Raw genomic sequence first — 72,089 nt, 5'->3', positions numbered from 1 at the left:
GAGCCTGCTTCCCCCTCTCTCTCTGCCTGCCTCTCTGCCTACTTGTGATCTCTGTCTGTCAAATCAATAAATAAAATCTTAAAAAAAAAAAAAAAAGAAAAGAAGAGAATTTACTAGGTTATTCTAGGATAGGGATACCTACCCTATCCTTTTAGAACCTTATCATTAGTACATATATTTTTTTCCACATTTAATTTCTTTTCTATTTATTAATCTAATCTTAAAGAAACCTAAATTATCATTGTTATATTTATAAAATTTTTAAAATGAGGAAACTGAAGGTCACAGGGATCAAATGTCATATTCAAAATTATACAATTAATAGGAAGTACAAGTAAGACTTGAAATGGTTTAGATTATGCTTTCAGAAGCTGAATTTTATGTGCATAAGAAAATATTATTGTTAATTTTTCTCCATAGTCATTCTGAGAATTTTGAAATATGGTCTTACATATCATTTTTCCAACATCCATCTGTGAATCATTTCTCATGCTGCTGAGCAAAATAACTGATTTAGGGTCAAAAGTCATGGATTGGATAAGACCTACATTTTTTATTTGAGTTCTTTAGTTACTGTCTCATTTATTGTGATCACCTACCATGAAAGATATTAAATTTGTTCTTGAAGTACTAACGATAACCCCTGAAAAATACTGTTATAATTTAAGCCAGTGTTTTAATATTCATAGAAGGAATAAGTGATACTTTATATGTAGAAAGAGAAGAAAGGCACCTTCGCTGTGAAGGATCTTACATATTGTCTCAAACTACATTATTCGAGAGACAAGACTATAAATCATACGGAGGTAGGCTAATGAAACTTACCAATCCTTATTCTTTTTGGAGCACTTGACGTAACCCATTAAGAGTAATTCTGAGATGCAGAAAATTTACTATCTAGTATATCCATTATTGAAAAAGTACAGTCAAATAATGGCAATTAAATACTGAATGTGAAAAGGAAAAATGCAGTGTTATTTTGAGGAAGGTGGTAGAGATATTAAGAAAAAAATCAAATGGAAAGAATTACTTTTTCTCTCTTCCATAACAGTGAAATTGTGTTAAGTACCTGACTATCATCTTTAATAAAAGTCATTTTATACCAAATTTAAGATTTTACAAATGTATTGATAGTGATAAAATAATAATAGTAATAATAATTTTAGCATTATGTCAGTATCAAATAAAACACATTATTCATTTAAAATTATGGTTAACTATTAATATATTCCTATTGTCCATGTTTCTATATTTATTACCTGAGCATGAAATAACTATTTAATATTTAATGCAAAACAAAGTAGGTTTTCTGGACTTAAGAAAATTAAGACAGATAGAAAGCTTAACACTTTAATACTATTAGACCTTAGTAATAAGACATTCATTAACTTTACATTATATTGGGGCTCCTGGGTGGCTTAGTGGGTTAATCCTCTGCCTTCAGCTCAGGTCATGATCCCAGGGTGCTGGGATCAAGCCCCACAACAGACTCTTAGCTCAGTGTAGGGCCTGCTTCTCCTTCTCTCTCTGCCTGCCTCTCTGCCTACTAGTGATCTCTATCAGTCAAATAAATAAATACAATCTTAAAAAAAAATTTTACATTATATTTACTGTTTTGATTTTCAGAAAACCAAAAATTTAAATATTTTTCTTAAAACTGAATTTAATTTTAAACATTAAACATAAATAAGTACAACTTTATTTTATATGTAATAACAGAATATATGAATATATTGTGACTATGTAATATTATATATTATATATAATATAGTTTTATATGACTTGAGACTGCAAACAAGGATTAGAATTTTACTTCTGCTCTATAAATGCTTTATGCTCCTTCTAACACTGAATTGAAGTGATTGAACTATATAAACTATTGATTGGGACACCTTAATTCCAACCATAAAATATCACAACTTATTCACAAATTTTAAACATAAAGTTTTTTCCAAGCAAAACATAAAGAAAAGAAACAAATAGTAGTGATGAATATAAACTCTTTTAAGATATATTTTATTTTATCAATACTAAAGTATAAACATTTTATATCAATATGCTGCATTTATAATAAAACAATGTTTTACAACAGTCTTAAAATAAATATAGAGTATCACTTTTTCATTTCTTTAGTCTTAGTCTATTATCAAGTATTAAATTAACCGCTGAAGTAAAATTAAAAAAAAAATAAACACTCTAGAATAATTTTGTTATAGTTGCAAAACTAGTCCCTTTAATGCATCATCTAGGTTTTGACTTTTTAGTCTGTTACAAAAATCCTTTGTTGATTGGATTTATCTCTTTAAATCCAATTTATCTCTTTTTAAGAGCTACTTTTCTTGACACATAACATGATTTACTTGGATATTAGAGATAAAGTCTGATAATATTTCATATCCTGCTTAAATATTTGCTACATGATATTAAATTTTCTTTTATTACTTTGGGAAAAAAAGCATTATAAATAAACTTTATATTGAGTTGGTAAGGAAAAGATACATAATAAAGTGCTTAACATAATATTTCCCTTTCCCTTTGTATTTTTAAAATTTAGTTAACCTCCCCATTAGTTACTCAAAAATCACATGGTTTACTTTAGTTCTATCAAGTTTTCACTTTCAAAATATGTAACATTAAGTAACCACTGGAAGAAGAAAGAAATAAAAATAGAAACTATTAAAAGCATTTGCCTCTAGGAAATTGAGCTATTTGTAGGAAATGCTGAAATAGGATATTATTGCTTAATTTTAAATTGATTTCTGTTACATAACTTTAAAAAAAGCAGGTGCATATTCTAATTGGAATAAAAATTATAAAAAGTACAGATATCTGGGATTCAAAAGCATTATATTATGTGGCCAATGGATAGTAGGCTATGAAAAACATGTGTAAAAATAAAATAAACAATTATTTTAGATAGGTATAAATACTAAGAAAGAAATGAAATAGAACATATTCCAGAGAGTAATAGAGTCTGATGGTCAAGTATGACTTGTTGAATCACCACTTCCTATTTCTTCCTTCCCTAGCTTTTGGCATCTACAATTCTATTCCCTAATTCTTTGGATGTAACTATTTTATTTTTTTTTAAAGATTTTATTTATTTATTTGACAGAGAGAAATTACAAGTAGATGGAGAGGCAGGCAGAGAGAGAGAGAGAGGGAAGCAGGCTCCCTGCTGAGCAGAGAACCCGATGCGGGACTCGATCCCAGGACCCTGAGATCATGACCTGAGCCAAAGGTAGCGGCTTAACCCGCTGAGCCACCCAGGCGCCCGGATGTAACTATTTTAGATACATTATGGAGGTGAAGTCATGCAGTGTTTGTCCTTTTGTGACTGGCTTAGTTCACTTACCACTATGCTTTTTAGGTTCATCTGTGTTGTCTCATATGACAGTATGTTTTTCTTTTTTAGGCCTGAATAGTTTCAGTTATACAAAATGAAGTTCTAGAGATTTCCAGTAGCACATAATGCCTATACTTAACAATACTGTGTTGTACATTTAGAAATTTGTTAAGTGAGTAGATCTCATGTTAAGTGTCATTACCACAAAAAATAACTAAAGACCCCTTACAAAGGTAAATCTGAGCAGATACATAAGTGTAGGAATATTCTGGTGGCAGAATATTCCATCAGAAGGAGGTGGAAAACATGTCTTTAAAATGGGAGGAAAAATGAACAAAGAGCATGGGAATAGATGAAATGGAAGTGAGAACAGAGAAGTGAACTAGTTTGGACTGGGCGTTGTAAGGCATGTTTATTCTATGTGAGAATTCTAGTGAAAATTCAATGCAGTTTTAACAGGAACATATGACTTCATAAGTATATTAAAAACATAAAAAAATGTCCACAGTAAAAAATAAAAAGTGGAAAAAACTTCTAGGGGAGAAAAAGTTGCATATAATCATGTTATTGATTATTTCATGGGTCATTATGGATTATACTTGCCATAAAAACTTAGAAAATATATCGTTCTTGGATAGTGTTCTTGGATGATGAAGTTGAATTTCTAAGTAAAGGCTGTCATTCCATTTAAGGATGTTTAATAATTCTAGTTATGTTGATTGTGGAGAATTCCCCATCCTAACTCCAGTAAAGTTTCTGGAAGAAAGAAAAGTCTAAGTTCAGTGGCTGCTTTCCAGAGAATTAGGAAGTCACCAGGAAGTATCAATATGTTTTTTTCTAGGATCTCTTAGAGATAAATAAGATTAGCACATGGTACCAAATAACATAAATGTAACTAGGAGAGCAGAAGAAAGGATTTGAGTAACCACCTCAGTTGAAAAGCAAGGACAAATAGCAGAAAACACGAAGGGAGCTAACTCCAGAGTTGGAGATCAGCAATGATGAAATGTAATCTCAGCTCTGAACTAAAGGATATTTGAAAATGCCTCCCAAAATAGGAGCTACATTTTTTAATGCCATGTGTTCTATTTCCTGTTTATAGTAGGGAGGAAAGAAAGAAAATGAGAAATACATTTTTCTTCATCCGTTAGTCTTTTTTTTTTTTAATTAAAGCACATATTTAAACCTATAATCATTTATAATATATATCCTAAAATAAAAATGTACAACTATTCAAAAGCCTATATTTTGAAAATTTTACTTTCCCATAGGTCCTTGAAATGTTTTACTGCAATTGTATTTTCACACCAATACTAATACTAATTGATACTTATTTTTAAAAATGATAGAGGTGTCTGGGTGGCTCATTTAGTGAAGCATCTGCCTTCAGCTCAGGTCATGATCCTATGGTCCTGGGATCAAGCCCCACATTGGGCTCCTTACTCAGTGAGGAGACTGCTTCTCCCTCTGCCTGCCATTCCCCCTGCTTGTGTGCTCTCTCTTTCTAACAAATAAATAAAATCTTTTAAAAAAATGATAGTGCATATGAGTGGGTTTCATCAGGATTAGACACACACACACCCCAATGTTTACAGCAGTATTATCAACAATAGTGAAAACATAGAAAGAGCCTAGATGCCCATTGACAGATGAATGCATAAAGAAGGTGTAGAATATAACTCAGCCATCAAAAAGAATGAAACCTTGCCATTTGCAATGATTTGGATGAAGCTAGAGAGTATTATACTAAGTGAAATAAGTCAGAGAAAGAAATACATGATTTCACTCACATGTGAAATTTAAGAAACAAAACAAATGGATGTAGGGGAAGGAAGAAAAAAAAGAGAGAGGAAGGTAAACCGTAAGAGACTCTTAACTACAAGAACAAACTGATAGTTGTTGGAAGGAGATGGGTAGAAGTATGGGCTAGATGTGGGATGAGTATTAAGGAGGGCACTTGTGATGTGCACTGGGTGTTAAATGTAAATGATGAATCACTAAATTCTCATGAAACCAATATCACCCTGTATATATACATATGTATGTGTATGTGTGTGTGTGTGTGTATACTCCTAGAATTATATGTATGTGTGTGTGTGTAAATATATATGTGTGTATATGTGTGTGTGTGTATGTATGTATGTATGTATGTATGTATATTCCTAGAATTTAAATAAAAACTTGAAAAAGAGCCTCTACAGATAATAGGCCTGAAGGCTAGAGCACCCAAAACACAGCAGCAGAGTGCACACTCCAGAGACAGTCCCTGAGGCTCCAGGACCTGGACCTACATCACCTCTTCTTCATAAAACCATTACTCTCAGGAGCAGGAAACATAACTGGCTTTTCTAACACAGAGAAGGAGGCACAGACTTACACAAGATGCCAAGATGGAGGAATTCCTCCAAAATGAGAGAACAAGATGAGGTTATAACCAGAGATCTAAGTGAAACAGGTATAAATAACATGCCTGTTGGAGAATTTAAAGCAACAATCATAAAGATACTCGCTAGGCTTTAACTAAAATTAAGATGCAAATTCATAGATTAAAACATAAATATTTATATCATTGTCAGAATAGTTGTTAAATACTGTGTGCTTTAAATGAAATTTAAGTCTTTATTAACAAAAATTAAAAAAAAATGCTTGAAGGCTTAGATCTGTGATGTTGACAATAAAGAGGGTACTTTGATGCTTTTGTAATTATTGCTCCGTCACTCTAGCCCGTTCTTCCTGGCTGTCTGACACCAGGAAATAATTTTTAAGGCCCAGTTTAAAATTCATCTCCCCTGTGAACTATTTCCAAATCTCCTAGTCTATAGAAACCATTTATTTCCACTGATTTTGTAGTAAATACAAATTAATAAATCTTTTTTCTTAAAATATATTTTGTCAAGAATTCAGAAATAACAGAATAAAACCAATGGATTATTGTTGTAGTAATTAGTAAAAGTTTAACAAGCACACATCAAAAAAGACAGCTTGCAAACTGGGAGTTCTTAAACCAAAAAAAAAAAAAAAAAAAAGAAAGAAAGAAGGCTTGGGGATATATTGCTGTAAAGCAGCTTATTTAGTGAGAATGCAGTGACTCTGCTTCTCATATCTATACTGGGAACAGTTTAAGCTTTGCTTATAATTTTCAGAGTTATAAGCTACAAATGACCCAGGTCATTTAGTTTTGCAAATAAGCTAAATTAAGTAAATAGGCTAAGTTTATTTGTACAGTTACACTGTTTTGTCTGCTCAGGGAATTTTCAAGGTTGGTCTACATTTGTTTTTTATTTTAAAAAAATTTATACTCCTTTATCTCATATTATAAACACACTTCAGCATGTTTTTCCCAAGTCCCACCTTCTTTCTCTTGCACAATGATTTGAACATGTTCTTTGTGGTCGATGACTACCTCTGATAGGGTTGGATGAAAGCTGTAGATCTCCTTCTTAGGCTGGCACTTCTTTTCCCAGAATTCTCTTTTCTACATAATTATGGATCAGAATGGGCCAAATGATGCACTTCACAAGAAATTTGGAAGGCAGAATTATGCAGACATATTTTTACCCTTGGAAGATTTTTTGTTGTTGTTCATTTTGTTTATTTTTATAGCATCTAAAGGGGCTGGAATACTTAGAGCAAGAAAGTAATGAGCTCAGAACATTAATGTACCTATTTCAGTTTCTTATAAGGAAACTGAAAGCTTCTGTTATAGCCATAAAAGAAAACTTTGTTTTCTTTATACTGCTTATATTTCTGAAAATCTTATCGTAACATACAACTGGTGACTATAGTCAATAACACTGTATTGTTCATTTAAAAGTTGCTAAGAGACTATCTTTAAAGCTCTCATCATGAGAAAAAACAATTGTAACTATGTCTGGTCATGGATTTTGTGGTGATCTTTTTACAGTATATACAAAATCAAATTATTACATTGCATACCCAAAACTGACAAATGTTTTATATCAGTTATATCTCAGTAAAAAATTAAATCAAAACCAAAATATATTGAAACCAATATATCAAAACCAAAAAATATATTCAAGTGCTGTCATGAGAATATCTCACCAAGAGATTTTATGAATAAAATTTGATTTTAGGGTTAGCCCATCCATTGAACATATTAGGTGCTCAATAAAAGTTTGCTGAATGACCAAAAAAAAAAAAAAATCTGGAGTTGTTGCCTACTACAGCTAATTCAACTTATGTATTCTGACTGTGCAGAGGAAAGATTAGAATGATAATTATGAAAATTGGATTATCAAAAATACAGTCATGCAAGACTCCAATTGCATCTGCTGATCCAGATGTAATTTCATTGCTGAAGCAAATCATTATATCACCTGGCAACTTACAGGCAGCAGTAAATGTGGAAAATGATTTCTTTATGCTTGTTAGCAAAAAATATAAGAAGTAAATTTGCTTTCAGCAAATAGGGCTAGAAATATATCTGTATTGTTCTAGCACAGGGTTATATCTGCTGTTAGGCTTTCTGTCATAGTGTAATCTGTAGTGTCCTAAAACACTTAGCAATTCAAAAGGATGTCATGTTTATCCATCACATGTGTAAGTTTAGAGACTGGTAAGGAACCTGCATGCTAAAGTTTGGCAAATGAATCCCCAAAAATTCAGGAACCTGACACCTTGGTGAAATTTCTAGATTGTCTACCTCAGAAGCCATGTTGAAATATCCCTTTCAAGTTGAATGTCAAATTGCTTCCACTAGCCCCTCCTACTATTAAGAAAAATTATAGCCCTCTATAGGCCTCTTTAAACTTGGGCTGGTACATACATGATTTGGTTGTACAACTCATACCCATTTACTGAGTATCCTAAAAAGCTAAAAGTATCCAAGAATAAGTCTCTGCAAAAAAGTCCATCTGCCAAGAAAGCTGCTATGATACTTGGACCATATGACCCAGCAGATCCAATTTGTTTTAAGTGTCTGTGGCAGACAGCAATGTTGCTTGGAACATTTTGTAGGCTGGTATAAATGATTCACAAAGCAGAGCTTTGGAATTTTGGACCAAAAGTATGACAGATTCTACATATAATTTTTTCTTATGAGAAATCAGTTCTTTTTGCTACTGTGCCATAGTAAAACAGTGCAGCTGGTTAACATGAAGCCTGAGATGCCCATCATGGACTGGTTTTATCTCCAGGAAACCAATCGCTACTCCTCAAGTACATGAATACAAAGACAGATTTGCAAAGTTCTATTCAAGATGGAGGCTGAATTATGCAAATAACAATTTTATTTAATTAAAGAAAAATAATTTTTAAATTAAAATGCTTGTGAATAAGTCTTAGGCAACTTACAGAATTTATCATGGGAGTAAAATGTTTTTGGAGCAGGACAAGCACATGAAGGAGGAGAAACAAAGACAAAGGAAGCAGGAAGTAAAAGGTATCTCAGTGGTAGCAGTCTGTGTCCCCTGGGCCCCCAGCTCTGAACTGTGTGCTTTCCTAATAACGCTTGCTGCCCCCAAACCTTTCCAAAAAAAAAAAAAAAATCACTTGTTTTGTTTTGATTTTGTTTAAGTAAACTGACAAGTGACAAATTGAGTTGAGGTAATAAGTATAAATTGACTTTGATCTGAAGGGATTTTTATTTATCCTCTAGTTTTGGAATACCTGGAATTTGGGGTAACTTGAGAAAAGAAAAAATGTGTAAACAAATGTGATAGGCTACAAGGTCATAATTGGTTCTAGGAATATGCTGAAGAATATAATGATGCCAAAGTAATTTGCTCTTTGTGTTTGGTTAATGATTTCCCTCCTTATGCTCTAATCTTAAGTAATTGCTTACTGTATACAACCAGAGTTGTTGTTGACTATTTGGAGAGTGACGCAAAAGATACTTCTTGACATAGTTGTAGAATTTCAGCAGTTGCAAACTATAAACTTGAGTTTTGGTGATTTCAGACTGAGCTGGAGACACAATTTCTGAACAAGAATGTAACTTCCTTGGAAGTTCAAAAATACATGTTTATAGTAATAACACCAGCAGCAATGGTCATAGCAGCGATAATGTAAATGATGATAATAATTACTGATGAACTCTTTATCTGATCCAGCTGTTGTTGAAATACTTTACCAGGACTATCATTTAATTATCACTATAATGTATGAGGTAAGAATCACTATTCCCTCTGTTTTCAGGGATGAATTTGAGTCACTAAAAGATCAAGAAACTTGCCAAAGACCAAACTTCTTATGAATGAAAGTCACAGATGTCAGACTAGGTAGACTTGGTTCATAACTGCTTCACCATATACTTACTCTCCATTCACAGAATAGTGGGAGGGGAAGATTTAGCGTTTGAGTTACATGTTAACTGACAGTGATTCTAGACCGCTGAGTCTCTTTTGGTTATATGTGTTGGACTGGAATTTATTTTGTATTTATTTCCTAACTTTTATTAACTAAGATTATTTTCCATTTTATTTATGTGAGATATAATTGTGTCATAAAATAAATATCACTTGAAATACATTTCTCATACTGTCAATTCACTGCAAAGTCATGTACTTATGACTGATTATAACTGAACAAGTACTATTATGTAAACAGACAAGTTTCATCCTCTTTAAGACTGGTGATTTAGGAAATACTTTTCATAATAAGTTAAGAAGCCTGTAGAAATATCACTTCACCATAAATGAAACAAAAGAATCAATTTGTTACACAGAAAATGGGTAATGTGGAAATTGGATTCTGTGACAACTCATTGAACAAACAATCCTGAGCAACCACAATAAAATGTAATTTCCTTTATCTTGAATTCTTTAAAGTTAGCAGTTAAAGCTGGATTCTCATATGTGCCATTGCATATAGTTTGTCTTTCAAGCAGATGATTTTATGTGTCAAAGATCTGTAGCAAGGATAATTCATGAGCTGAGATTTTAGAGGTGAAGAAATCAGTGGAACATTGCACTCCTGTTTCTTTGCTTCAAACTCATAACTGCACAATGTTAATTTTTTTTTCAGTTTTGTGTGAGCTCATGTAGCAGCAGGAAAGCATAATATAATCAAGACAGCAGGGAGCTTCTCTCTACAACTAGAATGAATTTACATTTGTCCATTATGTAAATGATTCTTCACCATTTTCTTATTTGCCTATTTGAAGTGGCAGGGTGAATTTCCATGTGCACTTATGAGAATGTTTCCAAAGTCTTTTTGCAATGATGTAATAATAATAATTTTTCATTGATATTAAGAGACGTGGTATGTTTCTTTTAGAAATAACAAATCAAATTTGTTGCTATTTTCCTTACTTATCTTGTATATGATTTAGCTTGCAAAGCTGTCTGTTAATAGATTTATTTTATAGCCTGAATTAGTCATGACTATAGTGTTAATAGTTGGTGGATATTAAGTATTTTTAATAATTAGTAAGTCTTCTAAGTTTTTCACTTAAAAGGGAACCAAAGCTATTTATAAAATAACAATAAGACTAAAATAAAATATGACTTTTATGCTGATAGAGATCTTTAATCAACAAATTCTAGAAATTAATCAAATGGAAAGTTTCCAGATCCTGCAGTTTTTGAATTATGAAACTCTAGTTTTGTTCTCTTGTAGTATAAATATAGTTGGATAAATTTTGCTGCAAGTATGAAAAATATTTTCAACCCCAGAAGTTAAAATGCAGTTTAAAAGGAATGCCTTTTTATATATTTCATTTAATCGTCAACTTTACTTTTGACTCAATGAATGCCATATATTTTTTATTCCTGAAATTTAGTTCACTTTACAGCAGCTGCACAAATAGTCACTCACTCAGTCACTGCAATTAATAACAGATGGCAGGCAAGTAGTAAAAGTGTTCAAACCATTTATTTTCTTTAGTGCAGACTCTTGGGGCAGTTTGCTATGGCACAGGTTTCTCGCTAGTAAGCAAGTTTCTGTTGAGTAGTGTGTGACTTTTTTTCTGAGAGTGTATCACCACAAAAGAGTCTAAGCTCACGACTCCGCTGTTCTCACTGAATACTTCTCCCAAATTGCTATCTACTTTTATGCCTTCAACTATCCCCTTCATGATAAAAAACCCCTTCATGATAAAAAACCCTCCTATTTATGAATGCTCTAACTTGTTTCTTTAGTTATGTATTTAGGGCAACTTTCAAAATATGTGCACTTTAATTTTCTCCCAGCCAGACAAACTTAATAGTCATAAAAGGAAAGTTATCTTCCGATGGCTCTTATGCCTCTTCTTTCCCTAGACTTTTCTCTTGTGTCTGTGTATCATGTCCAGTATGCCCTCTTCCCAGACTTGAAGTCTTCAGTTCCTTCTGGCAATGCCCATTCCTAGTACCTCCAAATGGTCTACTCTGAGTTTGTGTGCCAGCTTCAATTTGTTTTACAAAATACTGTTATTTCGTTGTGTCTTTGTAATCCGGCTAAATAATCCCTTAGGCATTTAAGACCCCCATAACTGATGGAATGTGTTCCTTCCAGTCATGCTTATTTCTTGACTATTCAAATCAATACCTCTAGTGAAGTCATCTTTATTGCTTCTCCCCTTGTACTGCCTTCTACACACACACACACACACACACTTTACTCATATTGGCAACTGTGCCTTTCCTCATTTTACATTTTACATAGGAAACTCTGAGATACTCCACTAATTTAAATCATGTATTTTACTCTAAAGGCTACCTTAGATCTTCTTTACAAATTCCAAATTTCTTATGCTTAAATATTGCAGCACTTTGATACTCTCTTTTTACAACCTTGACCACTGTGTGATGCATGGTGACCTGGAATTTCAGGAAAATTTTTAAGAATTTGTTTATTTTAGAGAGACAGAAGTAGAGAGCACACAAGGGGTGGGAAAGAGGGAGAAGGAGAGAGTGAATTCTCAAGCAGAATCCCTGCTGAGCACAGAGGCTGACAAGGGGCTCAATCCCAGGACCCTGAGATCATGACCCGAGATGAAAGCAGAGGTTGAATGCTTAACCAACTGAGTCATCCAGGTGCCCCTTAAAAATCTCTAAATTTTTAGAAAGAAGTTTCATGGGAGGGTGGATGTTCTCTTTCACTCCGGTCTTAATTAAATAAGTTGGCATTATATTAACACAATAAACATTTTTTTAAATCTGTTTCCCTATTTGTAAATCAGTGTAGGTTATAAAAAACAATTGTGATGTAATGATAAACATTTCAGGATTTATGTGGGGACCAGATGCAAAATTCAAAAGAGGAAAATGTAATTCAGGAGCGGAAATGTGAAGGAACTTTTGTAGAAATTCTCTGAGTTTAAATATAACATTTAGTAAGTTTTTACTCTGTTTCAAAATGACCCAGGCATGGAAAGTAAAGCTCTTTAAATTTTTGTCGTTTTAAATTTGTGAATGCATTGCTCATCCTAGTTTTTATTTAATTAGTCATTTTTTAAGACATGGGCAGGATGCAGAAATTACTTCTTGAGTAATTTTGTCTTTATGCCGTTAGATTTAACAATGGAATGATTGAAAGCCATGACATATTTAAGTATAAAAAAAGAAGGAGGGTAGTCTCATAATGACTCATCTAACCTCTGTCTGCTCCAAGTGGGATCACCTGTTGGAGGTAGGTGAATTCTTGCCACAAAGACAGTATCTACTCGTACCCTTTGTAGATTTCTTAGTAATTGTCAGTAAGGATTGGTGAAGTGAAAAGTAGAGACTGCAAAGTTGGCTGTCAAGAATACCACCTGTCTTTGGAATACAGGCTGATGAGAAAGGAAAGGAGCTGACGGATAGAAGTTTTGTTAGATCGAAATTCTCTAGAAAAGTTGTCTACGACAGATCTATTTGCATGAGCTGTATTGAATAGTGCTCTTAGTAGAAACTTCCATAAAAAAGTGACAGAAACAGTCAGAGTTTGAACCTTGATGTTAGTTAAAAGAGGGGCTTCATTCAAACTCATATGAGAAGCTCTAGAGTTTGGATCACCAAGCAGACTATGTAAGACCTAAACGAAAATTTGTAATAATAAAAACTTCTTTCTAAAAATTTAGAGATTTTTAAGGGGCACCTGGATGACTCAGTTGGTTAAGCATTCAACCTCTGCTTTCATCTCGGGTCATGATCTCAGGGTCCTGGGATTGAGCCCCTTGTCAGCCTCTGTGCTCAGCAGGGATTCTGCTTGAGAATTCACTCTCTCCTTCTCCCTCTTTCCCACCCCTTGTGTGCTCTCTACTTCTGTCTCTCTAAAATAAACAAATTCTTAAAAATTTTCCTGAAATTCCAGGTCACCATGCATCACACAGTGGTCAAGGTTGTAAAAAGAGAGTATCAAAGTGCTGCAATATTTAAGCATAAGAAATTTGGAATTTGTAGTATTAAAAAAAAAAAAGATTGAGAAGAGAATAGTAAAAGACTATAAAACTAATTAACAAGAAAAAGAAAAATGAAAAATTATAAATATTATGAAAAACTAAACTAAAAATCATAAATAGTAGATCTCGGTAGATTATAACAAGAAATTCTTGATTTAACTTTGTGCACTGTGATAAGTTTTGGTATCTTCCCGTAATAAAAAGCTTCGCAAAATAAAGAAGTCCTACTGACTTACAAGTTTATGTTGTAAGCCTTCTAGATAACAAAGTAGATATTTTTAACAGAATTAGCTTATTATTTTTGAAAAATTAATTTAGGAATAGTAAAATAAAGTTGGGTTGTGATAAAAACCCAATGTATCACCAGGATATTTAAAAAACAACTGTAGTTATGAATTAAATTAACCAACACATAAAATATTTATGCCATTAATAATTCTCTAAATCACAACTAAATTTTTCAGGCAATATAAACTTTTCTCTATTCTCATTTTCCCTATTTCTCAATTTCTCACTCCTCTTCAATTTTCCTATTTATCTCATAGTTCCTTCATCTGTCTCTTTCTCATGTTTATAAATGAAGTTAGATTTATGGGAGTCAAATGAACATGTTTAAAAAACCACTAAATTCAGCAATAGTAACTCCTCTGAAAATATGAAATAAAGGCTGAATCTTGTTGAGTGGTACAAAGATGGAAACTCAAGAACAAATAATATTTATTAAGAGAAGAATAAATGAAACAAGATGGGATTGGGAGGGAGACAAACCATAAGTGACTCTTAATCTCACAAAACAAACTGAGGGTTGCTGGGGGGAGGGGGTTTGGGAAAAGGGGGAAGGATTATGGACATTGGGGAGGGTATGTGCTTTGGTGAGTGCTGTGAAGTGTGTAAACCTGGTGATTCACAGACCTGTACCCCTGGGGATAAAAATATATGTTTATAAAAAATAAAAAATTAATAAAAAAAGATAAGTTTTTCATCAAATTTGTAAATATGTAAATAGTATCAGAGACTAGATTTTACCATCAATTTTTCTATGTCATGAGAAATGTGGTTGTTAATTAATGTAGGAAAATGAACAAGTAACATCAATGACATAACACATCTATCTGAACTCTCAACATTTGTGAATTTATCTGATGCAGCAAACACCAAGTGAGATGAAAGCTGGGGTAAGGAATGGTGTTGGAGCAGATAGTTAACAACATTGCAGATAAATGAAATTGCTGTGCTTAATTCTCAATTCTAAGAATCACTCAGTTTCTCTAAGGAAATACATATATTTTTTTGTTACTATGTTTTGTTTTGTTTTTAAAGATTTTATTTATTTGACAGAGAGACACCACAAGCAGGCAGAGAGGCAGGCAGGAAGAGAGAGAGAGAGAGAAAGAGGAGGAAGCAGGCTCCCCACTGAGCAGAGAGCCCAATGCGGGACTCGATCCCAGGACCCTGAGACCACGACCCAAGCCGAAGGCAGAGGCAAACCCACTGAGCCACCCAGATGCCCCTGGTACTATGTTTTGTAGGAGAAGGATGAGATATCAATTTTGAAGCAAATGGAAAGAAGGAAAAATGTAAAAAAACAAAAAAAAATTGAGGAAGGCGAATTCCAGAACTAATTTTCAAAATTACCTGAGAGAAATCCATACTGTCAGTAATCAAGATAATGATTTCCTTTAAGAGTGAGAATGAAGGAACTTCTAGACTAAAATGTTTAATAAAATCGGTACACTTCTAAAACAGCAGCATCTTTTTTTTTTAATGTTCCAGGCATACTTGAAATATTTTTAAATGAGGGGAAGTTCAGGGGAAGTTCTTTCTGATCCCTGAACTTCCATTGGCTCCTCAGGAAGGGGCTGGGGGGGATCACCGACCCTGTGAACGTATCTGAGGATGGCATCAGGGCCCACGGGCATGTGCTCCAGAACCACCTGAAGCCTTAGTCCCATCATAGTGGTCAGCCAGCTCACCAAGGATGGGTTCACCCCACGAGACATGGGACGAATTCGGCCACTGATGACTGCAGCCAGTTCCATCTGCTGTCCCCCCAAGCAGTGCAGGTTGAGGGCCAGGCATTCAAACAGGCCCTGGTTACACAGCTCCAGCAAACGGGCCCCAAATCCACTAAAAAAAAAATCATTGAACAGTACATCAGAAACTAATGATGTAATATATGTTACCAATTGAATTTAAATTAAAAAAAGAGAAAGACAATTATAGAAAAAAATAATGAATATGTGTCAGAAGAAATGTTTAATCTCCTTTGTCATCAAAGAAATAGAAAATATAAAATACTAAACTAGCAGAGATTTTCTTAAAATGATAACACTTTGAATTGTCATAGGTGAGGATAAGTTGACCTTCCTATATATTGCTGATAGACTGTAAATAAAAGCATTCTCATATGTTAACTAAATTGGATTTAAATAAAAAAATGTTCTGGAGAGTAATTTGACAATGTGCATCAAAAGTCTTAAAAACTAATTTGAGTATTGTCATGTAACAATAGACATGGGATATTCATGAATATAAAATTTATTTTAAAAAAATTTAAAGTTTTTATCTTACTTTTTTCATATTTTTTCTGAACAATTTAATTCTTTTTCATTCTATTGTAAATGGGTTTGTTCCTAATCTAGGGCATACAGCATTCAGTCTTTCCCCATGAACTTTGATATGAGCTGTGAATTTTTTGTAGGTTTTTTTTAACAAGTTGAAGGATTTTGCTTTTATTCCTAGCTTTTGGAGTACCTTTATCATTAAAGGGTGTTGGATTTTGGCACATGGTTTTTCTGTACCTACTGAGATGATTTTGTGCTCTGTTTGTCATTTAACTCATTAATCTATTTTGTTATATTGATAATTTTCATATATAAAATTGACAACTCATTCTTTGGATGAAGCCCACTTGGTTTTATATAATATTTTTATATTTGTTTGAATTCATTTTGTTAGTAATTTTTGAAGGTTCTTTATATATATTTAATAAGAATATTGGTCTGCAGATTATTCTTATGATATCCTCATACTAGAAGGAAGTAGTCACCTGTCTTATATCTATGACAAGAACATATTTTTCACACAAATTCATGAGTACATCTGTTTTGATCATAATACAAGCAGAAGTAATGTAAATTTATATTAATGCCAGAAAATTAATTATCGTTCTGAGGTGTTTCTTGGGAATGGAAGATAAGCATGTAATTTTATATGAAAATTAATGTTTAGAAAAATTATTATCTTTTTTATGGGGCTTTATTTTAAAAAAGATTTTTCTCTTTTAGCCTTGTTATTTTAAACTCAATAAATTTAAAATATATATCTAGGGGAGTGTTTATATCTCATATGCACTTGGCCCATAAACATTATTTAAATTATACAAGTTTTTACAATAGGGCATTACTTCCTAACCTTTCAACTAAAAAATATAAATAATTGATTCTGGCATTTTGTACATTTTAATATATACAAGCCTCGCAATATCAAACTCTTACCATAACTGATCATTAACACTCAGGAATGTTTTATGTTGGAGGAAAAAAAAAAAGTTGACTATCATTGAATGGAAAGCAGAAACATGATTATACTTAGAAAATAAAAGCAGTAAATGGTTCATTTGCTCTCTTTCCATTTTCAGGATTGTAATAAAAGTGCCAACTAGATTGATATTTAGGCAAACAGTACATGTAATAAAGTTAAGATTACTGGAGGAGATGCATTAATACACCACATTCTTCTTTGAGTCTGCTTTTCTATTTCAATTTCAAGCATACCTCGGTATTTTAATTTCAGTTATAGATACTCATTTAGCTTCTGATTCAAAGAGAACTCCTTTTCTATAAAATAAATGTTAACACTTCAAAGTTATTTCATTTTACCATGCTTTCTTAGATTTTAATCTTAATATTTTTAAAAAAAGCATATTTGAAAGGAGTTACAGTCTTGTATATTGTACAAAGTACTGAATGCTTTCCTGTTTACACGTTATTAAGCTGCTGTAGCAACAGCTGCATGGGATTCAGCAGAACATATGGTGTTGATTCTTTTTCTTTTTTAATGAAAATCTGATTTATAAATCTCTTGCAACAAACTGGTGATGAGATGGTTAGCAAAGCTCTAACACATATTACTTGATATTTAAAAATGCCACTTTTTTTTCTTATGAGCAAAAGGGTGATGGAATTATAAAGATATGTTAAAAGACAAGAGGAAATAAAATGAAAATAAAAAAGAGAGAAAATGTAGAATTACAAGTTAATACCTCCTGTAATGAGTTTCACAAAATAATAAATTTATTTTTATGGATTAAATAATTATTTAAGTAGTTTTTTTAGTTTTCTAAAAATTTAAAAGTAGTAAGGGTTTGATGAGGTATTTTTGTGTGTTTTATTGTTGGAGGTTAGGGAGGGAATACAGCAGCTAATGAAAACCTATGCTTTTTCAGGATGTATAAGATGTAAGATATTTCAAATAAGTGTGTTTATTTTTTTAAAGATTTTATTTATTTATTTGACAGAGAAAGAGAGAAAGATCACAAGTAGGCAGAGAGGCAGGCAGAGAGAAAAGGGGAAGCAGGCTCCCTGCTGAGCAGAGAGTCCGATGCAGGGCTCAGTCCCAGGACCCTGAGATCAATGACCTGAACTGAAGGCAGAGGCTTAACCCACTGAGCCACCCAGGTGCCCCTCAAATAAGTGTGTTTAATATGAGCTATGCAACCTTGCACATAGAGAAGAATCGCATTATCAATTAAATAAAATGAAAAGTGTTGTACAGACTCTGGAGTATACATATTCCACGAACAAAATCTTAATGAAACTTGCCTTTCTGACTCATAAATTCCTATTTTTTTCTATTCCTATGGCATTTATTATTTTACAGATTAACCAGTGATTTGATATGGTTCCAAATCCTTCCTCTCATGTAAGAAATGATTCTAAGTAGCTTCTTCTTTTAACTAAAATGTTTCCCTAAGGACCTATACTTCAAGATTCCTTGTTATAATACCTGGAGTCTTTCCACTTAGAGGGACCATTTGAAAGATGTTGTAATGAAAATATATATTATCAATAGAAGATCTAATAAAGGGAGAAACCATCCTTTGCCTCTAAAGTGGTATAATGCAGGTGTTTTAAAAAAAATAGGTTTTCCTATATGTTCATATATGCAGAAAATCTTGATTTCCCATGTAATAAGCTTTAAACCTCCATTACCACCACAAAACTGATACATTTTGTTATCAAAGATACTATCATAACCTATACATCAGTCCTCCTCACAAACTACACTCCCATAATTACTCATGGTGGTACCTTATTTTTCCCTTGTAGATTATGGATTAGGAATTAGAATGTCTCTTCAGATCCATTTAGTTGGTGCCAAGCCTTCTCATGTTCTTGCAGTCTGATCTCGAGAATAATGGGAATGGCAGTTTTTATTTTTAGACTAATCTCTTTAACCTTTCCAGTTTCCACTTCTTCTTTATTCAGAGTAAGTCTCCATCCCACTATTCTTGCTAAAGAAGGAATTCCACGTCCTGGAAGAACCTTCCTCACCCTAACTTAGATGTGTCAAAACATGTCTGAACAGTAGAGTACCTGAGCATCCTTCAGTCACAGCTGGTTAACGCCAGTACGTACAAGAATACTCAAATCAGTATCAGACCTGTAAGAAATAACACATTTAGAACAGGCAAAGAAGAGGATATTTTTTTAAAAAAGAAATATAGTAACTAATATCTAATATCGAGTAGTGTATTTTTACTTATTTTGTTTGCAATAAAAAACACAGATCTTATTAAGCCGAGCTTGTATTTATAGGTTTTTCCAATAGAATTCATGGTACATAGAAATGACCAGGCACTATCATTGTTCTGGTTGTCCTTACCATTATATCCACCATCACTGAAAACAAATAATTTACAGTTATTGACCTGTACAGAAAAGGAAACAGTATCAAGAGAGGAAACTAATGAAATATTAAATTAAATCTTGACAGCGGGCTCTTAGAGATAGTAAAGGAATTCTGTTTATAATTTAAAAAACAATATATTTAACATCTTTTCTCATTTATTGTATCTGCTAGATCTATCACATGAGACACCTGCCCCAACTCTTATTCTCAGCACCTAGAAAACATGATCTAGGTGCATTTATGCCCTTTTCTTTGTTCTCTCTCTCTTTCTCAGTGTTTTAGAGGCTTTCCAGTATAGTTGTCTATAATTCCAGAATGATTTGAATTAGCTTTTTTTGAATTTCATTTTAGTGCATCCCAAGAGACTGACATTGATCAGCCACAGAGAATCTGTCTTTTAAATCTAAGACTAAGTAAAAGTCTGTGAGTGATTATGTGAATATGCTGTGTTTGCCCCCAACATAGTTGCTGTCAGTATTTTCTTTTGCCATATTGCATTAAATTTAACCTGCTGCACTGATAACCAGTATCAGGTACTACATGCAGGATAGACTCTAAAGACCCCATACCAACACCTATGGGGAGCTAACTAATGGAACTGTCCTCATATTATACTGCTGAGACAAGATTTTTTTTTTTTATAAATAAGATACTATTCATTTTATAAAGCACTTAATTTTTTAAAATGGGGGAAACACAAATTCATTTAATTGCAGAGGTTGAGAATGATTTGGGAGAGAGTGATGTGAAGTTCTTTTAATTTATTGCAGTACTGGAAGACTTCTTCACCAAGAAGTGCCATTTGTTTAGCTTTAGTGGCTCTCATAGGTGTAAAATCTCTTGTTTCTGGGACTGTGACCCTCCCTTCCAATTCCATTCTTCATTGACACCTGAGTGCTCTCCACTTGGGTCTAGATTCCAAGGCCAGGGCAATCTAGATGGGGCTTTTCTCACTTGAATATGAAAGTGAGGATGAGGGGCGTTTGGATGTCAGTCCAGGTCATGATCCCAGGGTCCTGGGATCAAGTCCCACATTGGACTCCCCACTCAGCAGGGAGTGGGGAGTCCAATGTGCAGCAGCTGCCTCTCACTCTGCCCCTCTCCTGCTCATGTGTGTGTGCACACATGCTCTCTCGTCCTTTCTCTCTCTTTCTCAAATAAATAAATAAAGTCTTAAAAAGAAAAAAAAAAAGAAAGAAAGTGATGATTATTCTTATAAAGTGGTAGATTTAACTGAGTATACAAGAAGACACCACTGGTGGAGCTGAGTCTTTGGCCACAGTTCAATATCTGTGGTAGAAAAATGCCTTGTAACCACCTAGATTTAATAGGTGGAGTGACTGGCTGTTGTACAGGGTTTTGGTTCTAGAAAGTCAGAAAACTTAAAGCAAGTGTAATAGGCGGTGGTTTTCTTCTTCAGATTCTCCAGTCACAGTGGTGGTGTGCCGATCAACTGGGATAGAGTTGAAAAACATAAACAAAACAAGAAGATGTGATTAAGAAATTAGCAAATAAAGAAGTGCCTGAAATCAACAATAAAATCAAAGAAGCAACAGATTTTTATCAAGCAGAACATTGTGATATCCAGTGAAATTGTGGGAAGTTGTTGGCTAGGGTTGCATCTTAAGGACATGAATGTTCTGTCATGATGGATTCATCTGTGAGAAGAGAAATGGTGGTGACCTAGTGGTGTCTCAGCAATACAAGCCCCCAGATTCTCCAGGGTGAGCAGAAGCCAGCCAGACAAAAACAAGTTCAAAACTCGGTGTTTTGCCTTTTGAAACTTGACACACTAGTATCTGCTGTCAAGCAACTTACATGGTATGGTTACAATAGTATTCCTGAGCAAAACATGGCTTTCATCATTTTTTAAAAAATTGAAACTAGTCTCTAAAACAGCTTCACTGGATGAAGATATGGAAAGATAGAAAGTCTTTTGGTTTATTCCCTAGTGAAATACTACCCTCTTTTTTATTTTTTATTTTATTTTATTTTTTTAAAAGAGGGACAGAGAGAGTGAGAGATTGCTTGCAGGGAGGGAGAGATGGAGAGGGAGAATCTTAAGCAGGCTCCACATCCAGCATGGAGCCCGACATAGGGCTTGATCTCATGACCCAGAGATCATGATGTGAGCTGAAACCGAGAGTCAGAAGCTTAATCAACTGAGCCACTCAGGTTCCCTTACCCTCTTTTATTTAAAGATGTTCTTCATTGCACTTTATAGAATAGTGCCAATAATTAAAAATTTGCATTGTAGTTTCAATATTAGAGCTGACACATTTTTAACAAAATATTTGCAGTAAAATGAAAAAATGCAATGTTCTTTTTCTGGAGATCTTCGAAATTATAGAATTATCAAAGATATTAAATAGAATCTACTGATGTCAAATAATTGTAACTGGGAAAAAATTACTGCCATTCAAACTTCTCCAAGTGAATGTATCTAATGAATATAGTTTTAAAATTTATTGTGTAGGTCGTGACAGAGTTGATCTTCATGATATGATTAGTCCAGAAGGTGCCTCCCAAATCTTGGCATTCTATCTCTCTCAAGACCAAAATATTGTATTGCCTTTTGTGGTCTCTGTTTCTCAGAATAGAAAACATCTGCAAGTACAGGCAAGATGGCTATACTTTTAATCATCTTACTTTTTAATTTATTTTTTAAGTATAATTGATATATAATACTATGTTAGTTTCAGGTGTACAACATAATAATTCAACAATCCTATACATTGCTCCCTGCATACCACATTAAGGGCAGTCATCATCTGTCACCATATAACATTTTTACATTATTACTAAATATATGTCCTATGCCCTACTTTTTATCTCCATGACTTATGTATAACTGGTAAACTAGAAAGTTTGTACTTTTTTTTTTAAAAGATTTTATTTATTTATTTGTCAGAAAGAGAGAGAGAGAAAGCACACAAGCAGGCAGAGAGGCAGGCAGAGGCGGAGAGAGAGGCAGGCTCCCCGCTGAGCAAGAAGCCTGATGCAGGACTTGATCCCAGGACCCTGGGATCATGATCTGAGCCGAAGGCAGCAGCTTAACCCACTGAGCCACCCAGGCGTCCCAAGTTTGTACTTCTTAAACCCCTTCAACTCTTTTGTCCATCCCCCCACCAATCTCCTCTCTGGCAACCACCAATTTGTTCTCTGGCAACCACCAATTTGTTCTCTGTATTTAAGAGTCTGTTTTTTGTTTGCTTATTTGTTTGTTTTGTTTTTTGGATTCCATAGTTAAGTGAAGTCCTATGGTATTTGTCTTTTTCTGTCTGACATGTTTCACTTAGCATAATGCCCTCTAGATTTATCCATGCTGTTGCAAATGGCAAAATCTCATTTTTCTAAATAGCCGAGTAACATTCCAATGTGGTGTGTATGTATGTGTGTGTGTGCGTGTGTATCTTACATTTCTTTTATCTGTTCATCTATCAGTGGACAGTGGGTTGCTTCTGTTAGCTATTGTCAATAATGCTATAGTAAACATAACGGTTCATATATCTTTTCAAATTGGTGTGTTCATTTTCTTAGGGTTATGTACTCAGTAGTGGAGTAGAATTCTAATTTTTAATTTTTTGAGGGACCTCTGTACTGTTTTTCACAGTTGTTGCACCAATTTGTGCTTCTACCAGCAGTTCACAAGAGCAACATCTCCACCAACACTTGTTATCTCTTGTCTCTGTAATATTAGCCACATGAAAAAGTGCTCCACATCGCTTGGCATCAGGGAAATACAAATCAAAACCACAGTGAGATACAACCTCACACCAGTCAGAATGGCTAGAAATAACAAGTCAGGAAATGGCAGATGTTGGAGAGGATGCAGAGAAAGAGAAATCCTCCTGCACTGTTGGTGGGAATGCAAGCTGGTGTAACCACTTTGGAAAACAGCATGGAGGGTCCTTAAAAAGTTGAAAATAGAGCTACCCTACGACCCAGCAAATGCACTACTGGCTATTTACCCTAAAGATACAAATGTAGTGATCTGAAGGGGCACATGCATCTGAACATTTATAGCAGCGATGTTCACAATAGCCAAACTATGAAAAGAACCTAGATGTCCACCAACAGATGAATGGATACAGAAGATGTCATACACACGCACACACACACACACACACACACACTCAAATACTATGCAGCCATCAAAAAAACCCCAAATCTTGCCATTTGCAATGACATGGATGGAACAGTATTATGCTAAGCAAAATAAGTCAATCAGAGAAAGTCAATTATCACATTATCTCTCTGATATGAAGAATGTGAGAGGCAAGGTAGGGGGTTGTGGGGGCAAGGGAGGGAAAAAATGAAGCAAGATGGGACCAGGGAGGGAGAAAAATCATGAGACTCTTAATATTAGGAAACAAACTGTGTGTTGCTGGGGGGTGGGGGATGATGGGATAGGATGGTTGGGTTATGGACATTGGGGAGGATATGAGCTATGGTGAGTGTTGTGAATTGTGTAAGACATGATTCACAGACCTGTGCCCCTGAGACAAATAATATATTATATGTTAATTTAAAAAATACTAGTCATTCTGACAAGTGTGAGGTGATACCTTATTGTGGTTCTGTTTTGCATTTCTCGGATGATGAGTGATGTTGAACATCTTTTCTTGTGTCTGTTGGTCATCTGTATGTCTTTGGAAAAATGTCTATTCAGGTTCTCTGATTATTTTTAATTGGATTGTTTATTTTTTGGTGTTCAGTTATGTAAGCTCTTTATGTATTCTGAATATTAACCCCTTATCAGTTATATATTAGCCCCTTATCAGATATATAGATAGATAGATAGATAGATACAGATATTTTCTCTTATTCAGTGGGTTGCCTATTTGTTTTGTTGATGGTTTCCATTGCTGTACAGAAGCTTTTTATTTTGATATAATCCCAATAGTTTATGTTTGCTTTTGTTTCTCTTTCCTGAGGAGACATATCCATAAATATGTTCCTAAGATTCAAGCGTAAGAGATTATTGCCTATGTTTTCTTTGAGGAGTTTTATGGTTTTAGGTCTCACATTTAGGTCTTTAATTCTTTTGAGTTTACTTTCATTGTGGTGCAAAAAAAGTGGCCAGTTTCATTCTTCTGTAGGTGTCCGTCCAGTTGTTTCAACACCATATATTGAAAAGACTGTATCTCATCCTTTGTCTTAGATTAATTGACCATGTAGGTGTGGGTTTATTTCTGGACTGTCTATCCTGTTCTGTTGATTTATGTATTTATTTTTGGTGCCAGTACCATACTATTTTGTTTACTGTAGCTTTATAGTATATCTTGAAACCTGAAAAGGTGGCTTTGCTTTTAATCCATTCTAAACTACAGTTTATTCTTAAAGAAGAATCTTTTAAAAGAATTGCTTTTTTTGTTTTGTTTTAAATGGATCATAATGAACTCAATGTAGACAACTGAATTTTACAGTTATTTTTAAACAATTACATAATGATTTCCTCAACTGAGGGATGCCTAATTTTAGTTTTTCTGGTTTTATTCATGTTACTAGCAATGTTTTCTAAATTATAAGCCTGAAATCAATCATACTTGTATGTGTGTATGTTAATAAGTGTAATCATTCCTAGGTCTATCATATGCCATAATGTATACAAATATTGTGAGATACTGAATTTATGGAAAATACATGTACCTTTATTAACTGCTACTAATGCATTTGTATTTGTGAAGACACTTAAAAATTCATGTAGAAAAAAAGTGTATCAGACGTCTCACAGATTAGGTTGTACAAATATTGAGGGCATTCATGATTATTCATGAAAAACAATCCTATGCAAAACAAGAATAGTAATAGGAAGTCAGTTTTAAGTCCGTCTTTAATAAGGAAAAGGTAAGAGCGTAAGGGATGTACCTAATAGATATCAAGGACATAATTTGACAGATTAAAGCTACTGTACTAATTAAAGATATAATGCCACACTAGCAATTTAGAAATTTTAACAATTAAGGTCAAAGTTACTATGATTATTTTGTAGTGCCAGCCTGGGAATACACTAAGCCGTATATCCCCACTTCCTTGAGGATAAATGTCACCAGACTAGATAGTTAAATATATTGATTACCAGGCATCTGCTCCAAGAGGCCCTCATTCAGTAGGTTCTGTTGAGACATAATTATCTGCAGTTTACTAAGCACCCCATGAGACTTATCAGGCAAGCTTGAAAATCACCAAAGCTAGAAGGCCCATGACCTTGGTATACTCTAAGTCTTAAAATCTTCCTCATTTATTCCCAGTTTATGAAGCTGGTTACAGTTGTTCCATTACTTAAACTATTTTATCAATACTTAATCACCTGCTCTATTCGTGACTGACAGCTTTGTGAAATATTTGGTATGCATGCCATATATTCTTTACTTGGATTTAGGAATACATATGCATTCTCAAACTTAATGTGCATAACAACCACTTGGGCAAATGATTAAAATCCAAATTCATGCTCTGCCATATGCATTCTGATTCATTTGGTCTCTGGTGGGACCTGGGAATTCACATTTGAAGTAAGCACTCCTGCAGATTCTGATTTAAGTGTTGTAAGGATGGCATAGTGAGAAATCCCACTTCAGGCAACTTATAAAATCATGGTAAGTACTGGGAACTGCATCATACTAAAATTCCCACCTGAAGGTAGGCAAACATTATAGAATTGTCTCTGAACTGGGGGTTCCTATCAGTGGCCAAGTTACAACCTGAATTTACTATAAATGATGTACTTGAGTGTCATAAGGCACTATCTTTATTAGTTGGAATTATTTTGAGATTTAGTCTATTTAAAAAAAGCTCTAGGAAAGAATTAATTAAAATAAAATTTGTAAATTTTGTGACTTAGGCGAGCATTTTTTTAATGTTCAAGCTAAAAAGATAAAGTCTGCAGCTGCAGTTATACTCTTTACCTACGTATCACAAACTCCACAAAGAGACTGAGATTGCTTCCTTACAGGAAATCTTGAAGTTTTGGAACTCACACTTTTAGCAGGTAAAATATAACTTCTATTATTATGTAAAACAAGATAAGGGTTTTAGGTTTATTTGAGAATTTAAATGTCTTTGGTCGTTTTGCAATGTTGGGTACATGTTTTAAGACAGATGAAGTACTATGCTTTTCACTAATGATTCAAGTAAAATTTTGCATGAACGTGTTATAATATTTCTCAATCTCATTAAATATTTGCAGGATATTATTTTGGAACCACCTATCTTAATTGTCATGATCCTGACATTTTAGCATGAATACTTTTTAGCTGGTCAGATTTGCATTTTGATGTATTTTAGGTGTTTCATCTCAGATATCAAGGTTGATCAAACTTTGAACATATGTAATTTGCAGAAGAATGAACCCGTCAGTCTTACAGTGTTTAAAATAATGAACAAATAAATATATTAACCATATAAACTATGGATTTCTTTATTTGTATATTAGCATTATAAATTAGGTAAAATTTGTTAATGTGATCAATTTCATGTTTTTTAATTTCAGAAAATATGATCCAATGTATTAAAGAATAATAACACTGGCTTTTTCATAGAATTACTATTATAATGCAATCAACAAAGTATATTAACAATTTGGATGAACAGTTTTTCGTGTGTGTGGATATACAGGTATGCATACATGCACATGTACATATATAGTTTTAATTATAGTATCAATGTTTTAAATAGAATTTAATTTGTCTGAGCAATTTTTGATTTCTGTTTTGGTCAGTGAGCATTCCACTATGCCACTGATCATCTATATCTGATTTCCTAAATAATTATTTTAAACAAAAATCATATTTCCCTTTTTCCAGGTTGATTTTCCTCATGAGTATCACATGTCAAACAGCATCTAGATGAAGAAAAAGGGAAAGACTCAACAGTCTAATTTTAAATTTAGAGGGTTGTCTTTATATCTTCATCCTTGACCTCAAAAGGGCAGACATTTTAAAGCAAGCATTTTAAAACTTGGGCTTTTTATTTGATTAAAAGTAGTATGTAAGGGAATCAAGAGCTTTATATTTGCTTACCTGAAAACATCAAACTTGATACAATTTTTCAAAAAATATTATTATCCTGATTTACTTTCACCTGTCATTGCTACAGTGCTTCCTTTTTTTTTCAAGAAAAGAAAGTAACCTTTCTTTTGTGAAATTATCTTTCTCTTATTTTATAAGTAATTGTTTTTAGTAGCAAAGAATTAATACATCTATAAGAATGTTTTAAAAACAGAAGATCACAATTTGTGGAAACTTAAAGACAAGTGATTCTATTCATTTTTAAATATAAAATTGAAAAGTAATATTTCTTATAATTATTAAAGTGTGGTATGAACAGTATTTGAAAAGAGTCATACATCTGTGTTCCATCTAATATTACAGGATATAACTGATAACTATGGTTTCAGTTCTAGGAAATCATTTTAGATCCTTATTTGCCCAGAGGATTAGTTAAACAAATGTCCCTAACCTATTTAAATTTGTCATCTCAATTGAAGACAGGTCTCAAGAAAGTGAATTGGTAGACCCTGAAACACGGGGATGCACTTTGTGGCTGTCCTATTCTTGGAAGCTAAAAGGTAATTACAAATCACAGAGGTGGCAGTGGCTCGAAGGGGTCAGGTTAGAAAGACAAGGAGAAAAATTATGATCTAATTTAAAAAAAAAAAAAAGGATGTGTGTTTAAACCCAATTGAGTTATTTAATGAGTAGATTTAGAGGAAGGATGGTACCCTGTCATACCACTTTGGCATACTGAATAGCTCAAGGGGAAAACGTTGCAAGGAAGCTTTAATTAATTTCCTTCATCTAATCCTCTGTTAACACTGAACAAGCCTCTGTCACATGCATCATATGAATTCCAAGGACAAAGCAAAAGCCATTTAAAAGTAGTCATATCCCAATAAGGTTATTAAGAGACCATTTATAGGTTCTTCATTAAAGTTAATGCACTTAACACTAATGCCATTTAAAAAAAAAACATATTACAGTCTGGCAGTTTCACAAAATATTGATTGCTTTGGTGTGTCCTTATATACTAACTTAATATATTTTTAAGTAACTTGGTGAGACAAAAGTCCAGGTTATTTAGCTCCAGCTTGTTGTGAAAGATTGAAACTGCTGTAACAGCTTCAAATAGCCATAGCTCAAGCCTTTGGGTCTATCAGTTTCTGTATCTAAAATTGAGGGCCAGCCTTATAGCTCTTGTGTTTTATCTAGAGCTTTTCTCTCTCAGGGTCACACAAAGGGGTAAGGAGATTAATGAGGTGACATATTAAAAAGTTTTATGAGTGATAAATATTATCCCTATTTTTCTGCAGGAAGAAATGGAGTCATATGTAGGTTAAGTAACCATTAAAACTGTTATTCTTTAAAAGGATCCATTTATGCTGCATTTAACTGCATTCCAAGCACTTATTCCCTGCTACTACTCTTAACTGTCACTTTGAATGCCAAAGGTGGGGTGAGGGTAGGTATCATGTATAAAAATATGCAAATTTTGAATCACTCAAACTGTCTTTTCAAATGTAGATCAATATATCAAGTTTAATGCTAAAAGAAGAGGTTTTTTTGCTTACTCTTTGCCAAAAAGCTTCTAATTTTACTGACATTTTTTTAAATGTAATTGGAGGTGAGTGTGGTGGAGAAAAAGAAGTAGATTTGCATATAACCCTTCTGTAAACTTACTTTCCTCAACCTCTAATAGACTTTCGACTGAAAAGATGGTGTAGAAATAGTGTTTGTAGAAGCGAGAATGCTTCCCCTTCAATAGCCATAGGCCAGGTTTGAAGGGAATGACAACATCTCTATCCTAAAGGAATTTTTTTTTTTCCTGGTCAAAATGCAGTTTAATTCAGCACCAGAACTATAATCGCTTGTTCTGTTAGGTACAACATTTTCAGCATAACAGTGATAAAGTATTATTTTAACAATGGATTCTCCATTAAAGTTTTGAAGAATATATTTTTAGCATCATGGGTAGAATTGAGAGTATCTTACAATGAACTGGGAAGGGAAGTGGGAAAGTTAAAACAAAGTGAAGTAAAATAAATACAAAGGCATTATTTTACATGACATAAAATTTGATTAATAGTTTTATAGTGTTAAACATAGCAAAACATGCTCAATAAAATGAAAACAAATGTAAGTGGCTAAGGAAAATTTTTGTGGATTTATTCATCTGTAGAAATAAAGGCTAAGATAGAGAACATGGAAATAATTTTTTTAACTTCCCTACAAAATATTAAGAACCCACCAAAACCAGAAAAGTTATTTGTTTTTAGACCTCCAGTGTGAGTGGTAGTAGCTGTTTCAATGTCCCTAAATCCTTCACCAATGAATTTCAGATTTCCTCTCCATATATTGAAGAACTTTAGCATGAATATTTTAAAGAAATTAACTCAAATGACACATAAGAAATGGAGGAGGAAGAGAGAAAATGGAGGAAGAAGAGACAAGTACAAAAGAAAGCATGTTAATTGACATCAGCGAAAACAAATGATCAGTGGCTGACCTCCTTTCTGGAAATCTACTTTCTTATTTGGTCAGATTTACCTAGGCAAAGCTATATATTTCCTCTTTACCTCATGTACGCATGGGAACACACTCAAACTTCCCATATTTTCCAGAATCTGATCAGACAGATGGAGTTTGAAGTTTTCCTTGACCATTTACAAGTAGGTTTCCTAATCAAATGGTTTTATTTGTTTCTTTACCTATAAAAGAGGGATTATAATGGCACTTCTTGGCACAGAAGATTATTGTAGAAATTCAATGAGATATTATATGTAAATCACTTAGTGGAAGTTGACAGTTTCATACATGTTCAGAAATGTTAATTGGTATTACTTCAGAATCTCAGCAGAAACAAAACAAAATCTCTCAAGTTAGTCTTTCTGATGGGTAGAAAATAGAAAATTTGCCCTTGCCCTGACATCTAATGAAGTTAAGAACTTTTTCATATATGTATTTTTTTATGTGGATATCTTTGTCTTTAAAAGGCTTATTCTAAACTTTTATTCATTTTCTCCAGGATATCTGATTTTACTGACAAATTTCTTAATACACTTTCATACATATCTTATAAATATATGTATTACAAATATATTTTCCATGCTGAGGCTTTTCTTTTAAGGTTCTCAGTGGTGTCTTTTGATAAGTAGAAAGTCTTTCTTTTATGTACACTTGTATTTCTTTTTTGATCTATGGTTAATGGTTTCTGAGTTTAAGAAATCTTTCACACTCACTAGAATTACTAAAATGAGAAGACAAACAATAGCATTTTTGGCAACTATATGGACCAACTGAGCATCTAGTGTTAATTAACCCAATTCTACTCTTGGACAAGTAGGCCTATATATAGAAATACCTATATTTATACCTACCTGTATACAGGTATACCTATATTTATACCTTTTGTGCATGGAAACATGCACAACAATATTGGTATTAACATTGCATATAATAACCAAAAAAAAAAAAAAAAAAAACTCAAATGCCCATCAACAATAAAGAGAAGCACAAATTGATTTAGAGTCACACAATAGAACGATAAGGAGTGAACTAGGTCTACACACAATTGTTCAAAGTCTAAAAATGAATTTTCCCTTCTTTCTGATAAATTTATCATTAGTATTATTATTATTTTGCCTTGAGGACTCTAAGACTCTTTATTCAAGAAGCCCAGCAGTTTCAAGTTGGATATATCTTGGTGTTGATTATTTTTACATTAACTCTGCAGCTTCAGATATTTCCTCATTTCAGTAGTTCTTATATTTTCTTTGAAGTGTTTCTATTTTTCATTTGTTATTCTCTTTTCTTCAACAACAGATGTTATGCATGTTAGCTCTCTTTTTGTGCTATAGCAATCATTTACTTCCTCGTAATACATAGCCTCTATTTCCCTCCCCCATTTGTTAGTGTTTTCCTCAAGTTACTCCTCTGTCTGCAGTCCATTTTTTTCTGTAGCTTCCAAATTACAGTTTACTTACTATTTTTTCCTTTCCTTTTTTTTTCATTCCTGACTGTAGTAAGAACATTTTTATAGGTTCTATTGTCTGATCACTTCTTAAATATATCATATCTCTTATTAGGTTAGGTCTTTCAAAGAAAACTGTTTTCTTTAATCTCTTTTATAGCATTAAAAATGGATAAGTATTAGATTATTCTAATTTCTGATTCAATATTTCTAATGTGCATTTGTTTCTGTATTTGGGAAAGATCTAGTCTTTTTATTATTTTGGGTTTTTTAAATTATATTTTAAAAATACCTATGACCATGCCTTCTAATAATTGTCAGAGTGCTCTTTTTTCTAGAAGAGCTATTTGCTAATAATTTTTTATGTAGAATGTTTAAGAAGGAAGGTTGGCACAAAACAGATTCTTAACTATAGAGAAGAAACCGATGGCTATCAGAGGGGAGGTAGGTGAAAGGGATGGATGAGATGGGTGATGGGGATTAAGGATGCACTTGTGATGAGTACCAAGTGTTATATGGAAGTGGTGAATCACTATATTGTACATCTGAAGCTAGTATTACACTGTGTGTTAACTAACTGGAATTTAAATAAAAACTTTAAAAAAGTCAGTTTGGGAAACAGACCTTTTGGACTTAAGGGATATTTTCACACAGTACTCTCCCACCACCTCAGCACTGGAAGTATAACACTACTCCATCCTTCTTTTTCTTTTTTTTTTTTTTTTAACTTCTATGCTTTTCACTAAACTGGTACATTTTAAAGTGCTTTGTTTTCATTTTCATTTGTTTGTTTCCTTGTTTGTTTATTACTAATGTTTTTCTTTATTTTTTTTTTCAATTGCTTTTGTATTTGAAGAGCAGTAATGATTAATGATACAATTAGGTGTGTTGAGACAAATAAAAACGTCTTATCTTCACTAATCCAGTGAACTTTATTTCAGACTAGAGGGCATTTACTAAAAGCTTGATGTACGAGAATAACACAAGATTTGCATTTTAAGGAGATCTGACTTGAGTCAAGCAAAGGGATTTCTAGTAGAAAAGAGACTGTTCAGTTTGGTATGTTGGCACTTGTGCGATATAAATGAAAAAGTAAAATGACTGACAAATGGATATATGAATATGTCAGGACCCAAAATACCATTTATAAAGGAAAAAAAAGGTTCTGGAATGGATAAAGTGACCTGAAGTTTCCTGTGGAGGATATTAGTTTCTTGATGGTAGCCAAAGTCACATGGTTAATGTAGTTACTGTGTATCGGGCTAAAAGCTAAGTACACCAAGGAACAAAACAGAAAATAGCCCTCATATATCCTAGCATATATAGAGTGAGAAGTGACCCAGAAAAAATAAATGAGAGGACATATAATGAGACGTCTGTAATTGAGAATGAAAATAGACAAATAAAGGCAAAATAAAGAGATAATGATGACCTAGAAAATCACACTATGTAAATATCCACAAACATAATTCCTAACAGCTAAGAGCTTTCTATTTAATTCAGTGTGTATTCTCTGAATATTCCTTGTGTGGATATGAAAGAATCATTTATCCTTGAGGCATATAACTAGAAAACTTTATATAAGAGACAACATATGTGAGCTTGAATGATGAGCAGGTGTGTATTTGTGACAGGAAAGCCATAATATAAACAAGCATATGGAGGCATAGGCTGTGAGGGGTCAGAGCAAAGAAGACAATGTGGGTGAAGGTTATACTGAGAAACAAAACTGAGGTATTTTTGGTTTGGTAAGGGATTTGGCCTTTACACTAAAGACACTTGAAAATGTTTTAATAATGGTATGAGATGAGCATTTTGGTTTTAGACAATCACTTGAATTCCATATAGAAGACTGAATGGAAAAAAAGAAGATAGTATACTACCTATGGGTTCCATGACATATTCACTGTGAGGGCTGAGGTTCTTGTGATGGTTAATGGAAAGAACTTTTATTAATTTTTGAAGTGTGGTGATAAGGAAGACACATTTGGCTTGTCAGTGAATATTTGGGAGTAAATCGAGTTGGGAAGGAAACTAGCTAGTTTAATTTTGCAAATGATTTGTTTGAAGACATGATATATTTACTGGTGGCAACATGGAGTGGGGAGTAAGTAAAGCATATGGATTTGGGTATCAGTACCATACACATATGGGAATCTGGAGAGAATTCTCAGCTAATAGCAAAAGCCAGAGTTGTGTAAGGGATTGCTCAAAGTGAGATATATAAGTGCAGATAGATAGAAGGATAGATAGACACATGCAGAGAACTTACTCACAAATAAACATGCCCATTTACTTCACACCCAGATCAAGAAAGAAAATCATGCACTATGTATTCTATTGAGTCTCAGTTCATTCAGTCAACACTGTTTGAGAAATTTATCCATAGTATAAATAATTTTAGGTAGTTCATTCAATTTGTATATAGTATTTCATTGTGTAACTAGCCTATAACTAATCAAATCTAGCATTGCAGGATGGAGACAGCTCTATTTTTAAGGTTTAACAGAATTTTTGAATGCATAAAGATATAGAAAGGGACTCTTCTTAGTGACACATGGTGCACCATGATAAAAATTCACTAGAGGAAAGAGTATGGAGAATATGAAAATTATTTAAATACCAGGTTAAATGAACATCAGATAAAACAAAAATTGCAAAGTTTCCAGTACATTTGGCAATTATTAGCAACCTTGTTTAAAGCTGCTCAATAAAGAAAAATACGCAGGATTGAAGTCTGAATGAGTGGTGTTTGAATAAAAGGAGGCAGAATATAGAGGCTTTTTTTAAAAAAAGTTTTTGTTTATTTATTTATTTGAAAGAGAGAGCACAAGCAGGGGAAGGAGCAGAGGGAGAGGGAAAAGCAGACTCCCCACAGAGCAGGGAGCCGGATGCAGGGCTCAATTTTGAGCAGAAGGCAGAGTCTTAACTGACTGAGCTACATGGGGATCATGAGATTGTTGATTTATGACAAACATTAATAATTAAATATGTCTTGCAATCGTCACAAGAATACATAGATTAGAGAATGGCTTTGTTTTTGCTAACTTATTTTTCCCTTACTACGGGAAATGCATATTTTTATACATACAGAGACAAAATTGACTATTAGGAGAACTAAAATTGTAGGAGGGGGGAAGCCCTAACCATAAGGCAGCATGTCAATACTGAAACACGCAGGAGGGGATGGAATCCAATGCAGAGACAGTTCATATAGCTTTACAAGAAATGAGCACCCATCCTTTGGAAATGAGGAAAAAGATACATGTAGTTGAGTTTTTAAATAAATAGTACAATGTGGTTGATAAAGAGAATGTCTGGGAATGTTGTGTCTTCTGACCTTGACAGTTCTAATGAAGTATAAGGCAAGGGTAACAGCCGAGAAAGGAGGATAACAGCGACATAGTGGTTACTTCACAGTGATGACATTTTGCGATAGCTAAATCATGGGAAGCTTTAAAGTGTGAGGAATTTGAATGACAGGTTGTTGAGATGATTGATGAGAATTTAATAGAGAGCTGTGATTAAAAAACAAGCATGGAATCAGAATGAATGGGTTTCAAACCCACTTCAACCACTTACATATTTTGTGACTGAGTTTCAGATTATTCATCTGTAATGAGAGTAAAAATAATTTATACACCTATAAGATTGCTATGGAGATATAATGAAATCATATCGGTAAAATAACAAATACACTATCTCAATAAATATTAGTTACTCATTTTTTTGTGATGAGTTAGTGGATCTGTAATGACATGATAAAAAAGTAGAGAGGTTGATAGAGTAGGAAAATATTAAGGGTCAAGACACATGACATGATTTTTACTTTTTTAGATCAAACATAAGTGAAGTGATGTAGAGGAGCTGACAGAATAAATGATTTTAGTAAAACAAAAATTAAGTTGATTAGCATTCACAATTTAGAATATGTCACAATTATATCTGATGTCAAGGTTTAAAATGTACTAAAAAGGTACTAGGAAACGGGAAGTTGTTTGTGAAGATTCTTAGTGATTTCAGGATGTCTTACTGCACATTTACTCATCCTTCAAGCCATCTCCATCTGTATTTTGCTCTTAACACTCCAGTATCATTGCTTTGTGAAAATCTGTTACCTGTTTTTATTTGATCTAGCAATAGCAGATAATATAACTGAATGAACTCTCTTTCCCTTTTAACATACTCACATCTCTTGAGTGTCTTCACATTTGTACTCTTGTCTCAAAGTCCTACATCCATGGCTGCTCCAACTCTATCTTCTAAGCAACTATCACCTCCTCTCCAATGATTCTAAGTCCTCAGTTTGGGTCTTCAATATAGAAATGATATTCAGGTTGTGGATATAACTTACTCAAAGTTGGGGGGGGGTATTCAGAATTGCTCAGAATCAAAGATTCTTTCTTTCTCTGTTGTTACTGGGTGCTTGAACTAGTAAGAATAGCCACCTATCCTCATGGCTTTTTTTCTCCCATTGTAGATAGACAAAACATGAGTGACTCTTCCGATAGCCTCTAATCTAGACCTTACTAAGGAGTTCTAAAGAAGCTATCGGGAGTTTCCTAGGATTACTCAACCTCAGACTTCTACCATTATTTTTTTCAGGCTCTTGACCTTCTGGTCAAGTGTTCTACCACAATACAGAAGGCAAGAGTATTTCCACACTTCAGGTCACCTTTCTTTTCATACATATTAAATGACCAAGTGTATTGCTTGTTCTCTCTGCCTCATAGTATTATTTCTCACCACCACTACCCTTCAGGGTCAGCCCCGGGGGAGAGGTAGATGCTGTCATGGGATAGCAGTCCATTTTCCATAGTGACAACACACTATATAAAGCTTTTAAACAGTCATGAATCTTTTTCATCTACCTCTGTACAACCTCTGGTTATAGGGAATCCTTTGTAATTCACTTCATGTTTATAATGGCTGGGAGCTCAAGGTATAACAAAATATTTTATTAGTTAGGAGAATTTTCTGGGATGTCACAGACCACTAGACCCACATAAACATCACAAATAGGTGAGATAAGTGAGTTTTTGAAAATTCTCTCTCTCTCTCTCTGGTTTGCCTATGTCTTATTACATAAGAGTGCATCCTGTTTACAGCTTCCTTGGTTTGATTAGCATGACATCATTAATCATCATTAATACAGTGGATCAAAATGTTGTTTTGTGGAATATCAAGATGGTCAAGATCTTTGTGAACTATGTTAAAACAGAGAGCAACAAAGTTAATATACTACTGTGACAAGACAGTTAAAGGTATGAGAACGAGTAGGGAAAGCCCTTAACCAACAGCAGTACTTCTCAAAACAAAACAAACCAAATGAAAACAGTGGTACTTATCAAAAGGATGGAGTTGTCACTCCATCAGACAGACAAGTGAGTACCAGAGTGCTGGACAAAGGTGGTCAAAATCTGAGATGAGTAGTGAAGGAAATAGAAGATAAATATTGATTTTGATTTTGGGATTTCCTGTAGCATCAAGGACTATATCGAAAATACTCAAATTCATCTCTACTTTGAAGGATTGTATTTGTTCCTTTCCTGAAAAAGAAGTAAGGGCCTCTTTTCGTAGTAACAGGTTAGTATACATGCTATTTAATTGGCATGAAGGGTAAATTGCTACAAATTGAGTTAATGTACCACTCATAGTTACTTGGGTCTCATTCATTCCCCTGGGTTCCAGAGTGGAGGAAATGATTGCAAAGCCCCTTAAAGTGACTGTGTCTCATCTCTGAACACCACAAGTAGTGTCAGGGTAGCCATGGGACCAGGGATGGTTACTAGGTATGGCTGCTATTGTACACTCCAAAGCATGAACTGCAGCATCTTTAGCATCCAGTTCAACTGAGCTGCACTTGAGTCCACCTGAAAATTTTTGCCTTCCTAGCAGCCCAGTTCAGGTGACCTAATGTCTTTTTTTTTTTTTTTTAAGATTTTATTTATTTATTTGACAGACAGAGATCACAAGTAGGCAGAGAAGCAGGCAGAGAGATAGGAGGAAGCAGGCTCCCTGCTGAGTAGAGCCTGATGCTGGCTGGATCCCAGGACCCTGGGATCATGACCTGAGCCGAAGGCAGAGGCTTAACCCACTGAGCCACCCAGGCACCCCAGGTGACCTAATGTCTTACAAATATTTTCATTCATAAGAGACAGAAGATGGGAAGCAACTAGCAGAGAAATATCTCACTTCTTCGATCAAAGAACTGATCTGAGAGCAGCGGTTCTGAGTAATCTCATGGAGATGTCCCATAACCGAGCAATTATCTTTGCTTTCTTTGAAATTATGTTCAGTTTGATAAAACACATTTTATCTCCTATTCCACTTTTCCCACACATGCTTGGATTTGAATTCCGGCACTAAACATTGAGCATGTTAACACTCACCTCATACCCTCCTTTTTACGAAGCTAAGTCTAAAACATGTTTCCGAGACAGTTAGATGAGATAAGGGGGAGGGTAGAGTAGGAAACAACTTAAACATTTCACGACCCTATGATTATATGAGGCATAGAATTTATGCCTTTCATTAATTAAACACATTTTAACCCTCGTAGTATTATTGGGACTGTAGGCAATGCTGAAAACAACAACAACAACAAAAACAAAAAAAATAAAGCTAGGAGTCCTTATTACAAGAAAGACTTTAACAAGTATGTTTTCCAAAGACAATTTTTTTCTAGTGTGAACAGATGCGACAAATTAATTTTTTCCTTGCAGAGCTATAAAAATATTGCAAACAACCTGTCAGTTACGACCTTTAAAATGATATTGGCCTTTTAATCTCATAATGGTGAAAATGCAATAAAGTGTGGCTGCACATAAATTGTATTTCAAAAGTCCCCCACAAAATTGGATAAAATAAGAAGCAGAAAAATACAGGGTTGTTCAGGGCAGTCATATTCCAGAAGTATAAGAGTTTATGGAATAATTAATTACTTTTCACATCCAGAAAAGAAACGTGTATGAGAATCTTGCTGCCCTAGGTTGCATAACTAGTTTTTTTTTTTTTTTTGCACCATATTCAGCAACATTGAACTAATTTTATCCCAATGTTAGAATGAATTTGAAGAGAATAGTATTATAATGAGAAATATATGAATACGTGAAAAGTGTGTATTTAAAGACAATTCTATATTACATTGAAGTTTATGTACCAATACTAATGGAAAAGGGGCAAAACAGATTCCCTTTTATGCTTAAAGAGGAGATGTGTATTGGAGACTCCTGTTAATGTTTTAACAAGGATCACTGAGGTGATTTCTCCTTTCAGGGAATGCCTACATTATGTATAATACCCCAAATGGATGCCTGTTTTCCTGCAGCAAGTCTCCAGACCTGTTTCCCTCAACTTCTTTGACAAGGACAGAGGCTCCAAAGCCACCTATTTGAGCCACTTTGCCTCTTTTATATAGCTCCAGGTCTAAGACTCTGAGTTCTTCATCAAGTAGCCAGGTATTTCTGGAAAGTAGAGCAAATGGGTGGTGAGGTGGTGGGTACTTATATCCTTCTGCTTTCAGTCTGTTAGAGTGAAACTTCAAATAAAAGCCGTGTTCTGACCCACAAGGATACCCTAAAGCCTATATGAGTCTATTCATAGATCTTTTAACTGGTGAGTCAGAGAATTTTTAAGACGTTGGCTTAAAAACTTTGAAGTAGGAGACCTAAAGTCAGTGAGATGTGTGGTGTTGATTCTTTTTTGAAGGGACGTGTGGGAAGGGGCAACTCACTTTGAACTCTAGGCAGTGTTAGAATGTGTTAAGGGTATAGGTGAACCAAACAACTTTGGAGGGTTACCAACCAGTAAGAAATCAGATAACATTAGTTGACGAATTCAATGTGATGTTAACATCTTTACTCCTTATAAAGATGGCAAAGTGTAATTTAGGCCAACTCTCACTTGAACAGAATATGCCATTAAAGACACTTAACCCTCTTTGTTGGCTTCTATTTCTTTTGATCCCATGGAGTTCCCTGTTTCAAGCTGTAACTTCAACCTTGAGTCTTATACCAGGAGTCTTATACCAACAGGAGTTATACCAGCTGCTAACAGAAAAGGATCCAATAGGCACAATCATCTTTAATTCCCAGACATGCCTGACAAGATGAATGGTGTATTTGGCTATTTATTTATTTTTTATTTTTTTAAAAGATTTTATTTATTTATTTGACGGAGAGAAATCACAAGTAGATGGAGAGGCAGGCAGAGAGAGAGAGAGGGAAGCAGGCTCCCTGCTGAGCAGAGAGCCCGATGCGGGACTTGATCCCAGGACCCCGAGATCATGACCTGAGCCTAAGGCAGCGGCTTAACCCACTGAGCCACGCAGGCGCCCCGTATTTGGCTATTTAAATGTAAACACTTACTGTGTTTTCTGAGAAAAAAAAATGTATCAAATGAACTGCAAAGAAAAATGAAAGTCAAGTTGAAAACATTCCCTAAATGTGTTAAGTGTAATTACAATTATGAAATAAAAGAAAACAAAAATAAAGTTTGAAACTTACCTTTAGAACAAAATTTGAACCTTATCTATACGTTATTTCTAACTTTAATGAGAATGTCTGTTTTGTGACAAATGGAAAATGCTTTCTTTCCATTATCAATGACAGGTAAGTATAAGACGACAGGCAGTGCCAAATAAGCAAACATGCATGTTAAAAAAATATGGAGTAAGATGGAGCTACTTTTTTTACTTTATAATATCTATACTGACAGACTAAGTGTTTCACGTGAATTAGTGTGTTCAGTCCTATCATTATTCCCATTAGTCCCATACCGTAGAGTTGGGAATCAAGGCCCAGAGAGTTGAAGTGAATTGTTTAAGGCCACAAAATTAGGAAGTGACAGTCAGGAGTGGTGCCAAAAGCTTGGACTTGAACCACTACAGTATCTCTTCCATGCATGTGAAAGTATTAAAGATATACAAGTCAAATGTTAAATGATATTGTGTATATATTAGTCAGGGTAGAGTAATAGGTGAAGTCTCTCTTTTTTGAGAGTCCATATTAACTGTACTCAGGTGTATTGATTATACTGATTTCTGATAAGTTGATCTGATAAAAGTGGTGAAGACAAGCTTTTCAAGTTGCTAATTTATTTTGGTTTTGATATTATTATTATTTAATATAACACTTTGGGGGGAAAACCCTCTACATTTCTCTTTCATGTTTCCAATAGTTAAGTAAAAAAATAGCATATTAAGAATTACATTTTTAAAAAATTTATAAACACATGAAAAACAGCATCATGTAAATCATATGGATGGATTTCTAAGACAGATGTGAGGGGGTAGGTTGTTTAGGACCTCAAATAATCTTGGATATGACAGAAATGAGTTAATTTATCAATAGCTATGCGTATTACTATACCACTGCTTTCTTTTCCTATCCAATAAGAATTCTAAGTTACTAGTGTTCTTAATAGACAAGACTTCACTCCAGAAACCAGTTGCATTTGAGGATCTGCCATTTCTTCTGTCACTGTGAAAGAGCATTACATTGAAAATTAACTTCATGCAGTTCTTGGGAAATAACAGACCATTGGGAATCTTCACGATAAATTATGTGTTACATCATTAAAACAACAAAAAAATGGAACTTTGTCGAAGAGACTCCTGCTTCCATTTATTAAATATTATCACTTAGATTCTTTACATGTTGCAATAATTAAGGTGAAGATTCACAAAAGATTATGAGTATGCATTTGGATATTTTTACATAGGAGACCAAGTAAATCCGGTGAAACGAACAAAATGAACACGAGGGCAGGCTCAGCAAGCAAATGTTAACATATTTTCCAAGGGAATAATAACAATAAAAAACAAACCGGAAATAAATAAATAAATAAATAAATATGAAACCATACTTGAAAAATGACTTTTGACAGTTAAAAGGGCTTTTCCTCTTAACTGGTACAAAATTGTTCAATGCTTGTACCAGTTAAGAGGAAAAGCCCTTTTAACTGTCAAAAAAATACTCTCACTCTCTCTCTCTCTCTCTCTCTCCCCCTCTGATATCCCTTTCTATCTAATTAGGAGAAGTCTTAGAATCCTTGTGTCCTCTCTCAGGAATATACATACTGTGGCATTGACAGCTAGAGTCTAATGTGAGAAAGAGAGAGGTCTGAACAATGATTTCCCCCGAGAGCTAACATTTTCAGAACAAGTTGGGCAGTTGACAAATAATCACCGGATTTCAGAAGATAGTTAAAAGTCGGTGATCTCAGGATGACCAGAGTAAACAATTACCAAAGATGTACTCAGAACCCAAACATTTGTTGTGACTGCGTTCAAAGAAGTCTTGGGTAATTTTTTTTTTTTTTTAATCACTGTATGCACATTTTGCCGAGTTTTCTGAATTTGACTGCTGAGTAGATTCAAGTGCTTTTTCATGGAATGATATATTTCTGTAAAGTAGATTTAAATATAAATGAACAAAAATATTCCAATCCATGATCAGAAAAGAAAGAATGGTGTAATTTGAACCAAATCCATATATTCCTTAGTATATGGTATACATCATATATATATCTCAGGTTGCTTATTCTTATTCATAGACTTCGTTTTGTGTTACTTCACAGAATTTCGCAGCAACCACCCTGCTCTTTATCCCTAAACATCTATATAATTGGAGAGGGAATGATGAATTTTTTAAAAACAGCTTACTTGTATACGTGTTTCCCGCTCTTCATAAAAGGAGACATATCCAGGGTTAAGAAAATAACAGAGGAAAAGTAGGGGGCCTGGGTGGCTCAGTGGGTTAAAGCCTTTGCCTTCGGCTCAGGTCATGATCCCGGGGTCCTGGGATCGAGCCCCACGTCGGGCTCTCTGCTCAGCAGGGAGCCTGCTTTCTCATCTCTCTCTGCCTGCCTCTTTGCCTACTTGTGATCTCTCTCTGTCAAATAAATAAATAAAATCTTTAAAGAAAAAAAAAAAAGAATAAGTATTTAAGCATATTTATAAGATTTCTAGTAACCTTGATATTTTTTTTCTATATTTAAATGATGTAGCTTGAATCTTACTCTTCTGTAAAAAATGTTAATTTAGAGTGATGTCATTTTGTTCTAGGACATCACACTTAAAAACTGGAGAAGCGGGGCGCCTGGGTGGCTCAGTGGGTTAAGCCGCTGCCTTTGGCTCAGGTCATGATCTCAGGGTCCTGGGATCGAGTCCCGCATCGGGCTCTCTGCTCAGCAGGGAGCCTGCTTCCTCCTCTCTCTCTGTCTGCCTCTCTGCCTACTTGTGATCTCTGTCTGTCAAATAAATGAATGAAATCTTTAAGAAAAAAAAAATAACTGGAGAAGCGGTTGGTAGTGTAATTGTTAATAACACAAATTAAGGACCAAGCTATTTGGGTTCAATTAATAGCTCTGCCTGTTACTGGCTGAATTTCCTTGAGAAGTTATTTACCCTTGTAGGTCTTTATTCTTCATCTATAAAATGGAGGTAATACCTCTATATTGGCTGTCAGGATTAAATAAATAAATGCAGAAGAAACACTTAGAATGTGGTGTAGCTGACATTAAAGCAGAGTATGTTGGTGGTCATTATTAGTCTGTGTTCCTATCCAGTGATAAAAATTTTAATTTAACATGTAATTTCCCAAGGACATTTTATAACAAGCAGAATCCACAAGAAAAAAAAAAAAAAGTTCTCTTCACAGTTATTTTAACTTTCCCAACATGCTTTCTGCATATATGTAATTCTTTTTTTTTTTTTTTTGACTAATCTGTATTTTACAACTGATTGTCCTACTTTACCCAAATACCTGTCTGCTGCTGTTGTCCCCCTCAAATTCCATGTCAGATGCTTGCTTCCTCACAGAAGAGCCTTACTGAATCTTCTGATACTAATTAATATCTCTCTGTCTTAAGTCCCATAAGCATTATCTCATCCAGTGTAGCCAAGATTGCATTCTGCCTGCCTTTCTTCATCCCTGTCTAGACCTGAAGTAGCCTTTCTACTCCTGAGCTTCGGCATTCCTCATCGCATGTATGGTGAGAGCTTTTTCTATATAGCCTCACAGATAATTTTTAAATTATAAAACCAATGGTTTTAGCATATTCAGCATATCTTAATAATACCTTACATAAGCAGATATAATTACATAATATATTTTAGACATTCAAATTCAGGAATTTTCTTAATATTTTTATTTGTGGATATTTAAATAATCATATGTCCTTGCTCTTTTCTGATTATAGCTTTAAGAAACCATAGTATTCTGGGTATACCTGGGTGACTCATTCTGTTAAGCCTCTGCTTTTATCTCAGGTCATGATCTTAGGGTCCCAGGATCTAGCCCCAAGTAGGGGGCTCCCTGATGATGTGAGATGCCTGCTTCACCCTTTCCCTCTCCCTCTGCCTGCCACTTCCCCTACTTGAGCTCTCTCTCTGTCAAATAAATAAATAAAATCTTAAGAAAGAAAAGATAGTACTTTTCCTATGTATTTACAAATAGTTCTATAATATTTCAAAATTTATTTTTCTCACTAGCATTCAACCACAATATTAAAGTATTATTATACATGCATGTGTGTGTGTGTGTGTGTGTGTGTGTGTGTGTGTAAAATTTTGCTTAGGTGAGAAGTGGCCTAAATTATAGTTTGTCATCTTTATAAGGAAGTTAATCAATATCACATTAGATTAGTCCACTGATATTATTTGACTCCTTACTAGTTGGTAACCCCCTGAATTTGCTTGGATTAACACATTCTAACACAGCTTGGAGTTTAAAGTGAGTTGACTCTACCCACCTGCCCATTCAGAAAAGAAAGTGCTGTGAGTTGTGTAAGACTGATGATTTACCGGCCTGTATCCCTGAAACAAGTAATACATTATATGTTAATTTTTGTTTTTATAAAGACACACACACACAAAAAGAATCAACATCATATATCTTAATGACTTTTGGTCTCCTACTTCGAAGTTTCTAACTCAACTTCTTAAAGATTCTGAAGAATTAAAAATAAATTATGTACTTTACATACAATTTCAGGTAAATTTTAGCAAAAGAGAGAGTCAGAAATAACACAATTATCAGCTCCTTATCAAAGCCTTTACTAATAAAATAAGGATGTTTTCCATAGAAGGAAGTTTTTTATTCTTTTAAGAGAGAACTTCCTGGCATTTTCCTTTTTTAAGGAAAAGAAACCATTCTTATATTTTTTACATGATTTTCACAGCATCAGGATCTAGAGTAATCAGAGTCATTCACCAGGATGGCCGTGCACCGTAACAAGGCCATCTACAGCCGCAGTCTGTCAAAAACGGAATCATTTTTTAATGTAGAGAAGCCAGGAAGAAATAAAATGAAATGTCTGCCCTTTAACATTTCAGAACAGGGAAACTGATTCACTCTGCCCCGTTGCAGTTAAATGTAATAGATGTATTTTTGTACATGTTCGAGCCACAGAGTTTCTGATGGACATTCTTTTTAAAAAACTCCTATAAATAGAGTATTTTTTTTCCTCTCTGCTTATTTTCTCTGGAATGGTAGCTGCCTTGACTTAATGAGATTGAGACCATTTCTCTGAGGATCAGGTGCCAGTTCAATAAGATTAATGAATAGCGTGAAAGCTTCGTTTCCTATTTGAAAAAATGATAATAATCTATCTATCTACCTATTTACTTACCACTCTCCGATGGGAATCTGTTCTATAACCAGTGAACTCCAGTTCCCCAGGCCTGATGGAGAGTAACTTATAGACTTTAAAATATGACCAGCAAAATGATATTTTTCTAGTTTTCTTTAGTGACTAATAACACTGAGTTTTGTTCATTTTCATAGCTAATTCTGAAAAACAAAAGATTATTCTTTATTTACTGCTATACTCAATAATGGCCTTCCTAGTCTGTCAATTTGTTATGACAATTTCATAATAATGAGACATTGACATTCTTGAAGCTCCACAGAATCAGTGAATTTTTAACAATTATTATTTATACATTGATTTATAAAGACTTCATTTGCATTATCTATTTTTCACAGTACATTCATTAAGAGTGATGGCTATAGTTCCTATAAATACACATTCTCAACTGGAGGAAACTTCTCTCTAATCCTTTTGGATCTTGATTAGAAATGTTTTGAATGTAAATATTACTTATATTAATTATCTTCCAATACCAGTTAAAATAAAAGCATTATTTCTCTGCGTATCTATTAAATTAAAATTGTTTTGTAGTAGGATGAAAAGTGACTTCCTAAAAGATATCCACTTCCTAATCACTGTAACCTGTGAATACGACCTAACAATTGCGAAACAAAAACAAAAACGAAAAACACAAGCATTTTAGATGTGGATTAAATTAAGTATCTTGAGAGGGGAGGCTTTCCTGGTTTATACCGGGTGCGCTGAGTGCTATCACTCCCTGTACGGGAGGCACCAAGGCATTTTACACACTTCGTGGAGAAAGCTCTGTGAAGACAAGGCAGAGAGACTTAAAGATGCTACCCTTGAAGACTGGTGTGTGGCTGGGACGCCTGGGTGGCTCAGTTGGTTAAGCAGCTGCCTTCGGCTCAGGTCATGATCCCAGTGTCCTGGGATAGAGTCCCACATCGGGCTCCTTGCTCCGCAGGGAGCCTGCTTCTCCATCTGACTCTGCCTTCCACTCTGTCTGCCTGTGCTCGCTCTCACTCTCTCTCTCTTACAAATAAATAAATAAAATCTTTAAAAAAAAAAAAAAAAAAAAAGACTGGTGTGTGGCACCAGATGCAAAGGATGCCTGTAGCCTCAGAAACAGGAAAATTCGAGGCACCTGGGTGGCTCAGTGGGTTAGGCCTCTGCCTTCAGCTGGGGTCATGATCTTGGGGTCCTGGGATGGAGCCCCACATCGGGGCTCTTTGCTCAGCGGAGAGCCTGCTTCCCCCTCTCTCTCTGCCTGCCTCTCTGCCTACTTGTGATCTCTGTTTGTCAAATAAATAAATAAAATCTTTAAAAAAAAATTTAACAAAAAAAAAAGAAACAAGAAAATTCGAGGAACAGATTCTTGTCTAGAGCTCTGGGGGAAGTGTGGCCCTACTCCTGCTGTGATTCTGCTTAAGTGAGGCAATGTTTTTGAGCTTCTGGCCTCCAGAACTATGAGAGAATATAAGGAATATATTTTGGTTGTTTTAAGCCAAGTTTCTGGTAAATTGTTGCAGCAGCCCCAGGAAACTAAGGGAACTAATACTTACTTAAAAATTATTCTTCCTTCCAACCCCCTCCCCACAAAATCCAGTCATTCCTACCGCAGAAACAGAACCAGTAGGAGATGTGTACACACACACACACACACACACACACACACACACACACACACACAGGTATAACCACGCAGGTATGAGCCACCCAGATACCCCTGCATTATTTTTGGAATGGAAAAAATAGACCATGGAAAACTGGCATGGTCTATTAATATATAATATATATACACCTATCCAAGTATCCAGATATTTCACTCTAAAGTATATGTATATAAATATGAAGATAGAGATGGAAAGAGTAAGAGAGGAATAGCTATACAGAGAGATAGAGAATGAGAGAGACGGGAAAATACAGAAAGGTACATTTATTGCAAACTGTAGGCTTATTCAGCAGTTGGGGGCGAGCTAGGCAAGTCTAAAGTACCTAGGGCAGGCTGTCTGAAAGGGCAAGCTGGAGCTCTGGGCCAAGAGCTATAGCCGCAGTCCACACTATGCATGTCTTCTTCCTTCCAAGAAACCTCAAGGCTCTAAAGGCTTTTCTGTTAATTGAATCTGACCCACACAGATTGTCTAGGATAATACCCTTAAAGTGCACTGATTTAAAGAATATTATTCTTAATTAAGAGTCATCAGGGTGCCTGGCTGGCTCAGTCAGCAGAGCATGTGATTCTTGATCTGGGGCTCGGAGTTTGAGCCCCACACTGAGTGTAGAGATTCCTAAAAAAAATAATAAATAAACTTTAAAAAAAATCACATCTACAAAATAACTCACAGTGTTTGAACAATTGATGCATACAGCCTAGCCAAGTTAATGCATCCAACTATCACATGTGTTAAAAAAATAATGCAGGGGTATCTGGGTGGCTCAGTCGGTTTAGCATGTGCCTTCAACTCAGGTCATGATCCCAGAGTCCCAGGATGGAGCCCTCGATTGGGCTCCCTGCTCAGTGGAGAGTCAGCTTCTCTTCTGCTCCTCACTCTGCTCATGCTCTCTCTCTCAAATAAGTAAATCATATCTATAAAAATAAAAATAAATATAAATAAATAAAAAATAATGCCTATTAGTTTGTTAGGGCTGTCATAACAAAATACTACAGGTTGGGTGGTTTAAACAATAGAAATTTATTTCTTTATAGCTATGGAAGGTAGAAGTCCAAGATCAAGGTGGCCCACATTCGATTTCTCCTGTGGCCTCGTTCATTGCCTTGCAAATGGCCAGATACTTGATGTGCCCTTCTTTTCTCTGTGAGTATATCCTTAGTGTTGTTTTGTTTTGTTTTGTTTTGTTTTCTATGTCCCAGGCTTATTCTTATAAGGACACTGGTCAGACAGGATCCAGCCTCAGGACTTCATTTTAACTTAATTACCTAATTACAGGTTGTATCTTCAAATAAACAGTCACATTCTAAGTTACTGGGGTTAGTACTTCAACGTGTGAATGCTATAATAATGCTTTCTTTTCCCTTGAAGTATTCTGATTTTAAAAATATGCAGTAGTGGTGTTTTTAAAAATATACTTCTGCTGAGGCACCTGGGTGGCTCTGTTGTTAAGCGATTGACTTCGGCTCAGGTTATAATCCGAGGGTCTTGGGATCCAGGCCCGTGGATCTCCCCACATTGGCTCCCTGTCCAGCGGGAGGCCTGCTTTTCCCTCTCCCACTCCTGCTGCTTGTGTTTCCTCTCTCGCTGTGTCTCTCTCTGTCAAATAAATAAAATCTTTCAAAAAATTTTAAAAATTAAAAAAATAAAATAAAATATACTTCCTCCTTCAACTTACTAATGTATAAGTGAGTTTTATCTATAATATTTCTTTTTTTTTTCTGTAATCGTCTTTTGGTTTTGTTATAAGGCTTATTATAGAATCAAAGAATGAATACTGCCATTTTTAGTTACTTCTATGCTCTACAGCAAGTCAAAGAACAAAGCAATGGTCTGTTATATTTTTAGGTTCTGAAATACTTGAAACATAATTTTTGAAGATTTATTATAATTAACCGGTAGGAAGAACCATATGTACCTGCTCTCTGTGAATGCATGTTATTGATTATGTATTCATTTTTAATGAATTTTAGTATACTTAAAGTTTCTTTTTCTAGAAACAACCTTGAGAAATTGTATTTCTATTTAAAATAATCTTAACTTAAATTTTTGAAATACTTTGGTATAAATTTTAATAATTTTCCCAGGTATTATAATTTCTTTTGGATTGATATTATAGCCTCTCTTTTTTAGTAATATCATGTATTTATATTTCATCTTTTCAGTTGATAGAATTTGCCAATAACTTGTATAATTTTTTGTACATATGCCTTTTGATAATTGGTTGATTCTTCCTTTTATGACCTCCAACTCATTTTATTGTTTTAATTCCTTTCATTTTATTCTTCTGATATGTACTGTTTTTATACAAAATACAATGTGTTTAAGTCAACAAATAAATAACACAGGGAGAAATGAAATAATAGCTAAGAACCACCACTTAGCAATCTCCTAATTTGAAACTTATACTTAGAAAACTCCTTGCTATCTATCCATACCTATTAATGAACATATTATAGAATTTTATTTACTTTGAAATAATAACTTCTACAACACGTTATTTCATATTTCTATAACAAAATATTATTTTAAAAAATATATTTGTAAAACATCCTTTACAACTTGTAGCTTATTATTTTTCTTTAAAATGACTTACACAGTTCTTATTTTAGATATCAATGCCCTATAAGTTTCTTCTTGCCATAAATAATGCTGTAGTAAACAACTTATTATTGTGTTTATTATTTGTACATATTATTTTGGTGTAGTTCTACAGAGATTTGTATTTGAAAACTATATGTGCATTTAAATCTTGGTAGACAATGCGTGATAATAATAACAAAGAATGAATGATTACCATCCAAAACTCGGAAAAGAATTATTCTTATATTATCTTCTTGTTTGAATGCATAGCTCGTTTATTTCTTAGTTGTAGTTACTTCTTTAGACATGGGTGCCTGGGAACTGTTTTAATCATATTATATATTCATTGGATCATAGTCTGTATGATTTCCATTTATCTGAGTTCACTGAGATTGTTCTTAGTGCTCTTACTCTGTGTGTAAGATACTATGGATGTTTAAATAGATTGTTATTCGTATTGGGCACTTATATTACAGATTAAAATAGAGAAGAGATATTGGTAATTTTTTTTTTCCTTTTGAGAGAGAAAGACAGAGAGAGAAGAAGGGAGAGAAATGAGGAGCATTGGAGAAAGCAAGAGAGAATCCCAAGCAGGTTTCACACTCAGCCCAAAGTCAGATGAGGGACTCAGTCCCACCACTCTGAGACCATGACCTGAGCCGAAATCAAGAGTCAGACAGTAAACTAACTGAGCCACCCTAGTAATTTTTAACATCAAGTAAAAACAAGTTTTATTTTGATACAATATCTCATTTTTTTTTCATATTAGTTGTTTGTTTGTTTTGCTGTTTGGGCAAAATTGTTTCCAAGTTTGAAATTGTTCATTTTCTATTTCTTCTTCCACTTTTTAAAATACTTTCCTTATGCATTTGTGTGTTATATTAATTTGTATATACATTTCTGATGTACAGGCTTGACCAGTGGAAACCTGTTCAAGGCAAACGGGCCCAAAGTTACCCCCACCCCCTGGCTGAACACAGGCCCATTAGGCCACCTACCTCAAAATATCCATAGACCCTAACTGACCAATGGGTTACTTACAACCAGGCACAGTTACCAAAAAAGGGAAGATTCCATATATTGCCATACTTCCTCATCTTCCCCTTTCAAAAACAGTCCTACCATGGGGCACCTTGGTGGCTCAGGCGGTTAGGCATCTGCCCAGGTCATGATGGAGTCCTGGGATCAAGCCCTGGGTCATGTTCCCTGCTCAGCAAAGAGTCTGTTCTCTCCCTCCCTGTCCTTCGGCCCTTCCCCTCATTCGTGCTCTCTCTCACAAATAAATAAAATCCTCAAAAAACAAAACAAAACAGAATAGGCCGCATGCACTGCCTCCTTAAAGACAGCCTCTCTTCTTATGTCTTGCTATCCTTTGAGTTGGATTCAGTAAACTTCTAATGCCTTTGTTTAGCCTCAGGTGAAATTTTTTGACCCCCACACCAGCGCTACCACATTCATCTCCCCACACTCAGGGGCCCCCTCTGATTGGGAGATAAACCACACCCTTGATGTTTTATTTTTACCATAAATCATATTTTGACTAAAGTTCATATTGAAGATACTGCTTTAATCTCCCTTCAAGTTTCTGGATCTGTATCTGGAGATTACATTATTTTTAAATGTTTATTAAAATGTTTTTGGTGTGTCTATTATAAATATTATAATAGTATACTTATAGATCATCATAGAAAATTTTCATTTAATACAAAAATTAAATCAATCACTTATTATAATCAATAATATTGGTCTTATGTCTGATTTTCATTTAAATTCTTGTTTGTCTTTCTCCCCCCTCTGCATTTTCCTCTTTCCCATCTTATAAAAACTTTTTTTTAGAAATATATGTTTCATATTTATGATTCCTGTTTCCTTAGTTCTTAAAAATGTCTTTTTTCCCCAATTATAGATCTAATTTAAGTAACCATATCTAAGTCTAAAACAACTTTAAGGGTACCTGGGTGTCTCAGTCGGTTGAGCAACCAACCCTTGATTTTGGCTCAGTTCATGATATCAGGGTCTTAAGACTGAGCCCTCCCTTTCCACTACTCCTCCCCGCCGCTCCCCACCCCCCGTCACTCCACCATAGCTCTAAACCCAAGGATCTGTCATATCATCTAAAATATCTCTTCTTGGGGCACCTGGGGTTCAGTTGGTAAAGCAGCTGCTTCAGCTCTGGTCATGATCTCGGGGTCCTGGGATCACCCCTCTCCCAACTTGGGCTCAGGCTCCCTGCTCAGTTCAGTGAGGAATCTGCTCTTCCCTCTCCTCCTATAAAATTTTATATTAAAAAAAAAAAGAAGCAAAAAAAAAATTTCAAATGAATAAAATATTCATTCTATTTCAAATGAATAAAATAAAATAAAATGAGTATTTCCTATTTCAAATGAATAAAATAAAATAAAATATCTCTTCTTGTCTGTGAACTCATACATATACAAACAAATATTTCAGGCAACCTGAAAGCTATTAAGTGGTAAAAATGCTAAATATAATACATATACATAAAGAAATAATAAAGAAATATTATACAGGTTTTAGATGTGATTTGTATGTTCTTCCTGGCATCATATTCATGGTTGTTTAAGTGAGAAAAGCAAGTCTGAGAGTCCTGGGCATCCTTTGATTCCAGCTTTCATAGAAACAACAGACCCATCTACATAGGTGTAAATGTGTATATTTTTGTATGGGTGCATGGTATCTTTTTAAATTCATAAGCAAAGCCATAGTAAATTACAAAATGGACAATTAATGTTTGTTGCTTGAAGAAGCTAGAAAACATTTTTTTTCCTCTGGCTGAATTAAGTTATTTCCCAAGTCAAGCAGAGAGTAAATTTAGTCTTCCTCTACCTTTTTATTCCATTCATGCCCTCAGTGCATTAGATAATGTCCATCCACAACAGTCAAGGCAGTCTTCTTGGCTTGTCTCTGATTCAAATGCTAGGCTTCTCCTGAAATACCCTCACAGACACAGAAATAATGTTTACCAGCTATCCAGGCTTCTCTTACCCAGTCAAACTGACACATAAAATTAACTATCACAATGTAACATGAAGTGTGTCTTGCTATTTTTTAAAACATACTCTGTGTGTCTATTTTTGGTGCTGTATGTGAATTCATTTTTAGTTTTACTGGGAGTATCTATATGATCAATTGTCTTTTTTTAAAAAATGGGTATTAAGGAGGGCACTTGTGATGAGCACTGGGTGTTGTATATAAGTGATGAATCACTATGTTCTACTCCTAAAACTAATATTACAGTATATGTTAACTAACTGGATTTTCAATAAAAGCATGAAATTAGAAAAAAAAATGTATGTAGTCTATTTTTAAATTTTCTTCAGTATTATCATTTTGGTTTTTATAATTATAATTAGATATAGAATTGGTTTTACAATATTTTTTCTTATAACAGTTACCAAGTTGCTATGGTTTTTGGAGAGTAGGACTCTTCATTAGTATTTTTTTATCACCTCATCATATAATAAGGTAAATGTGATCTTTTTAAACTACAAATATTCCTTCTATCTAGAAGTTTGTAGGATTTTATTATTATTTTGGTTGCTAATTTCCTCTGAATGTTTCTAATGAAAGCACCATAAATCTAAAGAGTTGCTTTTTTTAATTCAGTAAAATATTCTATTTATTTATCAGAATTATTTTTCTTTTATATTTTCTCTATATTCTTCTCTACTGTCTATTTTGTTAAGCCTGTGTTTACATTTATTTTGCATTCTCAAGTTAGTTAATAAGTTTCATATTTATATTTTGTGGGAATGCTAACTTCCCAAGCTTTAATGAAGATATTTATTAAGCTAATTGTATTTCTTCTTTGGATTAATTTTCTTTCCTAATGGATTCTTTCATTTATTTCAGCTGGTGTCCTTTATTTTCCCCTCAAATATTAGGTGATTATGGATTTTCTGTATAAATTCTTAGTAGTAGTTAAGATAGATCAATATGAATAGTTTAACTGGCTTTTTTTTTTTTTAATCTCTCACTGAAACATTAAAAGTCTTTCTTTTTCAAACTTTTAGTTTGCTGATTTCTAGCTACAGTTATAGTTGTGCATTTGATTCAGGTGCAGCTTTCCTGCTGAGTGGGAAGGAAGAGATCTTCCTCCAGTAATGGTCAGAATTCATCCTGGGCACCTCTCACCTTCTTTCTCCAGATGCAAAACCCTCTCTGAGAAACTACTTTCGTCCATCTTCCTAGCAAGGAGAGGTAACCTTGCAAATTTATTGTGGGATAAACACTATAGTTACAGAAAATGATAAAAGGTAACTGGCATGGTATTAATTATATTCATACTTGACTATAAAACACCCTCCTCTAGTTTCCTAGAACATGTGTTTTGATCGAGGCATTTGGAAAGATTTGAAATCTCACTGTTTTGAAATTTCTTCATTTTGTCTATATTGAGTTGTGGAAGGTTCAGACTAGGTTTATCCTGTAAAGTCAGTTTGATCTTGTTGGTTTTATATCCTCCAGAAATATCTCAGTAGTTTATTCTTCCAAAGGAATCCTCTTGGTTACTTACTTTATTTTGTGGTCATTTTATAAGTTCAATATGATTTCAGAAAGAAGAAATTAACACTTCGTTAGCCACTCTAAGCCCCCAAAATCTTATGTCCCTTTTATGTAATATCAGTGAGGGTCAAAAGAAACAGTTAATAGCAGTCAGGGTTTACAGTATGACTACAGTTCTCTGAATTATATTTGCATTTATGTAAATAGCCATTGAAATTTAATCCCTATGGGTTTCACATTTTAAATGTGATTATTTTAAACTTTATTATGATTAATTTTAATAAAATTACATACCAGTTTTCTGAAATCCAGCTTTCCAGTAACTGAATCAAAGATATGATTAATGTATCCACATTAAAAGTGCTTTTAAAAAATTAAGGAAGAAAAATACAGTAATAAATTAAATGTGGACTTTACTAGTGAACAAAGTCAATTGGTTTCCAATAAATTGCAACTAGATATTTCCTAGAATTTAAATTGAATGTGGAATACAAATCCTGTAGAAAATGTAACTTTAATTCATAAGCTAACATACCAGTCTTTACAATTTATAACTTGAGAGTGTATGAAAAATCATTTGGGTTTCTTCTTAAAATATGCATTCCATCCCTCTACCACAATGTGCTGATGTGGTGCCCAAAAAATGAAGTTTCTAACAAGAATCCCCAGGTCGGGGGGCACTTGGGTAGCTCAGTGGGTTAAGCCTCTGCCTTTGGCTAAGGTCATGATCTCAGGGTCCTGGGATCGAGTCCCACATCCAGCTGTCTGCTAGGCAGGAAGCTGCTTCCTCTTCTCTCTCTCTCTCTGCTTGCCTTTCTGCGTACTTGTGATCTCTCTCTGTTAAATAAATAAATGAAATCTTAAAAAAAAAAAAAATCCCCAAGTGGATTCTGATGAGAGACTCTATTCAAAGACAGTATGTACTCATTTTACCATTTACCACTCAAAGACTCAGCAGAAATAATCAGATTTGATAATGCTGTAGAATTGCTAACTATACTAACAGTAATAGTAATAATAACAATAACAAGAGGAAATGCAAATTAATTGTTTTATAGTTACCAGGGGATCTGGTACATACAAACTTTAATGATTTCTCCTAATCTTTATCTAAGAAAAAATCAAATTTTCTACTAATTAAATTCACATTCTTGATAGACTTTTAGTCTAAGAAAGAGGAACCTATTGTTTGATGTCCTGTAGGTAGCAAGTGGTAATGCTCTCTGACACCAGATTTCTCTCCTAGTCCTTCCTACTAGATAGTTCTATCTAAAATCATAATTAATTTTAATAGTGAAAATTAAAAATGTATGTACATTTCATATAATTACTCTGTTATCATGTTAGTGTATCACCTGACTAATAGACACTTGATTTTTCCTATGAAAGAACAGGTATTTACTTTCATTTATTTTAGTTTCCTTTTAAGACTTTCAATAATGCTTTATCTGTTGAATATCTAAAAATTTCTGAATATCTCTAAATATTTTCTTTTTGTTCTACTAAGACAGAGATTATTGTTTTTTTCATTATATATTTCTTATCTTACTATTAGTTTTCATTAGGAAAATTATTTTTTTTTAAGATTTTATTTATTTATTTGACAGAGAGAAATCACAAGCAGACGGAAAGGCAGGCAGAGAGAGGGAAGCAGGCTCCCCGCTGAGCAGAGAACCCGATGCGGGACTCGATCCCAGGACCCTGAGATCATGACCTGCGCCGAAGGCAGCGGCCTAACCCACTGAGCCACCCAGGCGCCCGGAAAAGTATTTTTTGTTGTGAAATTAAATCTCCAGATGATCCATGAAATTTCTTCTTATTTTTATTTCTGTTACCTACTACTAGAATTTTCAAGGTGAAGCACCTGTAAATTTTGAAACATTTCCATATTTGTCTAGTAGTGATGCTTCTCATATAATCATATGTTAGTTGAATACACGCTAATCAAAAACTGTGGCTGGCACTATGACCAAGGCTGGAGTGAAAAACAGAGCAAAACAAAACCCTGCCTCATGAAGCTTATTATTTAGAGGAATTCTCAGACATTTGTCAAAAAACGATAGAAAAATAGAATTCCAAACTGTGGTAAGAAAATACATAGGAAGTTTTGACAACATATTGCGAGGGTCATGTGACTCATAGTTTAGCTTGTAGGGTGGAGCTACAGTTGCTAGAGGAAGCATAAAAGAAGAGCACTTTATACATGCAGTACTAATTGCAAGCTCCAAACACAAGGGAAAAACATGGCACAGCCCACAAAGGAGGATGAGATAGAGTAGTGTACTATCTGTTGCTACGGAAGAAATTATCCTCAAACTTAATGGCCTCTCCTGAGAACTATGTGTTTTCTAACAGTTTTTAAGAGTCAGATATCAGAGTGTGACTTCGTTGAATGCCTCTGTCTCAAGTCAAGCCATTGGCCAGCTGGGGCTATGGTCACGGTTAAAGACTCAAGGGGAAAAGCTGGGGTGAATCCACTTGTAAGCCCATTCAGATGGTTGTTGGCAGGCTTCAGTCCTTTCCCCTCTCTTCCTACAGGGCTGTCCCATAACATGTCACAATATGGTGAGCAAATACAAGAGAGTGTGAAAGAGAGCATCCAAAATGGAAACCAGTCTTTTTACAGCATAATCTTGGAAACATCCCACCCCTTCCACTATATTCTGCTTGCTAAAAAGTGCTCTGTAATTCCACTCCCCACCACCCACAGATTCTCCATACACATGTGCACCCTCAGTCATTCAGATCTTCTCCACCTTGGTATCTCTCCTTTCTGTTTCCAGGGTGACCATAAACTCCAACTGACCACAAGAACCTTGATGTGTGCTCAGTCTGTCAGTGCTTTGCAAAATGCCCGTGTCGTGTTCCCCCTCCCTCATGAGATTTTTCTATTCAAGCTGGTATAAGGGAGCTTACACAACCTGGAAGTGTGTGGGTGTTAAGTCTCCATGAAGTAAACCTTAACAATAGGATTCAGCAAATTGTGGTAAATTCATTCTTATTTCTCCCTTCTAATAGAAGGAACAGAAACCAAGTCAGTATAGATTTTTGAGAATAATCATTGTATTCTGCTGATTTTCAATAATCCACATTTGTATTGGCTCTCCCTTTTTCTCTGCCTTCCCCCACTTTGCCCCTCACTTCTTCCTAGAATTGAATGCTACTTTCTGAGGCTCAGGCTCAGCTTTCTAGAAAGACTATGCTACCAATTGATATTTAGAATGCTAATACTCAGGGTGGAATTTTGGAACTGGATTTTACCCCCAACTAAATGCAATAAGACCATCAGGTAGTATCAAAATTACTAAGACTTTCACCTGTAGTTTGGATGAGATACAGACAGAAGTTGAAGATTTGAAATACAGAGTGGTTAAGGCACTCAAGCACTACAATAACTAAAAATAATTAAAAGGATTCTGAAGTAGGTTGACTTTTTTTTTCTTAAACTGTGGCCTATAAGAAATTATTGTATACTACTTTATTTTTAAGTCAAATTTTAGTATAAAAATATAGGACTTTCAGAAATTAAAAGTTTACACTCTTAATCCTTTACCTAGAGTGTCCAAATTTCATTATTTGTGATATATATCCCTTATCTCTATCTACCTAAACATATCCACATACAACAATACACATTTTGAATTACATACTTATTATTTGGGACTAAGTTTCTGATACTTCATGCTTAAATATTTTAGCAGTCATTTCCTTTTTATAAAAGACATTCAATCCCACTGCAGTAAAATTATTACACTCAGGAAATTTAACTTTGATATACAAAGATGTTCTTTATTATGTATGTCATGTAGTCAGTATACCAATTTGCCCCAAATATCCAACTGGGTATCTTTCATAAATATTTGCACTTGCTAGTATTTGATCCCAGATCTGATAAAACACACCAGATTGGATTTGGTAGTTATGTTTCTCTTATCTCCTCTACTCTAGAACAGGCCCATCTTCCTTTTGCTTATCTAACATGGAGGCTTTTGAAGATGTGGCCAGGAGGATTTTCTTCACTTACCTCCAACTCCCAGGAATGGACTTGTTTGAAGGCTTCAAATCCATCACTCTGAAATCCATCTCTGTGATGGCACTGAGGTCCCAGGCTCTCCCTAGGGCAGATTCCTGGAAGATGATGGTTTCAGCTTAGAGCTAATGTTGTTGGTACTGTTGTCCTTTTATTTCCCATTCTTGATATTGACAATGTTTCATTCTTTTTACTGGAAATTCTTTTGTTGTTGTTGTTGTAGTACTGTAATTGTAATTGTAAATACTGTAATTGTAAGTTTATCATCGAACTTTCCAAAAAGTAACCTTTTACTTGCATTGATAGTATTTTTTTCTGCTTTCAATTTATTTAATTTCTTCTCTAGCCTTTATTCTTTCCTTGTTTCTACTTGCTTTGGATTTAATTTGCTTATTTTTTTTTTAATTTCTTAAGATAGAACATTAGATTATTGATCTGGAACTTTCTGACTCTACACCCAGCACGGAGCTCAAAGTAGGGCTGAATCTCACAACGCTGAGATCATGACCTGAGTTGGAAGCTTAATAGACCAAGCCACCCAGATGCACCTTTCTTTTTTCTACTATAAATATTTAATACTATAAATTATCCTGAAAACACTACTATATCTATATAGCACATATTGTTATATGTTGCATTTTTACTTGTATTGAATTCAAAAATTTAAACATTGAGATATTTAATTTCCAATTATTTGATGACTTTTCAGATATATTTTTGATTTATTATTAAATTCCATAATGCTATTAGAATTCCATAATGTTATTAGAATCTAGTATCCATGATTTCTATTCTTTTAAACTGGGCGTGTGTTTGTTTTAATGGCCTATTATGTGGTATATTCTGATGGATGTTCAATATGTCTTTGAAAAGAACGTTCTGCTGTTGTTAGGTGGGCTATTGTATAAATGTCAGCTAGGTCTATTTGGTTGGTAATATTCAAATACTCTAAACTCTTATTTTCTATTTGTTCTATCAATAGCTGAGAAGAGATTGTTGGAGTCTCCAATTTTAAATTTATATTGCCCTGTTCATTATACTAACATCCATTCTTGCTTCTTTATTTTGATGCTCTGTTATTAAGCACATTGACATTTAGGGTTATGATGTCTTCTTCAGGAACTGACATTTAATCATGATGTAATGTTGCATCTTTTAATCCTGATTATATATATATTTGACTGTGAAGCTTGCTTTTTCTGATATTAATATAGCTACTCCAACTTCTTCTGGGTTAGTGTTTGCACAGTATGTTTTCTCTATCTTTTTTTACTTTTAACCTAACTTTATCATATATAAACTGTATTTCTTATAGACAATATAGAACTGCATTTTATTATTTGATCCAATCTGATAATTGCAGTCCTAAGAAAGTTGTATTTAAGATATTCATAGTTAATGTGCCTAAGGATGTAGTTGGATTAAAAATATACCAAATTGCTAGCTGCTTTCTACTCATTTCATCTAATCTTTGCATAATCTTGCTCTTCCTTTTTTGGTCTTAAATGAACATTACCTATTATATCATTTTACCTCCTCCACTGGCTTATTACTTATACATCTTTCATATATTTTTAGTAATTTCCTTAGGATTTAAAATATACAGCTTTATGTTTTTAATCAGTGAGGTTCTACCTTCCAATGACATAGAGCTTCACCTATTTTATGAGGACCTTAAAACTGGCCTTCAAATATCTTAAGTCCAGCAGTGTTATTATTCATTCATATTTAGGCTTCTGTTTTGTGGTGGAGATAAAGGAGGAGGATCTATGTTGAAGGACATCATTGAGATATGGCTGCCCGCTGACCTATGAGCTGGATGTGGGGCAGTGAGGCTCCCTACCCCTTTTCTGGTCCTTGGAATGGGGATTCTCCTTGCCTTTTCTGCACCCAGAGGCTGCTCCAAGAATATAGCCTTGAGATAGATATGGTGTTGAGAACACCTTCATGGTATACCTTACTGAACTCAGTTATGACCTCTATATAAACCTTTAAGGTTTAGTGGAAGGGAGGAGGGCCTGGGGTCTGTTAATCTTGCCACCTAAGACAAGCCTCATGTATAAGTTCTCTGTGCTTCTTAAAACTGCCACCTACCGACCTGGAGTGGCCTCCATCTTTCTTCAGTCTCTCCCTGGCCACTGCTTTAAGGGGCCCATTTCAGATTATAACCCAGGAGCATCCAGGAGTTTACTAACCAACAATCTGAGTGGAGATACTTCCCACAGGGCTATTGTTTGCATTAGAATGGGTACATTCTACATTCTAATTCTACATCCTAGTCTGCATTAGAATGGGTACATCCTGTTGACCTTCTAGACCTTTTGTTGTGAGAGGCCATTGGGGTTTCTGAAGAAAGAAATTTCCAGAGCAGGCAAACTCCTCCAATTTCTTCAGTTGGTGCTGTCAGCCTATAATCATCCTTCTCAAATTTGTCATCTATACCAGCTAAATTCTTCTTACCAATGTCCTGCTGTTTTGTTTTGTTTTAAGTTGTTTTTAAAACGGTGTTTTATCTGTATATAAAAGTACTATTGCATTATTTGGAACATCAGGCTATCTCTTAGATGTTCCTTTCTAAGACAATTTCACATCTGACTCTGACAAATTTTAAATTCTTAAGTGTATTAACTGCTAGTACTTTCGCATGATAGCAAATGCTTCACTGAAAATATTTTATGATGAAAAGCCTTTAGAATAAAATGCCCTTGGTATACTGCAAACAATGTTTTAACGTATTAAATAGGGAAGTTTTAAAACCAAAGTACTTAGTAAGTTTCTCACAAGTTGATATGCCAACTTAAATACATATCTCACTAAGAATGATTGCTTCTATCATACTACAGTCTTATACTGAGATCTATTTCATTACTGAAATAGCTGAATATCAATGTGTTATTGGGGGATATATAGCCAGTTGTATATTCAGATTGTGCGGTATACTTTATAATAAATACTCAAGGACTTTAAATTACTATAGCTAAGTGATTTACCCTTGAGATTCAAGGATTACTGTAATGTATTTTGACTTTCCTATTTTATATAATAGTAAGTTCATTTGGTTCAGACCAAAGACTACAATAATTCCAGTACCAAACAGTTTGGGAAATAATTGCTTTGAATCTCATTTTTTTTTTATTACCCATCATCTACACTATGCCACCCAGACAGGGAACCATGAAGTGAAAACACATTGTTGATTTTCAGGTCACATTACAAAGTCTTCTTATTAACATTCATTGATATGGGCTCTTTTTTTTAAGTTCAAGGACTAAGATCATCAAAAGTAGAAAATGGTGTGCTTTTAAATGTTGTTTTTAGATGGTATCTGTTATAGAATTGCTATTTTTGAATAATAGTCACAAGACACAAAAGCTAAATGTATAAATATTATATAGATTATGATATTTTATTTCAAATTAAACTTAATCCTAATTTTAGGAAAGATATTGAACATAACAGAAACAGAAAGTCAAGTTAAAAGCTTGATTTGAGATATACAAAAGGATAATTTAAGATAAAAGATTATGCATTCTTACCCTTCTACACTTCATAATATGTAAAGCCTAAAAGTTCAACACTTTTGAGACATTTGGCTAAATCACATAAAGTTAACATTAAAAATTTCAATAATTTTTCAGAATGCTTAACAATTTAAAACATAAGCTATTTAAAACATGAGCTATTGATATATGATCTAGAATTTACAAATTAAAGCTGAATTCCCCATCTGAAGCTTAGTGACTGTTGATTCCTTCGATCCAAACAAAATGAAAACTTCAGGACACCAAGGCACAGTTCAGTCAAATAAATTCAATTTCCATTATTTTCTCTATTAAGTGGGAGACAAAAAATACTCAGATGTAGACTATGTGTTCTTCTGTCTGATGATAATATATCAGACCCAGTGGCGTTTACCATCCCAGTCTATTCAACCCCACTATTTTCTGAGTAATTTATCATCTAGGGAAAGCAATGTAGTATATGGTTCCAATTATGTAATGAAAATAAGTGAGTGGAGCTGTTGGGAATATTTTAAGGAAAGACCAGATTCCACAGACTTGCACTTATGCTTTTGGATTTAGGCACTTTATTTATTTATTTTTTTTTTTCTAGTCTTTTCCCTTCTTTATGCTGGGAATAAAGGCAGGTTGTCCAAAGCTCATCAGCCATTCTATGAATAGGAGAATAGAATCCACATGCTAAATAAACATGGTAGAGCAGGAAGATAGAATGCAATTGGACCTTTGATGGCATTGGTCAGGAGCTGTATTTTTAATAGCAATTTATAACAATACAGCCAAAAAAAAAAAAAAATGCCTAAGAGAGAGGTCAAGTATGAGGGAGACTTGTAATGAAGAATTTCTTTAAGGTTTCCCTTCTTTGTTTGCAGTCTTTCTTTAAGGTAGTGCACCATCATAGAATAATATGTTCTAAAAATACTCAATATTTATAACTAATTTATTCAATATGTTTTCCATAAGGAGAAAAAACAGTCATCAAAGAAAGAATTATAAAAATGTCTCCCCAACATTTTCTATTCTCTGATTATTTGATGAGGCACTATTATAGGTAATAATGAGAAGAAACTTTGCACATGGAATTAAAATTACTAACCCATTTATTGATAACAGGGAGATAATCCTGGATTATATGATTGGGCCCGATACAATCACACAAGTCCTTAAAAGTCAAAGAAGAAGACAGAATAAGTTGGTCAAAGACATGAGGCTGGTAATATTTGAGGAATGAAAGTAACCTGACCCACTCTTGTTGATTTAAATATAAAAGAATGGGACCAACTGTCAAGAAGATCTCTGGAAGCTAAGAAGGATCCCTAATTTCTAGCCAATAGCCAAAAAGGAAACAGGGATCTTAGCTTGCAACCACAAGGAAGTGAATCCTAGAAAAAATGTGCATAAGCTTGACAGTGGATTTTCTGCTTGAGCCTGCAGAAATGAACACAGCCCTGGGAACACTTGATGTTGGCTTTCTGAGACCCAGACCAACTAAACATCAGATCTACAGAACTGTGAGATCATGCTTGTGTTGTTTAAGCCCCTAAATTTGTATTAATTTATGGAAACATTATGAAACTAATAACCATGGTAATATAAGAGAACCTGTTTAGGGAATTTACAAAAATATCCTGAAATATTAGCCTTTCAAAAATTATTTTCATCAAATTATAATGCAGAGGTCAGCCATCAGAACTCTGAAAAATTGCTACTAGGAACTAAGTGTTTTAATGGAGAAAGGGAAAACAAGGGTCATGAGATGCAATCAGAGTAGGCACTTTGTGGCACTGTGGATGGTCCCCATTGGGTGGGTTTCCCCACCTGACGTATGAAAAATAAATGCCATGGACCTACACTACTTTATAGTTTTTGCATTAGTCAATTTCTTAAGAATTTTTTAAAAAGATTTTATTTATTTGACAGAGGGAGGGAGAGAAAGAGTGCATGAATGGGGTGGGGGTGGAGGAACAGAAGGAGAAGTAGAAGCAGACACCCTGCTGAGCAGGGAGCCCTAAGGGAACTTGATCCCAGGACCCTGGGATGATGACCTGAGCCAAAAGCAGATACTTAACAGATTGAGCCACCCAGGTGCCCCAATTTCTTAAAAAATCTTACATAAATTAGTATCACTTTAACAAAACTGATTTTACTAACATTTTATATTGTTGTAAGTCTCAGATTTGAATTGTAATGTTTACTGGGGCATATAGGTAATTTATAGTTACATATTTTTAAGTACATAAAATGGGGAAGTACATGTTGGGGGGGACACCTGGCTGGCTCATTTTATTAGACCAAGTGACTTCATTTCAGGGTCATGAGTTCAAGCCCCACGTTGGACACTGAGGCTACTTCAAAAAAAAAACAAAGGAAATTTGATCAAGTCTATATAATCCCATCTATTCACTCTTTTTGTTGTGTTGAAGTGCTGTTCTCATTTTTAAAAAAGTATAGTGTACAATTGAAAGGTTTATACTTTATGAATTATTTATAGTAGTGATATGTTCAATCAATCCAAAATTAACTAAATAACCACTATGCCCTATGATTTTTATGCATAAATTTACCTATATTGCCATAACACAGTGCATATTTTGAATGTATCAAATTGTTTTACACACACACATAAATTAAGACTACAGCATGATTATTAAATTTCACCTCTAAATATCTTTGTAGGTGATTAAATAGTAATAATACAGAATATAGTTAATAGTACCAGTCATCATTTCATCACCTACCCATACTCTGAAAACATACTGAAAAAAGAGTTAGTGCTTTATTCATTTGAGCTCCTCAAGAAACAAAGTACCTAATTCATAGGCAAATAAAAATGCTGTTGGAATGAACTGTATCTTAATATTTATAAAATTTAAGCAAGAACATGGCCAAGGGTATCTGCATATCTGAATAGCTATGTTTTGACATTTTGATGAAATTTTCAAAATAACACTGAAAAGTCAAAATTATGTTTAATTCCTAATTACTTGACATCTTTCATTCTCTAAACAAATATTACATGAGCTCTTCCCATGCAGCAAGCATTGTTCAAGAGTTTTAGGATATGGGAATGAACAGATAGAGTCTTTAAACTTAAGAATTTCCCAGACACATTAGAGCATTTTGTAGGTATAGTACCTAAAGCTGCCTATTGGAAATTTATCCAGCATCCAGCAAAAGGTAGAAGAGGAAGTGCTTAAATCAAGGTAAGTCATTTGTTATTTTGTTCACTTGCTTGCCAGGGAGAAAAATCAGTGAAATTGGCCTAAGGGAAATGTCATGTGGTATTATTGTTTAATTATTCTGATATGGGAAATGAAATATTTAGTATAGATACATTAAATTTTTTTATGTTGAGCAAATTAAATGTTTTTGCATTGAGGATTTTTAATTTTAATTTTTTAAAAAAGTTTTGAGGCAATTTAGTATTTATTGAATATTGTTTTAAGTTTTTACTTAAATTCTAGTTAGTTAACATATAGTGTAATATCGGTTTCAGAAGTAGAGTTTAGTGATTCATCACTTACATAACACCCAGGGCTCATCAGGACAAGTGCCCTCCTTAGCATCCACCACCCATTTAACCCATCCCCACCTACTTTTCTTTCTAATGACAATGTATCCATGTTAATTATGAACTTTAGAAAATATGTAAGTGCTAAAAGAGGAGTGAATTGTATTTTTTGTTATTGAACAAGGGGAATATGCTTTAGGCAGTAGCAACTGAAGATACAATTTTCAGGGCTGTGAAAACTCATGGAACCTTTGAACAAAGAGAGGCAGTTCAGTAGAGTCAGAACAGAGAGTTTTTGTACAGAGTAGTGACAAGGCATGAGTCTGAGAAGCAAGCAGGAATAAGATCACAGTCTCAAATATGTTGCCAAAAAGTATTTTATTTAAAACTAGATTGAGGGAAGCCAATGACAGATATAAATTGCAGAGGAATGACCATATTAACATTTCAGAATAATCACACTGGCGACAATGTAGAGGACAGTCACAAAGGGAGGCCAGAATTTGAGTATGTAAATGAAAAGTTAATGAGCGCCAGTATTAGCCCAATGCCAGTGGAAATTGGGTGGAGGAGAGAGCTTCAAAAAAGATTTAAGATGTATAGTTGGCAAGACTTTCTGATTGATTTTAATGAAGGGAAGGAACAGGAAAGAGTCAAGAACCACCCCAATTTGCTGGCCACTGAAATTTAGTTCATCATATATACTTGTAATAACTATGAAAAAATGTTATTTATGGTTAGATTTTCAGAATTCACCTAAATATTTCCTAAAGAAGTTTGCCTATAAATTATGCTTACTTCTATTTTCCCTTCTACACTCAAAAGCATAACTTTACTTTTCCTGTAATCATAGTGTTAGTATCATGGGAAATGTTCATTGTAGTGTATTTCCTTTAGTAAGCCTTTCTTATGTTTGAATATTTCAAAATATTTTGTAATATTAAATAAGAAATAAAAAGATGTAGTTAATTCTAAAAACCATTGTGAAATGTAAATATACAGTTAGTATAATCTAACTAGAAAAAGAAAACAAAGAAATAATGGAGTTTTGCCCACATACATTGCCTAGTGATTTGTAGCAGTGGTAATTCATGCAAAAACCTATTATGGAATGCATTTATGATTTTCCTGTTGAAAGAGTGATGGAAGTATATGTTTGTACCTAAACTGGAATCATTTTCCTGATGATACTATTCAGGTAAGACGAAAAGCTGTGCATTTTAAGAGTAGTTAGTAAATGTGAGTGGTTCAAATCACTTACTCCCATTAAGATCACAAAATGTGTTATCCTCAATGATTTCCAGTAATATTTTAAGTCATTGAATAACATATTGGTAGAAAAAAATAATATACACACAAGCAAAACAGGGTGAAAGAAACCAAAATTACTCATGATCCCAGTAGCAATTATGTGTATGTATGTATGTATGTATGTATTTGATAGAGTTTATGTGTGTGAGTCAGCTAGCTGACCACCTAAGACTTCCTGAGCAAAGTCTATCATTATAGGAATTATGGGAATCTAGCAATAAGAAGGAATATCTTGATTCTAACATATCAAAGTCTCAGTAGGGAAGCATAGTCTGGCATGAACACATTGGCCAATCTTAGAGTAACTAGAGGCTGTCAACCAGCCATCTTTCCCACAGAAGTTTCCCTTGAATAAAATAAAAGCAGGATGCTTCCCATTCATCTCTTTGTTTCACATTGATCTTCTCCAACTGTACTTGAAAAGCATCTCCTCCATTGTTCTCGTGGGTCTCTGTTTTAGAGGGCAAACTTATGAGAAGTTAATGAGCAGAGGTATGGTCATCATGCTGCAGTTGGCTTTGGAGTACTTTTTATATTTATCATCTCCCTCTTCAGCTACCAATACTGATTTCCTCCCTCTCCTTAACTATCACCATAGGACTTGGTAGCTTATTTGGCTTCATGAGTGGAACCAGCCACATAATAGTACACAATGAAATGTAGTATTCCTTGTTCAAAAATTCTAAGAATTACAAGACATTCACAGCAGAGAAATAAACCAAGCATGAGGTCCTTTCTATGTACAGGACCCTTAAGGAATTCATAGGTCAAATTCCCATGAAACTAGCCCTGTTGTGGTGCAAACCTAAATTTCTAAAGGCATTGAGCCTTGGTAACCTTGGTTATCACTCCTTTCTCTGGCTGGTGTTGCTACATTCATTCATTCACAGTTACAATTGAGTAAGCACCAAATTTTATATGAAGATGCATAATAAATTATGCATTTGTGAACTGAGCATGAGGAATTAGATTAATAGTGAGATTGTAGATGGGGGAATGGTAAATTGGAGCTTAGAATTCAGTTGAATTATATTTCTTTCTTTCTTTTTTTTCTTTCTTTCTTTTCCTTTTTTTTTTTTTTTCCGAGCAAGAGAGCGAGCGAGTGTGGAATGGGCATGTGGGGTGGGGAGAGGGAGAAGAGATAATTGTAAGCAGGCTTCATGCCCAGTGTGGAGCTCCATGTGGGACCTGATGTCATGATCCCAAGATCATGATCCAAGCTGAAATCAAGACTTGTATGCTCAACGAACTGAGTCACCCAGGAGCCCTGAATTGTATTCTTTTAACTATAAATTTATTTGTTTTTATTTTAAATTGGATTCTCCTATTTCCTGAAAAGACCTTTGATTTCTGAAAAAAAAAAAAAAAAGTATATTGAAGTTTTGTGATTACACAAACATATTATAAACTAATTGAGTTGAAAATTGGTGTTTAAAGGTCTTATGTTCTTTGAAGAGTTGACAGATTGTGAAGAAAAAAAGATTGAAAAAAATATAATGGGAAATTTGAAACTTATTTGGTTAAGAATAAAAACATTCTTTTGAAAAAATGAATATGCTCTGTCCAGTAAAAATAATAAGTATTTCCAAAGCACCTCTTAGGTGCTAGGAAACATTCTCTTTGCTTTAGATATATTTATTCATCACCACATAAATGCCCCCATTTCATAGATGAGGAAACAGAATGAAAAAATCTATGTGAAAATTTAGCATTATAGGATTAATTTTAAGACTAGTTACAGATTAGCAAAATTAATGTATTTCCATAAATTTTTTTGAAATACTTCTAAATTTTTAATATAATTATACTCAAAAAGAGAAGTATACTCCTGTGTTTGATTAGAGAGGAGAGTGGTCATATTTCAGGAAGTAAATATATGTTATATACATATATAATGCCAGCACCCGGGAAAAGACTGGTCATTTTTGTTTGTTTTGAATAATAGCTTTATTGAGATATTCATACAAAGCTAACAGCTTTGGAACAGTTCTTCAGAGCAATCTGAAAGAATGTCTCCTGAGCTATATAGTTCTCAATAAGACAATGGATAAAGCATTTACTAACCTATTTTGACATTAGCTCAATAATTATCTGAAGTTTGAAACATGAAGCATTAACTTGCAGGTATATAAGGCAAGGTTATATGGCAATGATTTTGTATAATTACATTAATGTCTGAGGAAAAGAATAATGAGGGAAGGCATGGAGCTATAGGTTGGGGATGAAACATCCATTACTGAAGGGAGGGTGCAAAGCTGAGTGCGGACTTTGGAGTTAATCTGCCTAGTTGGAAGCTAGGTGTCTTAATTACTTGGATGCCCTTGGCCAAATTGCTTACTTGTCTCCCACTAAGTTTCTTTATCTATAAAATGTGTCTGAGAGGTAATGCAGGCTTAAATGAGATGACATATGTAAGCACTGGTCCTTTCTGGACCAAAAAATAGAATCTATGAATTCATCAAACCACTCACTCATAAAGACTTTTGTTATTTGGCTAATGTTTATTTGTTCATACTCTGTTATCAGTCAGTGTTTAAAACGAGTGCCCTTTGATACTCAAGTGACCATTTTGACTCATGTTATTATCAATGTTTCTCTGTATATCATAATAAATTAGACATTCTTTTATGAGTTTTCAACACAGAATATTTGTGTCTGATGAACTTTACTTCATTACTTATAGACTGGCTACATTAAAATATTTCTAATTTGTAATTTTTTAGTCAATTGATGTTCAGTTACTCAAATATTCCAAGAGTAAGCTTAAGAAGCTAAGCTTAACATATATTATTTCTGAAGGTTTAGAGAAGTACAGGCAACTAGATAATACTAACAAATTAAGCCTTCATATAAAAAGATGAGGGTACACCATCATGATTTTTTTCTGGGCTTGGAGTAAAGGAAGGGGGGCAGTGAGATCATTGCTCTCTAAAGGGCTCCTTTGAGCAGAAAGGACATTGTGTGGGGATAGAGGCATGAGGATAATGACAAAATTCCCCATTTCCTCTGTGGTTGATTAAAAAGTTTGCTTTACCTGTAGATCTCTTTGCCATCAGTCACCTGGGTGGGTGAGGAGTGCAAATGGGTGTGGCCTTGGTAATTATGATCAGGAGAGTTTGACTAGGCCCCTAGAAGGATGTCTCATATAGAGAGGCATGAACCTCGGGGGCTCCATGCCTCCACAATACAGGAGATGTTTTTTTTTAGATTTTTTTTTTTTTTTTTTTTTGACAGAGCTCGCAAGTAGGCAGAAAGGCAGGCAGAGAGAGAGGAGGGAGCAGACTCCCCACAGAGCAGAGAGCTTGATGTGGGGCTCGATCCCAGGACCCTGGAATCATAACCCTAGCCAAAGGCAGAGGCTTAACCCACTGAGCCACCCAGGTGCCCCACAATACAGGAGATTTAATAAGCCATGAATTGAATTCACTCACAATGCTAGAGGTAACAGTATCATAAAAGATAGAATAACAGAGCAAAAACAAGTCTCAGCTAATGCAGAAAGGGGGGTTAAGGAAAATTAGTGGTAATATGATAACAAATGGAATATATGGGTAGATCTCTCCACAAGTGTGTCCGAGGAGAAAAGAAATTGCCAGACAACAATAGAAAAATACTTTTTTTTTTTTTTTTTATAAAACTAGCATGAAAAAGACAGAAAAGAACAAAATTTTAAAGAAAACCTAATTCGGGGCGCCTGGGTGGCTCAGTGGGTTAAGCCGCTGCCTTCGGCTCAGGTCATGATCTCAGAGTCCTGGGATCGAGTCCCGCATCGGGCTCTCTGCTCAGCAGAGAGCTTGCTTCCCTCTCTCTCTCTCTGCCTGCCTCTCCATCTACTTGTGATTTCTCTCTGTCAAAAAAATAAATAAAATCTTTAAAAAAAAAAAAAAAAGAAAAGAAAACCTAATTCAAGGTACAGTAGAAATTCCCTATAGAGATTTATTAATAAAATACTTAGAGTAAACAGGAACTCAGAGATGAAAAGAAAAATTAGAAAAGCCCATAAGGAAAAAAGAAGACCTCACACAGAACTGATAAATGATTAGACATGCAAGGAAATGAACTGATGCCGCTGAAAATGAAAATGGGCTCACTAACAAAAAGAAAACTAAAAACTTCCAAAATGATGTAGTTTAAAGAAATTAGAAATAGGGTAACAAATAATGAGGATTAAAAAAATCATCCCTTTTAAAGATAATTGGCATTTCTAGACACCTTAACAGTGAGAAAGAAAAGATTTTAAAATAACATATTTCTGAAAGGAAATTCATGAAAGAAGGAATAACCGAATTTGAAGCCTGCAAGAGCACACTGGGCAGTGATACAGATAATTGACACTGAAACATATCCATTTTAAGTTGCAGAACATCAGATAAAAAAGAATTTAAGCAACCAGTCAGAAGGAAAAAAAAAATCACTTTTGTGGGTGAAATTCAAGCTGGGCCCAGATCTCTTTTGTGAGCACCAATCAGTGCCAGAAGATAAATGAGCCATCAGCACATTTCTCAGATAAATAAAATCTGACCCCATTTTAAACTAAGGTGTTGTTCAGCTATAAAAACAGAACACATACATTGTCAAACCTGAAAAGTTGAAAAACAAAATCTAATACCCATTGGTTTTTCGTGCAGACAAAATCCAGCCAAACAAAATACTTGCAGAGAAGCATGCGAAAGACAGTGAGATTTCTTCATAGAAGACCAAAAGGGGTCATGTCTGAAAAGTTCTAAGACAAAGTGTGAAATAAAACTTTTCAACCCAGTCTTTTTTTTTTTCTTTTTAACTGAATAAAGGCAACAAACACTCAAGCATTCTCAAACATGCAGAAACTCATGCAGAAACACCTGTAAACTGCTTTCACAATTTTTTTTTAAGTTTATTTATTTTAGAGAGAGAATGAGGGGGAAGGGGCGAGGGAGAGAGAGATTCTCAGGCAGACTCCCCACTGAGCTTCGAGTCCATTGTGGTGACCCATCTCACCACCCTGAGGTCATGACTTTAGCTGGAACCAAGAATTGAACACTTAAGTGACTGAGCCATCCAGGTACCCATGCCTTCACAAATACTATAAACAAAACAAAACAACCAACTGTTTAGACAATTAAATCCAATGAACTAAGAAATGAATGTGAAAAAAAATTTGTGACTAGAGAAACTTTAGCAAAGAGACTGATAGATGTACTGAAATATTGTGAGAGGTCAAATCTGCACTACCAAGGAAAACTAAAAAAGTAATGGGAAATATCAGAAATATTCTGGCATTTTCTTATAAACCTGGGAATAATTTTCAAACAGGTATGGATGAAGTAATGTAGATCCTGAAGCAGTCTCTATTTGGCTTTATATGGTGAAAGGACTTTCTAAATCTATTTTAAAATATAATTTATATTAAATAACTGTGGAAATTAAAGTTGCAGCAGAAAAATTTAACAGAAACGATGAAAATTGGAAGATAATGGGTGGAAATGTGGGAGGAAATTTAGGTGAGCTAATTCTCTGATCTTTCAAAGAAGGATTCAATCCTAATTCAAATTACATAGCTTTTTATATTAAAAAAAAGATAATGTTCCAAGTTCTAAGTTTTTTTTTTTCTTTCATAATCTACTTTCTTTTAACTTTAGAGGAATGTTTAAGAAAAAAACTTGAATCTGAATAATATAAATTTGTGCCTGATATTCACTGTGACTTCAGGATTACTTCAGCTTCTTTTATACATCAAATCCAGGTAAAAATATATTTTATTAATAAACCATACTTCTTATAATTACTCCCTAA

At 34.3% G+C, this 72,089-nt stretch overlaps 1 protein-coding gene across 1 annotated transcript; it reads right to left on the bottom strand.

Annotated features, from left to right (window-relative positions):
* Nucleotides 1–15,457: 15,457 nt before the first annotated feature.
* LOC131831099 (large proline-rich protein BAG6-like) lies at nt 15,458–58,076 on the bottom strand. Its single transcript, XM_059173334.1, has 3 exons — nt 57,972–58,076; nt 19,265–19,331; nt 15,458–15,794 (listed from the first exon to the last, which is right to left on the bottom strand). The coding sequence occupies exons 2-3, from the start codon at nt 19,270–19,272 to the stop codon at nt 15,458–15,460; spliced, it is 345 nt and encodes a 114-aa protein (XP_059029317.1). The 5' UTR covers nt 19,273–19,331; nt 57,972–58,076.
* Nucleotides 58,077–72,089: the final 14,013 nt, after the last annotated feature.

This window comes from Mustela lutreola, chromosome 5 (assembly GCF_030435805.1).
Source record: "Mustela lutreola isolate mMusLut2 chromosome 5, mMusLut2.pri, whole genome shotgun sequence".
Taxonomy (NCBI): Eukaryota; Metazoa; Chordata; class Mammalia; order Carnivora; family Mustelidae; genus Mustela; species Mustela lutreola.
This window is presented reverse-complemented; position numbering and strand designations above follow the sequence as displayed.